Source organism: Erinaceus europaeus, chromosome 1 (genome assembly GCF_950295315.1).
Source record: "Erinaceus europaeus chromosome 1, mEriEur2.1, whole genome shotgun sequence".
NCBI lineage: Eukaryota > Metazoa > Chordata > Mammalia > Eulipotyphla > Erinaceidae > Erinaceus > Erinaceus europaeus.
The window spans coordinates 176,247,428-176,319,516 of NC_080162.1; the positions used below are offsets into that span (position 1 = coordinate 176,247,428).

The 72,089-nt window shown below is 35.8% G+C and overlaps 1 pseudogene; it reads right to left on the reverse strand.

Moving 5' to 3' along the window:
• Window positions 1-2,817: 2,817 nt before the first annotated feature.
• Window positions 2,818-23,118, reverse strand: LOC107522981 (small ribosomal subunit protein uS14-like; annotated as a pseudogene).
• Between the last annotated feature and the right edge of the window lie 48,971 nt (window positions 23,119-72,089).

A 72,089-nucleotide genomic window follows, 5' to 3' on the forward strand; every position in this document is an offset into this window, starting at 1 on the left:
AGAACCACAAGACCCTAGAGCTTTACAACAATAATCATTTACTTATAACTCACTAATTTTGTGGCAACATCCAGCTGTTATGGCCTATGGTTGGTTAATCTCAGCTGGATTTGTTTATGTGTCTGCAGTCAAATGTATTTGAGGAGTACTTCAGATTTCATCTGGCTTTTTTCACTTACCAAAGTAACTGACTGGTCTAGGATATCTCTGTTTGGACAAGTCTGTGCAGCTCAGCATTGTATTTTGTGTTTTAATTTTCATTGTGCTATCACAAATTTCTGTGCAATGCAAATCAAGGGGTAACAGTAAATACACTAGCAACTTAGTAACAGACCTAGGTATACTGATAATTCTAAATGAACTTAGAGTTTCTAGCACAGGGGAATGACTCTGACCCTTAACTATGTTATATATATAGTAATATATAAAGTAATTATAGTAATTAATAAATATTTATTTCTGCATCATAAGTATGTCTTTGAAAAAAAAAAGAAAATATGTATTTTCCCCTTAAAAAAATTGTTTCCCCAGCCCACATGTAAAACCTCCTTGTTTTGTTGGCAGTATTTTCTTCTTCTTTCATTTAGGCTGTTTTAGTTTGAGAATTTCGTTTTTGGTATCAATAATTTTCTTTGTAAATTGACCCTTTAATATCAATGGTATGTACTGCCCTTTATTGCACACATTCTATTCAGTTTACAACTATCATTGGTTTAACTAAATAGTTGGTAAGAAAGAACTAGAGCAAAAACATAAGAATTATGAAGAAAGGATGCTGTAAATAAGAGAACATGTAGGGCTGGGAAACAGCATAATTATTATGTAAAAAGGACTTTCTTGTCTGAGGTTCTGAGGTCCCACATTCAATCTCCAGAACGACTATAAGCCAGAATTGAGCAGTGCTCTGCTTTTTCTTCCATCTCTCTCTCTCTCTCTCTCTTTCTTTCTCTTTCTCCTTTATCTTTCTCTATCCTCCTAATTAACATACATCAAATTAAAAAACATTAAATAATAAAAATGTATAATAATAGAGCTTAAAAATTCAGTGTTACAGTTCTTTTCTAGAAGACACAAGTAAATTGTAGCTGGATCTTTTTTAATTTTTTTTTATTTAAGAAAGGAGACATTAACAAAAATCATAGAATGGGGGGGTACTGTTGGTATGCTTCTAAATTTTGCTTATAAGACCTTCTATTTTGATCATCACATTAGGTTCACTTGTATTACTTACTTTGTGATCTATTTACATAATCACTGTTTTACCTGGGTCCCACCCTGCCTGAAGGGTATTTGTTTAATCCCCACTGGTTAGATGGAAGCTTTCTATGTTCTGTTTGCACTTTTTTTGCTCCGCCCCCTCTTCTAGTCATTTCCTTTCCCTTGCCACTTCCGGTGAAGAGATGCATAAAAGATGCATAAAAGGCATATCTGATTATTAAAGAGATACTGCTTCCCAGCTCAGCCATGAGTCTCTGGTCATCTCTCTACTGCCAGTGAAGCTAGCCCAGCCCAGCAGGGTACAACTCCACACAATTCCCGCCACCCAATATCCATATCCTATCCCCTCTCCAATAGCTTTCCCATTCTCTATCCCTATGGGAGTATGGACCCAGGGTCCTTGTGGGTTGCAGAAGGTGGGAGGTCTGGCTTCTGTAATTGCTTCCCCGCTGAATATGGGCTTTGACTGCTCAGTCCATACTCCCAGTCTGCCTCTCTCTTTCCCTAGTAGGGTGAGTCTCTGGGGAAGCAGAGCTCCAAGATACATTGGTGGGGTCTTCAGTCCAGGGAAGCCTGGCTGGCATCCTGATGGCATCTGGAACCTGGTGGCTGAAAAGAGTTAACATACAAAGCCAAACAAATTGTTGAAGAATCATGGACCCAAAGGTTGGAATAGTGGACCTGAATTGTTGGGGGGTACTCACTGCAAACTCTACTGCTTTCAGGTATATATTTGCCCTAGTTTATGGATACATGTGAACATATGCTCTATCTCCTGGAACCTGGTCTATATCTAGGTTTTGGGACTTTGTTAGGAAGTGAACCACCTGGGATGGAATTAAAGAATACTATGAAAGGAAAGGTCTCACTTGTGTGATGAAGCTGAAGGGTTGTCGTTCCACACCTGAAGTCTCTGGACACAGTCTGAAGTGAAGCATGCTGGGGTGGCATGGGTTGCGTTAATTAGGCTGCAATCAGTGGATGCAATATTATTTGATAAGAATTGGGAGAAGCATACAGGAAAGTGGGCCCTACCCTAGGGTTCCAGAACTGGGGGAAGTTTAGACTCTATAGTGGAAATGTGAGGTTCCTGCTGTCTTAGGGTTCAAGAAGACAATGGATAGTTACTGTTATCATCACATTATTTGGTAATTTGGTTAGCTTTGAAAAGTCCCTTTGTTAGACATACAACAAAGGGGGTGGGGTGGGGTGGGGGTGGATGGAATGGGACATACAACAAAAGGGGTGGGTGTGGGTGTTTGGGATGGGACACAATCTTTTGGTGATGATGGGAACGGAGTTTATGTACACACCTATTAAACTGTAGTCGTATAAATCACTAATTAATATGTAGTTGGATCTTACTGTGATTCACACCTGAAATTGAACACAGCTGCATGTATGCACAAATAAACTCCACAGTAACTTTCAGGACTGTTTGGCAATACAACCATTCTCTGAAGATCAAAGACACATTAAGATAAATATCTGATTTGAATTTTAAAGTACAATCTTCAAATTCTTTTAACTTTCATTTCTAATATTAAAATTATAAGGAAGAAAAGATCAGCTAAGTTTAAAATAAAGTCAAATAAAGAGTTATCTTAAAATGACATTTTTATGAGTATAGTCATCTTTGATAACTTCAAATGAAGAATCATCCCCCATTTGATGGTTCTAAGACCAAGATAGTATAAAAACATAATCTTAAAATGACATTTTTACAATCAAAGCAATCAGTAAAAATGTCAGGTGAACAACTCAATGAACTAAATGTTTCTAAGGATATAAAAATGGGTTAAAATGTACAGTGGAACATTTCATTGATGTTTGATGTTCTTTGTTTTATGACCTATTGATCATATAAATGTAGTGCTTCGTATGCTATGTTTAATCCTGTTATTTGCCTCATCTATAGAAATTACTGCTAAGTAAATTTTTTTTGATCTGACTAACATGAAAATGGTAGATGATAATCTGACCATCTAAATACCAAAATTCAAAGGCAGTTTTAAAAGTCATCACTATAAAACAAAATAAAATTTAAAAAATTAGGAAATAAGGTATAGATATAATAAAATACATAAGTGTATTTTATAATGTATATGTTATTACATAGATAAGAATAAAGAGTCAGACAGATACAATGTTTTTTAGTGATAGAGAAAATGAGAGACAGACAGAGGCTTCAGTACCAATGCTGCTTTCAATGCTGTGGTTACCAAACCAGATCCTGAGTTATACATATAGTAAATTTAGCAGCACACTATTCAAGTGAACTGTTTCACCAATCTGATATATTTTTAATTGAAAATTAATTTTAAAGATTTCTAGTATAGCAAAAATTAAATGAACACTTTCATTTTTAAATGTTAGAGTTGGGTGTGAACATGCAAATGGAATAAACTTCCTGGATGTTTGATAATATCTCAAACTTTTTTTTCCTTTAAAAGTACAATAGTAAAACTTTTGACATTCATGGAAATTATTATATATGTAAATTTCATTGTAAGTGCTTGTGTTATGTGTACATAACAGTTACTGTACATAAAAGATGTCCTGTAAGATCAATACACTAAAGAAAATACTTTTCATCTATATTTAAATATCCACTTGTACAGTTTCACAGGAATTAATTTTTAGTCTTCTATTTATAAAAATAATAGTTGATTTATATCTGTGACCTTGAGAGAAATACTGTATTTTCTAATGAGGAGAATGGAGATGCTGAACTCTGGTGGTAAAAATGGTGTGTAATTATACCCCTGTTATCTCACAATTTTGTAGATCAATATTAGATCATTAATATTTTTAATTCAAAAATACAAATAAATAACTTTGACCACATTCATTAATGATTGGTTTACATACACACTCATATGCACATATAGATTTGGTTTTTTATTCATCACCAAATCTTCTAGCATGTTTAACCCCCACTACCTGGCAGATTGTTTTATTAGTTATTTTTGAAGAAAAGTGTGAGGGAAAGAAAAAGGAAAGAGAGAAAGGAGAAAATAGATGGGGATGAAAGACACTGCATCACTGCCTTACCAGCCATGGGGTTTCCAACTTTCATAATTCCCTGCCTAGTGGCTTTTCTGAGTTGGACAAAGATTATATGGAGATAATAAATACAAGAAAACAGAAAGTAGGTTTAGCCTGATTTATTGCAAATGAACTACAAAGGATTACTACAAAGCAAATATGGAAGAAAGATCAATGCTTTGATATGTAAAGGAGATGAGGTGTCAAGGGTAATGAGAAATTTAACACAGAGGAATATTTAAGGAATATGTCAGAATTTTGCCTATGTCATCTTGAATTATATATGAGACAAATCATAATTTTCAATACCATATGAAATGTGTCATGACTATTATTCTGCCCACCTTCATAGCAGACTAGCCAGTCTTTGATACCACATTATTACTGGGTCACAGTACATGTACAAGGAACCCACAATTCTGGACAGCCATTTTTTTTTTGATAGGACAGAGAAATTGAGCAAGGAGGAGAGACAGACAATTGCAGATCTGTTTCATAGCTCATGAAGCTTCCCCCTGTTGAAGAAGTTTACTGATTCCCAGACTTCATGATACTTGTTATGGGAAATCCCACTGATTGTTAGCTTTGCATCTATGTTTGCAAAGTATGTCATTTGTCTGCCAGGTACATTATTTTTAATAATATGCCATGAGTCCTGTATTTAGGCTCTGTCCTGTCATCACAAAATCCTGCCCTAAGATGAAGTCTGGATAACTCAGAGATTCTGTCCATTGGCAATACAGAATCTTGTACTGACATATGCAGTCACTCATAATTCTGATGTCTGGCTGTGGCCCTAAGGGTCTAGAGATTGTGCATGAGATAACTAGAATAAATCCAATGTCTGACAGCATCAAAAGAATGTACCTGATATAACATGTGGATGACAGTTTTAAGCACCCTTAGCCTGATTTTTTTTCTCACTCAAATGTATTTTGGGGGCTGGTTGGTAGTGCGGCAGGTTAAGCACATGTGGTGCTCAGCTCATGGACTTGCATAAGGATCCTGGTTCAAGCCCCAGGCTCCCCACCTGCAAGGGGTTGCTTCACAAGTGGAAAAGCAAGTCTACAGGTGTTTAACTTTCTCTTCCCCTCCTCTCTTTGTCCTATACAACAACAGCAACAACAACAATGGAAACAACAACAACAACAAGAGCAACAAAAATGGGAAAAGTGGACTCCAGGGGCAGTGGATTATTAGTGCAAGCACCAAGCCCTAGCAATAACCCTGGTAGCAAAAAAGAAAAAAAAAGAAATGTATTCTGATCTTTTTCTACATGATATATAACCATTTGTTATTCGTACCATAATAAATACTCTTGGAAGCTTGGGATGAAGGGGAACACACTTGACACTGCCCTAGCTAGGGATGTCATATGTATGTGTTCCCACCTGACCTCTTCTTATCAACTGTATGGTGCTGGTTGTGGTTACTTTTTTACTCTTTCTCCACCTTGGGATGTGTCTAATCTCAAGGCCCTGACAACTGACTAAGGTTCTCCAACTTGCATTTTAACCATACTTCTTACAGGTGAGGATTGAGGGCTTGAACCCAGGTCCTTGGGCATGGCAATGCATGCACTTAACTAGATTCACCACTGTCCTGCCCCACTTAGCCAATCTTAAAGAACACTGCTTGATCTTTTCCACATGCTGACATACGTCTAAATATATACCCTTTATCACATGTATTCTCTCTTAGACTTATTTCATTATCCTTCTCTGGTATGGTAGGCTAACTACCTATTTTTAAGTTCTGACTGCCTATCAAGGAGAACATCTAAGACATTAACTATTATATTTTTAATTTCTAGACCCTTGTGAAAAATATATATACTTTATGAAAATGATAAGAAAATTATTTTACTTAAATTATATAGATGAGTAAACTAAGGGGAAGAAATAAATTCTTCCACACAGAGATAAACATTGAGCTTCAAAACAAGGACTCAGTCATAGATATGAACTACTTACAAAGTCCTACCCATGAAAATTAAATTTCAGGTGAGATAATAAGTTATTACTACCACTCCTTGGTTCTCACTAATTTTATATATCCCCAAGGTCAACTCAGAAGAAAACTATCATATTTTTATGGGTGTAAATAACTGATGAAAAGTTCTGTCATGGCCATAGCTTAAGTGTTAAGAGTCAAGATCAAATTTTTCAAAAAGGATGAGTCAAAGTCATCATATCCACTGTAGAACTTTTACAGAAAATTATATCAGATCACTATAACCTGCATATAGCATGATGTTAGAGAGTGGGCCCACTATCCGGGAAGTCCAGGCCATTGTGTCCATGAGAATCTGAGTGGGTAGACCCCTGCCCCCCCTGGGTGAAGAAAATGGCAGGTCCCCTGGAGCTCTGGAATTTATAAAGGTTGGACCTCTGTGCATGGGCACTTTCTACACATGCCACTTCCCCCTTTTTAAACACAAGCCATGAATTACTGTGTATGTCTAACTAATGTAATATATATATATCTATCAATATATATATATATATATATATATATATATATATATATATGAATCCTGAGTCAAGTATTTATTACTAACGTCACTTAGTGAAAGAACTTCTAGATTCAACAAATAAAATTGCTTTCAAAACTAAATCAGTAATTAGTTTCCCAAATAATTGTGGATTGAAGAAATTTGGGCAAATAAGATTAAAAACACTTTGTTTTTCTGTCTCTAAGATTTTCTGAGAACTGTGGTCCAGGTTTTGGGCTGAGGGGAGCATAGAACTTTGGTAGTGAATAAGGTATATAAATGTACTCCTGTAATTTTAGATTATGAACCACTGTTAAGGCACTAACAAAAAACATAAATGTATCTATAAAATAAAGCATAGAAATATTTTGTTTGCTAGCCTCCTTTCTCTGCTTATTTATTTATTTATTTATTTATTCCTTCAGAGTCAATGCTGGGATGCATTGGATCGACCTTCCTGTGGTGCATCCGTGAGTACCCATTCATTGGGGAAACTGACGATCCTTCCTAGCCGACTGAATCCACATGGATCCCAGTCACTTTCAAAGCCAGCAACAAGCAGCTCCAGACATCTTTCAAGCTGTTGGTCCTGCACTTAATGTTGAGGGGCTGTCCTTTGCCAAACGTGTTCTTATTGGTCAATTGGCGATACAGCATCAGGCAGACGTCATTTGCCTACAAGAAACACATATAGCAGTCGATGAAGCTGCTCGAGTCACCATCAGTCGATTCGATTTAATATGCTATAATCTCCATCCTAAACACGGCCGAGCCATCTATGCCAAATTGTATCTTGTGGATGTTTGTCTACAGCCTCTTCGACCTTCTACGACTCTATTACTATTGGAACTATTCAGCTCGTCATCGTATATAAGCCTCCCAGTGCCTCATGGGATAATGAGGTTCTGCCTAGCCCGAATCACCCAGCCATTTACGTTGGAGACTTTAATAGTCATCACCAAGACTGGGGATATTCCTCCACTCGAGCTGATGGCTCTATCTTAGCTGACTGGGCTTCAGCGAATGACCTCTCCCTATTATACGATCCCAAACAGCCAGGCTCTTTTCACAGTGCTAGATGGAATAAAGATTCATCACCCGACCTGTGCTGGATTAGCACAGTCAACGGCCAAGCCTTTCCCGCTACGAGACAAGTTCTCAAGGTCTTCCCGCACAGTCATCACCGCCCAGCTATCATCCACATTGGTCTCCAGCTCCCACTGATTCTGTGCTCGGAGAAACTAAGATGGAACTTTCGGAAAGCAAACTGGTGTCTGTTTAGTGATCTTACCAACAAATCTATTCCTGCAATTCCAATTAACTCTATCCCCTCTGAAGATTCCTTCAGGCGCTTCCGCCAAGCCATCTTCAAAGCAGCTTCCCAAGCTATTCCTCGTGGGAGACGTGCTAACTATACGCCTTGTCTTGATGCTGAATGTGAGCAACTACTAAAGCAGTATGATGAGTCGGGCGACCCAGATGTGGCCGACCATCTCATTGCCTCCCTGGATGCAGCACGCCAAGCCCGCTGGCAACAACTCACGGAAAGTCTGAACTTCACCCACTCAAGTAGGAAGGCCTGGAAGCTTCTTCATAGTCTGGGTGCCGGTAGCCAACCCTCTCCCGTCTCCCATCCTCCCGTATCTCCAAACTCAGTGGCCAGTCACCTAACTCAAGTTGGACGCGTTAAGATCGACCCAGTCTGGAAAAGAGAAATTTCCCATGAGTGGTCATCCCACTTCCGTTTATCTTGTCCATCTCCAAAACTCTCTCCCTTTACACTGTCTGAACTGGAAGACGCTTTGAAGAGGGTTAAACTGGAAGGGCTGATGGCTATGATAACATCACCCCAGAACTCATTCTTAACTTGGGCCCCACGGGGCAAAGAAGTGGCTCACTACATTCCTGTCCCACATCTTGGAATCCGAATCTATGCCCAAAATTCGGTGTCGTGCGAAGGTAATAGCAGTTTTGAAACCAAAGAAAGACCCAACACTGGCCACCAGCTATAGACCAATTTCTCTCCTCTCCGTGTGTTACAAACTCCTTGAGAGGCTGCTTCTGTCACAAATTTCTCCTCTTACAGAGAAATTCCTATCACCCGCCCAAGCTGGTTTCCGCCCAGGAAGATCTACCTGCAAACAAGTCCTGGCCCTCTCAACTTACATTGAAAATGGATTCCAGAAGAATTTAAAGATTGGTGCTGTCTTTGTTGATCTCACAGCAGCCTATGACACGGTCTGGCATCGTGGTCTCCTAGTCAAGATCTCAAGATGCCTGCCTCCATGGGTGGCCAACACTATATCGTTTCTTCTCCAAAACAGAAGATTCCGGGTGCATCTGGGTGACAAGTCTAGCAGATGGAGACTTGTCTCAAGTGGCCTCCCCCAGGGCTCTGTTCTGGCTCCTATGCTATTTAATATTTACATCAATGACCTTCCAGAAACTTCTTCAAGGAAGTTCATCTACGCCGATGACATCTGCTGTGCAACTCAGGCATCCAAGTTTGACACCCTTGAGGAAACATTCAAGAAAGACATGTCTCTGATAAAAATGGCTACTAATCCCTAGCACTGCAAAAATGGTGTCATCTGTTTTCCATCTACACCATGCCTTGGCCTCGCGTGAGCTTAATGTGCAGCTTGATGATACGAGAATCCAGCATGAAGCCCAGCCAGTCTATCTTGGTGTTACTCTCGATCGCACTCTGTCATTTCACGAACATCTCATAAAAACTGTAGCAAAGGTGGGCGCGAGGAATAACATCATTGCAAGACTGGCCAGCTCCTCATGGGGCGCGAGCGCTTCCACACTAGGATGATCATCATCTCTGGCATTATGCTATTCCACTGCAGAATACTGTGCCCCAGTATGGTTCCGTAGCCCCCATGTCCACTTGGTTGATTCCAAATTATATTCCTCCATGAGCATAATTTCTGGAACCATCCATTCCACCCCGGTTCCATGGCTGCCAGTTCTTAGCAACATCGCCCCCGCTAAATATTTGTTGGGATGGGCCATCATCTAAGTTCATTTCCCATGTCTACGCTTGACCGGACCTGCCAATATACACGGATATCTTCGCCCACCCTGTCCAACGCTTGACGTCTCGTCATCCAATCTGGTCCCCTACACCTACACTGAACTTCTCTGTTCCAGACTCTTGGAAACAGAGTTGGCAGTCAGCTGAGGTAAAGAACAAACACCTCATCACACAGACCCCTGCTAGCGTCAACCAGGCTTTGACCTAGCACATTATGATTGGGCCCTCCTCAATCGCTATCGAACAGGCCATGGCTGGTGCGCCTCTATGTTCCATCGCTGGGGAGCCAGAGACGACCTGAACTGTCCCTGCTACTACAGACAGACTATGACCCACATAGTCAACGACTGCCACCTCTCCAGATTCAAAGGAGGTCTCGAAACTTTACATCAGGCTCAACCTGACGCTGTTGACTGGCTACAGAAGAAGGGCAAACGCTAGAAGAAGAAGAAGAAGTACCTTCACAATGATGCCACCTTTCCTGGTGGCCAATTGTGAAGCTTCTCACTTGAAGGTGAAGACCAGGGACTTATATCACAAGCCCAGCAGCTGCATAAAGGAAACGAATATTTTTAAATTTTTACTCATAACCCATAAAGCACTTTAAATATAGGGAGTCCGGTGGTAGTACAGTGGTTAAGCACAGGTGGCGCAAAACACAAGGACCGGCGTAAGGATCCCTGTTCAAGCCCCCGGCTCCCCACCCGCAGGGGAGTTGCTTCACAGGTGGTAGAGCAGGTCTGCAGGTGTCTATCTTTCTCTCCCCCTCTCTATCTCCCCCTCCTCTCTCCATTTCTCTCTGTCCTATCCAACAACAAAGATGATAACAACAACAATAATAAATACAACAATAAAACAAGGGCAACAAAAAGGGAAAATGAATAAATAAATATATAAAACACTTTTAATATAACTACTTACATCTCAAAGTCACATAAGTAATAAAATCTCAATAATTTGGGTGACATATTCAGCTAATGGTCATTTTCTATTACAGCTGTTTTACTTAGCTGTGGAGGATTTTTACATAATGTTAAAAATTTTAAGTCATATGCTTTTCCTTATTCATGCTATTTATTTATTTTGTTAAAGGTAATGCTGCTTTATAAGACTTAAGGGTATAATTTCATGTCTCCCCAAAATATGTGTTAACATCCTGATCTCTTTGCTTTGCCACTCTCCCTCCACTGAAGTTTATTTTGCCCCTATCTATATTCCAACCCCCCTTTTAGCACCTCAGACCTGTAGGTACAGACTAAGGGTTTAGTTATATTTCATTCTATCTTTTCCCATTGCATTTCTTAAATCCCATATATAAGTAAGATTATTGGCTAGTCATATTTCTCTTTCTGACTTATTCAATATAGCACACTTACCTCCAGTTCTAGCCATATTATAAAAAAGGAGATTTCATCTTTTCTTATAACTGGACAGTATTCCATTGTGTGTATATATGTCATAACTTGACTACTTGGATACTTGGATTGCTTCCATATCTTCTCTAATGCATATAGTGCACACACATACACACACACACACACACACACACACACACACACACACACACAATCTTCAAAAAGTATTTTTGTGTCCTACAAATAGAGAATTGTTGGATCATAAAATAGGTCCATTTCTAATACTTGGAGAACTCTCAGTACTGTTTACCACAGAAGTTAGACCAATTTATACTCTCAATAGTGTAAAGGGAAAAACTGAAACAATGGGAACATCAGAAAAACTGTAAGTAATAAATACCACAGTTAATGCAAATGAAGTGGTGTTAGCACATAACATAGATTATATTCTAAAACCAAAAATTGATTCTGAGGACATTCAAAATGCTATAAGCTACTGTACCCTGGACTCCCATCTCTCCATGGAAAGAAACAGGCTGAGAGTATACATCAGCAAGCCAATGTCCATGTCCAGTGGAGAAGCAATTATAGAATCCAGACCTTTGACCTTCTGCACCTCATAATGATCCTTGGTTCATGCTTCCAGAGGGCTAAAGAACAGGCAAGCTTTCAAGGGAGGAGAAGGGATATGGAACTTTGGTGGTAGAAATTGTGTGGAATTGTACCCATTTTATCTTATGGTCTTGTCAATATCTTTTATGTTATAAATAAATTTAAAAAAATATTATCCTCTAGATTGACCTATTTCCCAAATGAAAGCCTATTCATGTTACTTGAATAAATACTGAATGAATGGCCATGGATATTTTCATACAGAAATGCAAAAGATTATTAGAGATATTGTGCAAAATATATGTCAATAAATTAGATAGCCTAAATAAGATGCACAGCATTCTAGAGAAGAAAAGCATAGATACTAGTTCAAGAGCAAATAGAGTCAAAAGATAAAATGTAGGTAAAATATTTTTCTTGGATGATATAAACCATTATTTCTTCTATGGAATATTAAAAGAAAAGATACTTATACTAAATGAAGTAATCAGTATATGAACAATGAAAGTAAGTGTCCCGACAGCAGGTGGGAACGGGGGCTCAAACCCTGGTCCTTGAGCTTGTTAATATGTGTGCTTAACTGGGCGTGTCACCATGCAGCCCCCAACTCTTAGATTTTTCTTTCTTTCTTTCTTTCTTTCTTTCTTTCTTTCTTTCTTTCTTTCTTTCTTTCTTTCTTCTTTCTTTCTTTCTTTCTTTCTTAAAACTATACTGAGGTCTTAAATAACTTAAGAGGGATTCTTTGCATTATTTTTTCTGAAATTGTGTGAAACTGGTATGATTTGTAGAATTCATCAATGTCATGATCTGACTCAAAAGATATTTTGTGGGAATTTATTTTCCTGTAAATTTAAGTTCTTTAATAGTCACAAAGCTATTTGACTAGTTTGAGGCCCCACTTCCACCTGCTGTTGGGACACTTCACAAACAGTGAAGCACATCTGTAGATGTCTATCTTTCCTCTCTGCCACCCATCCTCCTCTTTCAATTTTTCTCTGTCACATCTAAAAAAAATAAGAAAAGAAGAGAAAAGAAAAGAAGAGAAAAGAAAAGAAAAAAAAAACAGGAAAAAAGGCTGCTGGGAGCAGTGGATTCTTAGTGTTGACACTGAGCCCTGGCAATAACCCTGATGGTAGTAAAACAAAAACAAGGAAAAGAAGAAAATATAAAACAACAAGGAAATCACACAGCAATATGTTTCATTAAAATAAAGCTTCTAACAGAATTTACTAATAAAATCCAGAAATATAGAAAAACTACTGTTTTTACTTTATAATCTTTTACTTATATATCATATCATATTATAACCAGCTAGAACTAGTGGCTAAGTAGGTAACTGAGAAAATCAAGTGCACTATTTGTATGTGTCAGGTTTTACCCTGGCACTACATTTTAGGGAAAAATAATCTTGTCTCTGTCACTCGTTAAATAAATATTTTTAAAAAGAATTTATGACAGAAAATGCAAGATTTGTTTAAGATTCAAACATCAACAAATGTAGCATATCATGTTATAATGTGATGTCTAAATATGTGCAAAAAATGTTTTCCAACATTTTTTATGCAAAAAATGTAATCCAACATTCACCCATAATAAATAATACATCTTGGTTGCGTACTCTCAAACTAGTTTTGGATACCCATGAACACCTACAGTTAACATTAAATTTATATATCTATATATTTATTTATTCCCTTTTGTTGCCCTTTTTTATTGTTGTTGTAATCATTATTGTTGTTATTGATGTCGTCATTGTCAGATAGGACAGAGAGAAATGGAGAGAGGAGGGGAAGACAGAGAGGGGGCAAGAAAGACAGACACCGGCAGATCTGCTTCACCGCCTGTGAAGCGAGTCCCCTGCAGTTGGGGAGCAGGGGCTCGAACCGGTATCCTTCCTGGTCCTTGTGCTTGGCGCCACATGCGCTTAACCCACTGTGGTACTGCTCGACTCCCCAAATTAAAAAATTTTAATGGACACATCTGTGGGATGAAAGGCCCATGGTAGGCTGGTCCACACTGGCACAAAGCCTGGATGATACCCTTTGCTTCCGGATATAGCCTTGGCTCAAGACCTGTGATTTGCTGGCTCAAAGCCTATGTTACACACTTGGTACTTTCTGCATTCAATACCTTTTGTGACTAGAACATATGATGCAATTCTGACATTTCAATTACCATGTTAACAACTTGTCTGACTACTGCGCATGTCTAAACTGACTATCAGCCAACATGGTTGCAGGCTCTGCTCGAAAACAATAAGGCACACTTGCACGTGCTTGCTCTGCAAATGTCATCTCTGTGTGCTTTCTTCCAGCTAGGGATTCACCACCCTGAACCTCTTTAGCCAGCAAAGGCCTGCACTTGACAACATCGTACATAAAAAAATAGATAGATAGATGATAGATAGATAGATAGATGATAGATAGATAGATAGATAGATAGATAGATAGATAGATAGATGATAGATATGTACTTAGGTAGATAGAAAATACTATGTTAAAAAATGCTCATGGGGCCATACGGTGGCTCACCTGGTTGAGCACATATGTTAAAATGCACAAAGATATAGCTTAGAGCCCCTGGTCCCCACCTTCAGGGGAAAAGCTTCAAAAGTGGTGATGCAGAGCTGCAGGTCTCTCTGTCTCTCTCCCTCTCTATCTCCCCCGATTTCTCGATTTCTGGATGTCTCAATCCAACAAATAAAGATAATTTATATATATATTTTTAAATACTCAACATCAATAGTCAATGAAGAAGTGAAAATTTAAGGCCTTAACAAAATACTACACATTAGAATGACTAATAGTTAAAAAGCAAAAGCTGAAAAGTCACTGGTGAATCTTTGATGCAGGAGGTGAATCTTTGATTTACCACCGGGAGGACTATAAAACAATACTACCACTTTGAAGTAAGATTTTCCAGCTTACAAAACAATTTTTATATTCAATCATCTTCATATTAATACCCAAGAAATTAGGTGACAATAAAGCCTTGTAAATGAATGTTTACAGCAGCTCTATTTGTAATGAGAAAAAGTTGGAAATAACAAAAATTGTAGAAACAGACAATAAAGAGATAATGTAGAACAAAACAGCTGCTTCTATTACTAAAATGTTAATAAGTAATAAAAGGAATAAACCACTAATATAAACAGAATATATTAATCTCTTAAATGTATGTTGTGTAATAAAAAATGTCAGCACACACATCTTAGCATCCTTAAAATTAACTGTATTGTGAAAAAAAAATAAAGTAATTGACAGTGTCAGAAAGAAGAACAGCAATTGTCTAGAAGTTGTTTAGAACATTTGGAGAAGAGCAAGAGGGAAGAGATTATATCAGATATGTGGAAATTGTGGGAGTGTGGGGTATGTCTTCTTAATTGTGATGCTTACCAAAAAAAAATGTACACTTCATATATGTGCCTAGCAACTAGACCTCAAAAGAAAACTACAATAATATATGATCTAGACACATTATTTATTTTCATGGCAATTACATTAAATTTTGAATAGGCCAAAATCAACTAAATGTAATAAGATCATGAAAGGTTTCTCCTGAGAAATTATATCATTGAGAGATTAGATGTCTAGGAGAAAGTTCTGTGAAAGAGATAATTACCTAAGTATAGATCAAAAGTTTGAAAGTATTGAATTTTGATATTTTCACAAAGAAAGTTATGTGCTCATGGTAACTACCTTAATACATATCCTATACTTATAAAAGTGAATAAGGTGTACGATACATACATACTTCCTACCCATGTAAAGATAATAAAAAGTAAACTACTTAATTTTGAATATCAGACTTTATTCTCAAAATTTTTTAGAACCTACTATTATAATTTGATGATTGTTTGCTGAATTTTACTATTAGCTATCTGTGAGAACTAACAACAAAAAGTGAGTAGATTTCATCTTCCTTAATACACATCTTTGATTCCTTTTCTTCAGACCAGGAGGTGTTGCTTATTCTAAGCAGAGAAGCCAAGCCATTAGAGAGTGACTCCTGGAGGGTGCCACTTCGGAAAAAGAATATCAAAAGCTTCACCCCTCACTGCAATGAAAGTACATTAAACATAAACTCTGACAAGAGTTAAAACAGCGAGATTGCACTTACATTGAATAATCGCTATACAAAAGGCCAGTAATCACTTTGTTCAAAAGAGATAATGCATCATAATATAAGTAGTAGTTTAAGGAATTATCCAGTAGAACAGTTAATCATCACCCTTGGTTCACAGCCTTTTGTTTCTCTCGAATACACATGTCAGACTGTAATTAAATGCACTCACACTGTTCAGGGCAGAGTGAGCATCCTGGGTTGAAATGTTGGAATCAAGCTGAAAAACACAATGCAGACAAGTTTAGGCAGAGCTTTTTGACTATGTCTGCCTGGTATGGGGTCTTGGTTGACAAATTGATTTTATAAGGGTGAAGCCACACTGGAGTAAATTATTTTTTAGAAGAGAATAATTTATGCCTATAGAAAAGCTATACTTTAAAGTTTACAGATTTTTCTAAACATTAACTCTGTTATCCACTAGATATAAAATTTGTTCTAAATTGGAAACATTCAAGTTCCCTGCTTTATTTAAATGGGTTGATGACAATGATCTTAGATATTTAGATAATGTATATGTATTTATGTATCTTTTAAATTTCTAATAATTATCATAAAATAACAAAACTGTGTATAAACTGCATATCATATACTAGAGCTGGTAGGGAAACACTAGTCAAAGACCAACTGTAACATAATGCAATTGACTCTCCACAATTTTGTTACTTTTAGTAGTCACTTAGAAATAACAGATATTAAAAATGAAAATATTTAGCATAGAGTGAAATATTCATATTTGAATGAATTGCCAACATTTATTTATTTCCTTTTATTATTTATTTTTACCATCAAGGTTTTAGTGGGGATCTCTAGAATCATAAGCTTTTCATTCTTTGATGTAAAGACAATTTCACTATTATTTAATTTTATGTGTATTATGATGTGATATTGACAACCATGTCCTTAATTCAAATGCAAGCTTCCCCACTGAACTTTGCACCTATATCTCCAATAATCTGCTACAGCAATGCCTTTCAAACTTTGATGTGTCTAGAAATGACCTGTAGCTTTCTTCTAAAATATGCAAATTCTGACTCAATAGTTATGGGACACAGATTGAAATTCGACAAGTCTAATAATGCCCTGGCAATCCTCATGCTTGTGGATCACCTTTAATTCAAGGTCCTGGTAATACCTACTTAATTTCTTATTAATTATATTTTATTAAAAGGGTAGAAATCTGATGAAACTGCTGTGCCTGAATACTAAATCTGGACTTTATAGTACTGTCAATTTACTTGTTACACTATTCACTTGGTTACAATGCTGAAATGATGGAATCATAACAGATTTCTTTCTACTTCTTACTAGTTATATACAATTTATCAACAAGGTCTCTAATATGACCTCACAAATTACTTGTTTATTGTTTTGTTTTTTTCTCCAGCTTCACTACAATGTCCTAAATTAGTAGCCTTTTAATGTTTGCCTTTTGAAAATGACCTAATTCATCCTTCATCTGCTCTAAATAACTGTCCTATGTGTAAATCTGATCACATAAATCCTGTTTTAAAAACCCATCTATGTCTATAACGTGTTTCTAGTGATATAATTTCACCACTTTACGCCCATTAATGGCTTATATAGTACAGTTGTTGACATGAATACAGTGTCTCATCTCCTTTTTATAAATATCTACAAAACACTCTCACCATCAACTCAACTCCATTTCCACCATCATACTCCGTGACCCAACAACACTGTTTCTGCTACCAACCCGCTTCTTTCTCAGTTTTTGGGTTTTGTGCAATACACTGTATCTAATATGATTTCCTATTACCTTGTATCTGTACTTCAACTGCATTAGACTCATTTAAATTTTGAAATCTTATTTCATTCTTCCAGGTAATTTTAAATTTCATTAATACTAAAAATTAAGCTTATAATGAATCTTCTCCTAATTTATCTTCATAACTTTTGGTCAAAATGTATGCTGCTACTATATCAGAAGGTTCTCTATATGTTTTCCATAGCTATGTATGTTCTTCTGTTTAACTGAGAATATGTTCTTTCAGTTTATTTTGTATTTTTTTCATTGCAATTTAGAACATATGTTTTTTCTTTTTTATTTTTTTATTATCTTTATTTATTAGGTAGAGACAGCCAGAAATTGAGAAGAGGGGGTGGTAGAGAGGGAGAGAGCCTGAGAGACATCTGTAGCCCTGCTTCACCACTTGTGAAGATTTCCCCCAGCAGGTGGAGACCAGGGGCTTGAACCTGGATCCTTGCACACTGTAATATGTGTGCTTAACCAGGTGTACCACCACCCAGCTCCAGAAAATATGGTTTTCCTATCTATATTTAAATTTTTTTATTTTATGCACAAAACATAACTTTGTGTGTTTATTTTTTTTAAGTTTTAAAGATATTGTGTAATCACTTATTCCATAGAAACAGAAACGAAGAGGGAAAGGGAAAGGATGCCAGTGGTGGTGCACCTAGTTGAGAGCACATGTTACAATGCATAGGACCTGGGTTTAAGCCCCCAGACCCTCACCTGCAGGGGGAAAGCTTTGTGAGTGACAAAGTAGAGCTGCAGATGTCTCTCTGTCTCTCTCTCTCTATCTCCCCTTACCATCTCAATTTATGGATGTTTCTATCTAATAAATAAAAATAATAATAATAAACTTTTTAAAAATGAGAAGGAAGGAGGAAATAAAAACAGAAGGAGTGGGGGAGATAGCATAGCTGTTATGCAAAGAGACAAAAGACTGTCATACCTGACACACTGAAGCTCCAGGTTCAATGCTCCACACCACCATAAACCAGAAGTGAGCAGTGTTCTACTAAAAAGAGAAATAGAAGAGAGAGAAAGAGAGAGAGAGAGAGAGAGAGAGAGAGAGAGAGAGAGAGAGAGAGAGAGAGAAACAGAGATGGGGAGGAGTAGCAGGAGGGAAAACGAGAAAGGAAGAGAGAAATAGAGAGAATGACTTACAGAGATTCTTTACCATCCATAAAACTTTTTTCCCTGAGGCTGGGGTCTGGGGCTTGAACCCAGGTCCTTATGCGTGATAAAATATGTGCTCAACCAAGTATGCTCCGGCCCGGCCCTTGCGTATTTATTGTATTTTTTTTAACTTTATTTATTTACTGAATAAAGACAGTCAGAAATTGAGAGGGAAGGGCACGATGGAAAGAGAGAGAGACAGAAGGAATTGACAAGTCTCACCATTTCATGTCCTCCTGCATGTAGGTACTGGAGGCTCCAACCCATGCCATTATGCATTGTAACATGTGCTCTCAAACAGGTATGCCACCACCTGGCCCCCTGTGTCTATTTTATCCAGCAGGTTGGTCAAAATAATTCACTAGCTCTAATCATTGTTCCTTCAGTCTGTAAATAAGATGATTCTCCCCTTAATTTATAGTTTGTTCAGTTTTCTATGAACTATATTGAGTTTTTTCAAATGTTAACGTCTGTTGAGATGTTATGTCCTCTATTCTATATTGATAAATTATCTTTCATTATTGATTTTTCTAATATAAGTGGACTTTTTAATTAGTATGATAATTAGTGGAAACTTAATTTTTTAAATTATTATTTATTTTCCCTTTTGTTGCCCTTGTTTTTTTATTGTTGTAGTTATTATCGTTGTTGATGCCGTTATTGTTGGATAGGACAGAGAGAAATGGAGGAGGGGAAGACAGAGAGGGGGAGAGAAAGAAAGACATCTGTAGACCTGCTCCACAGCCTGTGAAGCCACTCCCCTGCAGGTAGGGAGTCAGAGCTCAAACCAGGATCTTTATGCTAGTCCTGTGCTTGCACCGCATGTGCTTAACCCGCTGTACCACTGCCAGATCACCAAGTGTAAACTTTTTATGTTGTGTTAGATTCTGTTTGTTAGTAATTTTAAAAGAATTCATCTACCTCTATAATCCATTGCTATCAACATATAATGTTTTCTCAGGGTGATACTCTAATAGAAAGAGTTGTGAAGCATTAACTTTTGTGGAGGAGACAGTATTTGTGAATACTGATATTTACTTTTAATGAAATATTTTATAAATTTACAGTAAAGACAACTAGGCTTGGAAATGTCTAGTGTAAAGTTTAAAAAATAACTAATTTGACCACTATGCATCAGGACTACAATGTCCTCTCTTCCATTCCATTCTCCTTCCCCAGAGTCTTTTTCATTGGTACAATACACCCTAGAAAATTAATTTTTTTTCTTTCTGTTCTTGTTACTTATGTTCTACCTACAAGATTCATCTGATGCTTGCCCTTCTCTTTCTGACTTATCTTACTTAACATGATTCTCTCAAAGTCCATTTAAGTTGAGGCTGAGGAAATTACTTCATTACTTTTAACAGTGGGGTAGTATTTATCCCATTGTGTATATACACCATAACTTTCTTAAACCATTTATCTATAGTTGGGTATCTGAATCTTACAAGTTTGAGGTATTACAAACTGTGTTACTATGAATTTAGATATACATAGATCACTTTGGGTAGGTGTTTTTAATTTCTTTGGGCAAATTATCAGTAGAGAAATTGCTAGATATTAGGATAGGTCCATGTTTAGTGTTCTGAGAAATCTCTAGACTTTCCACAAAGGTTGAACCAACTGGCAAGTATACTTTGCAGACACCTTTAATGGAAAGATGAGAAATTATACCTATGTGTGAATAGTTATATGGTAAACTACTAATCTCCAATAAAAATAAAATAAATATCAATATATACTTAGTTATATGAAGAGAAAAAATAAGTAAATAAAACAAATTCAGTTGTTTTTCTTGCTATAGGCCCACTCATAGTTTATACTCTTTATCACAACAGTTTTTATGTTTTGCCTATTTATAAGAACTTGTCCATTTAAGTTTCTAATATATTTGTATTTTTTACTCAGAATATGTCCTTAAGATTCCTTCTCCTACATCTAAGGTTAGTAGAAGTGTCCCAACTTTCCTTTCTACTTTTAGTGATTTGTGTTTCATATTTATTTTTCAACATTTTTATTCATCTCTTTATATTTCAAATGTTGTCTCTGCTGATTTTCGTTAGCAGACTCACACAAGGTTTCAGCTGAACCATTAGGATATCTTTTTGATTTCCTATAACCAGCATCTGAGCTGGAAATGCAGCATCAACTCTCCAGGGTCTCTACTGCTGAGACCCAAACTACCAGCCCATGCTACAATTTTTGAACTTCTAGCCTTCCTAATCACATGACTCAATTTTCTTTAGTACTGTGTTCTTTATTTGGTAATGGATGTGCTCATGGCTCCTACAAATGTCCAGAGTTTAGAGGATAAGAGCTACTTTAAGAAAGTAGAGAGAGTTATAGGGATGCTGCTCAATGTTTTATAATATTCTGGGAAGCTCTTCTCATTCCCCAAAGGAGAACTCTTTGATTTAAATATCAGTATGATGTAGTGCCATTTATTTAATCATGTTTTAGTTTAACTTGCTCATTGTATTGCATCTCCAAACACATTTTTGATGTTAAGGTTCTAAAGTGTCTGACCAATAACGTCTGTATTTTCTATTTTCATATCTAATGTACAGATATTTTTTTTTTCCATTTTGAGTTGATGTTGGTGTATGGCTTTAAGTGATGGCCTAGTTTCATTTCTCTGCAATGACTGTACAGTTTCTCCACCACTTTTTATTGAAAAGGCCTCCTCTTCCTCTTGTATGGTTTTGTTATTTCTGTCATATGTTAGGTGTCTAAATGCGTGGGTTTATTTCTGGACTCTCTGTTGAGGTCCATTAGTCTGAGTGTGCATTTTTGTTCTAGTGTCACACTATTCTCATTTCTATTGCCTTGTAGTTTAAACCATAGCTGGTTAACATGATAATTCCATTCTTCTTCTTCTATCTAAGGGGCACTTTGGGTAGATGTGGCATTTAGTGGCTTTACACAAATCTTTGGACAAGTTGTTCAATTTTCTTGAAAAAAAATACTTTTGGAATTTTAATAGATACCGTACTGAATCTATATATTGCTTTTGGAAATCTGACCATTGATAACATTTAATCTTCCAACCCATGAATGATAGAAGCTCTTTATTTTTTGTCATTTTCTATTTATTTTATGTGTGTCCTACAGCTTTCATTGTAAAGGTCTTTCATCTCTTTTCATAGATTCACTCCAAGGTATTTTCTCTTTTTGTGTTCAGTTAGTACTGGAATTGATTCCTTCAGTGCCTTTTACAATGACTCATAAACACAAAAAAGATAATAATAATAATAGCAATAATGCCAAGATGGAAATGTCTGAATAAAAGCAACAAGTGATACACAAGAATATGTGTTTAAAGGTGCAATATCAGCTAGGTATACTTGGGAACTGATTCAGTAGTCACCTTAAAGTAGACATTATAATTAGAATATAATTATTGATTTATTGTGAGCCTTTACAACCAGTATAAATCAGTGAATTGTTTTTCTTCAAATAATAAAAATGATATTGGTAATTTAGCTGTGTTCTCAGTTGCACTAGAGAACCATTATACTAATTAAGCTAGTTGATCATTTTATAGTTTTCACTAAATACTTTATGAGTCTAATATTTTGTCAATGTTATAGTTATTAATACTAATTGGAAATATTTTTGAAAACTTCTTATGTGCTATATACTAAACAAGTCTTTAGGTAAACAAAAGCAATAGCTAAAGATTATACCTTTCTTCAAAAATAGAGATAATGGAATTGAAAAATAAGAATTACTTGAGAGGCCATATGGTGAAACACTTGGTTAACTGCAATTTTACCAGGTACAAGGACCAGGGTACACCCCCCAGTCCTCACTTGCAGGGGGAAGCTTCATAGATGGTAAAGCAGAGATGTAAGTGCCTCTCTTTCTCTCTGCTTTTATATCCACATTTCTCTCAATTTCTTTCTGTTTCTATGTGAAAAAAAAAAAGAAAGTATTATTAGTAATTTTTTCATGTTAAAATTACTTTAAAAATAAGAAAATAACTTACTTTTCATTCCTAACTTACTATTAGTATTATTATTGTTTAACTGAAGAACTTTTTATTTTATGTACAGAGAATGAATCATTTCTACTGTAAATGTCTTGGAGGGCCAATTCCAGGAAGTACATTCAGTCAAACAATGAATCTAATGTCCTTCCCATACTGGTAGAAACACTGAGAGCACCTATTGAGGCCTTATTTTCAGATTAGACTGTTCAGGTTTGAGCAGACTTGGCAAGAATGTGAACCCTTGGTGAATTTCCTCAGGTAACTTCACTAGAGCTGCGGGTGACCCATTTTTTTTGGTCTAGCTTAACAAGGTGAAAGGAAAGCTTCAGCTTATTATTATATTCATCAAGAATATATAACTGAGATAAAGCTAGATTGTGCAAAAATTCTTTTTAATTGAGTATATTGAGATATTGTGTGGGAAAGTAGGAATACATTTAAAAGGCCATATTTTATATTTACAGTTCTATAATTTCCATGGAAATATAATATCATTTTATCTTAGAAACAAGAATGAATTAAACTTTAACTATCCTTTTGTCTTTTTGCCACATTTTAATATGTGATAATTATGTGTAATGAAAACTAATGTAAATTATGTTAATATTTTGAAAGCCATTTTCTTATCTTGTATTTGATAATTTGGAAGAGTTATCTGTATTAAAGGAACCCTAGATAGTTTGAGAAGTGAATTATTAAAGATCAAACACATATTCTAGGTAAAAATGACTAAATGTACTTTCAATTATAACTACATTAAACAGTATAAGTCAGTGGTAATAATATTTTTGTTTAGATTCTAAAATTATTAGCTGTGAGTTGGGCGGTAGCTCAGCAGGTTAAGTGCATGTGGCGCAAGGTGCAAGGACCGGAGTAAGGATCCTGTTTCAAGCTCCCTGTTCCCCACCTGCATGGGAGTCTCTTCTCAAACTATGAAGCAGGTCTGCAGGTGTCTGTCTTTCTCCTCTCTGTCTTCCCTTTCTCTCTCCATTTCTCTTTGTCCTGTCCAACAACAACAATAATAACTACAACAATAAAAAAACAAGTGCAACAAAAGAGAATAAATAAATAAATATTAGTTATTCGCTGATAATTTTCTCATCTTATAAATAATATAATAATAATTTCTTCCAATTTAAAAGGGCAATTTCCCCTTAGTTTTCAGAAAGACTATAATATGTTACTTAAATGTTTCAGGAAGATATTAGAAACACAGCAGTAGATTTTGCTTATTCTATATTTAAAACACATTATCTTATGTATCATATATTGTTCTGTGATTAAAAGTCATTTTCTGGTAGTCAGGTGGTAGCGCAGCAGGTTAAGTGCACTTGGTGAGAAGCACAAGGACCAGCATAAGAATCTCCGTTAGAGTCCTGGATCCCCACCTGCAGAGGAGTCCCTTCACAGGCGGTGAATCATGTCTGCAGATATCTTTCTCTACCCCTCTCTGTCTTCCCCTCCTGCGTCCATTTTCTTTCTGTCCTGTCTAACAACGACGACATCATCAACAACAATAATAACTACAAAAATAAAAAACAAGGGTAACAAAAGAGAAAATAAATAAACTTTTAAAAAGGTCATTTCCTGTATCACACAGATGTAAAAGCATGGGTTCTATAAGTGACACATATTAGAACTAAGTTATATTCCACTTTAACAACAAAAAATATTTAGAAAAGTAACCATTTAAAATACTTTATTTTGGCAAATATTTGGCTTCTGTTTTATTCATTTTCAATGTATATAATGATGCTAAAATTATCACAAAGAACTTTGCTTGCTTTTCAGTTTTATAGTACTTTATATTTCTGTGATAATCCACAGAATAGTTCTTTACCATTCAGTTATAAAAACAATTGAGGAAGCTATGTATTACCTGCTTGATAATAGTGTATTTGACTTCTGAGAGTTAATAGGAATGAATGTGTGATACTTCATTTTCTTCCAGTTCTTTTCTATAAATTCTGTATATATAACACTTTATTTTTCCCAAACAGGATAAAATGTTTTCCTCAATGTTATTTGATGTTTTTATATAAGTCTAGATTCTATATTTGTTTATAAGTACACAAATGTTTTGCAAACTCTTTCTTCACCGATATTTTGACTATTTGCAAGTGTTTGTCAAGCTACACTATATCTATGGAGATATGTGTGTGTGTATATATATATATATATATATATATATATATATAATAAAATGGGAAATATTCAAGAATAACATAATACATGTTGACAAAAGGAAGAGAGATACTTTCTTATTATGTATAAGGATATTATACTATACATGACAGCCTTTCTGAGAATTTAGTGTTTCTAAAATGTGATGAAAATAAAAAGGAGCATAGACAGCTGTATTAAATCTAAGGTTGAAAGTAATCAGAAAAAAAGGCAGTAAAGGCCATTCAGGTTTATAGTCGTCTTTTTAGTAGCTGCAAACCAGCAATTAATTTGATCTGCAGTCTAAGAAGCATTTTATAATTAATTCCTCAGCATTTACCACATACAAGCCATCACTTTAAAGTGCTATTTCATTAACAAAATTCCATTTTTTTTATAAAGAATAGATATACTGATCTACATTTTTCCATGCTGCCAAGGCAGAATGCACTCGAGGGATATTATCTTATTCAGAAAGAACCTTTCAAGGTTGAATAAAAGAAATGGTGCAGGGTCCCTGGGAGAGGGAAGTGATCATCATTTTCACCTTCAACTCCTCTTTGATGTGCCAGAGTCAATTTTTAATCAGCAGCCATCAGACTGGGCTTCATTTCGCCTTACAAAGTCCTATTACTCTGCCACTTTCTGGAAGGAGGTGATAAGGACAATGCTCTTCTTTTTCTCTTCATAGAGCCCTGCATATGATGAGTCCCTTTGGAGAGACTTGATAAAAAATAAAATAAAATGAAAAAAAAAGTGTGAGTATGTAGGGATAAAGGTCACCTCTCAGAATTAACTCTTCAAGACAACAAAGTTTGATTTTTCCTGTGTTTGTTTTTTAGGAACTCTTATTGTCTTTGGAGGCTCTGATAATAATATGCTTAAGTGAGAGAAAGAAGCTATATAGCTGTACACGAAAGTAATACTTAAGCTTATTAGTACTTTTCAGCTAAACAACATAGTGGTACAATGCTAATGAACAGTTTAAGTGTTAGTGATTAGCAAAAATGTAGATCTGAGACCACTTGTTTGGGCTGTACACCTAAAAAATATCAGTAATCTGTGGTATGCACATAAGTGCCATATGGGTATAGAAAGAATGAATCACTGCTTTACATTCTGCTAAATTGAAAAATGAAATGAAAAAATATGATTTTCTCCCTCTGGAAGTGTTTTTTTATGTTAAATAAACCTAAACTATTTTCTAAACTATGCACTCATGCAGAAAAACTTCCATAATCTCTTAGTATCATTTATTGTAGTTAGCAGTCTTAATTGCCTCACTGAAATGGATCAGAGTTCTGGGAATTACCCAGTAAAATGATGTTACTACACTGCAGCCTTCACATCCTTTGATACAATCTCATTAAAAATATCAGGCCTCTAGGTGAGAGAATACATATGGATAGTAAATGCATGTTAAACAGGCGCACCCAAGCGGATGACCTAGTTATTATAGAACAGAGCAGCAGAAGATGAATTTTAATTTTCAACTAGAGCAATTTCTTTCATGGTTAATGCCATAATTATTAACATATTTTTGGAATGAATCTGCTTTTTAGCCTTGAAAAAGATAATAATATGGAACCAACCAAAATACTGAAATGACATTTTTTGGAATAAAATAAACTCTTATTTTCCAGAAGACCACACAAGTGAAAAAAACACACATAGTTTCATTAAGTATAATTACTGAAAGGAGTTGGGAAAAGATGTGTGCCAAATCCCTTTTTGTGTGTGTGTTCTCAAAAATGTAGCTGGGCTTAAAAAATATAAACCCTAGAGGAAATACACTCATCACCCAGCCAAATAAAGGGTGAGAGAGAGGAGGGGAGAGTCATGCTGAGTCCACCATATGAAATAATTAGATTTTTATAGAATTGGATTTCCTGTTATAAATTGGAAAGTATAGTTCCATAACAGCTAAGTGTGTATAGAACATAAAACCTATCCAATACTATGCTGTCCAATGTGTTGTAATAAGAAGCCATTCTCTCTTTAGTAGAGAATAACCTAGCAGAGAGAAATCATTCTGTTGAAACAAATATTTTTTGTTTGCCTGCTAAGTTCTTAAAAGAAAACTGTTATTGAATGGACAGCAAGTTGTAATTTTAGAAGTACTGAAAACTCAGGAATCTATTTGTCTGCCAGTGATTTGGGATAAAGTAGATTATCTGTGTACTATACGATTCTATAGATATTTTCTTTGCAATGGATTGAAGCATTATTTTTTATTTTATCTTTTCTAAGAACATAAAAATAATGCTAGTTATAGTGTTTGATGCAATATAAAAACATTAGTGAATGTAGTTTTCTAGTCTATCTTTACTTGGTTTTAGTTTATCATATTATGAAATAATATAAATGGGAAAATTGAGTCTATGTGCTTCATTTAATCTTGAAACAGTTGAGTATATAAATCTTTAAGATGTTTTGGTTTGATTAAAAAGCATTATTACAGGTTTAAATTCGTATATGTACATGTATTACATAAATGATAATGGTATTTCAGTTACAAACACATCATACTCAATATCACTTATAATGTCATTTCCAGTGATAACTATATTGATTTGATTTCTGAATGGAAAAAATATTAGGTATAATAATAATTTCTATCCATCTGAGAAATACAAATTTTTATGAAAAATTAAAAAAAACTATTTAACTAGAGGGAAATATTTTTTATTTTTTGCCTGGATGTATTTTCACTTAGCACAAGGGCAATGTCATAGTGAATCAAATTATTTATTAGTGAGAAAGATTCCTTTGCATAGACAGAGAAGTGGCTAGAGAGATAGCTCAACATTGCTTCTATTAATATGTACTTGACCTACATTGGAGCCCCAGGACCATAGGAGAGGTATTATGGCAACAGAGGGACTTCTGTGCTGAGGTGTATATTTCTCCTCCCACTGTCTCTATCCAAATGAAAGAACAGTTGTCCACAGTGATGAAATTGCTTAGTCTTGAGGTCCTAGTTCTGCACATGCACAAATAAGTGGACAGTACTTCAAGTTATTGTCAAAGAAATTGTTCTTTCTGGAAAAATAATCTAAGCCAACTCTTTTTATAGCGATTTTTTAAAAATGTTTTTTTTTTTTTTTGTCACCAGAATTATTTCTGGGGCTCAGTACTTACACAAAGAATCCATTATTCTTGGAAGCTAGTTTTTCCTTTTTTTAAAAAAAAATTTTCCTTTCTTTTATTTTATAGGACAGATAAATTGAAAGGTAGAGAAAAGAGAGAGAGGGAGAGAGAAAAACACCTGCAGCACTGCTTCACTGCTTGAGAAGTTTACTTCCCCTGCAGATGGACTACAGCTATTTTTTAAGGATTTTGAAAATTTTCCTTTCTACAGTTAATAGCCATTAATGATTATTGAGCATAACTTTGTGCCAGTATTTTGATAAATGTTTTACTTGCTTAATCACATTGGGCCTTGCCACAAATTTGGGAGATAGTAGCTATCTCTATAAAATTCTCGGTAAATAAAGCTCAGATATTACAAATGATGTGAAGTATTCTAAGTTTTAACTTTTTAAAAAGTTTTTCCTGGGTAATCTGACACAATATTTACTTGGGTATCTTACCGGTATAGTTTGTATCCTTAGTCATAAAATTAGGATTCAGAATTAAATTTAAAAAGTGAGAAGGAAATAAGAGCGTAGAGAAAGAAAAAGAAATAAGAATACTGAACAGCAATGAGAAAATATTTTGCTTGACATAACGGAGTTTTTTTTTCATTCTTTTTTATTTATTTATTTATTTTTATTTATTTATTTTTATTTAAGAAAGGATAAATTAACAAATTCATAGGGTAGGAGGGGTACAACTCCACACGGTTCCCACCACCCAATCTTCATATCCCATCCCCTCCCCTGAAAGCTTTCCCACTCTCTATCCCTCTGGGAGCATGGACCCAGGGTCGCTGTGGGTTGCAGAAGGTGGAAGGTCTGGCTTCTGGAATTGCTTCCCCACTGAACATGGGCGTTGACTGGTCGGTCCATACTCCCAGTTTGCCTCTCTCTTTCCCTAGCAGGGTGGGTCTCTGGGGAAGCGGAGCTCCAGGACATATTGGTGGGATCTCCAGTCCAAGGAAGCCTGGCCGACATCCTGATGGCATCTATATGACTGAAAAGAGAGTTAACATACAATGCCAAACAAATTGTTGAGCAATCATGGACCCAAAGCTTGGAATAGTGGAGAGGAAGTGTTAGGGGGGTACTCACTTCAAACTCTAGTGTACTTCTGCTTTCAGGTATATATTTTGCAGTAGTTTATGGATACGTGTGAACATATACTCTCTCTCACAGAAACTGGTGTATATCTAGGTTTTGGGGCTTTGTGAGAAAGTGAACAACCTGGGATGGAATTAGAGAATACTATGAAAGGAAAGGTCTCACCTGTGTAATAAAGCTGAAGGGTTGTCATTCCACACGTGAAGTCTCTAGACACAGTCTGAGCTGAAGCATGTTGAGGTGGCAATCGTTGTGTTGATTATGTTGCGATCCGCAGATGCAATATTATTTTATATGGATTGGGAGAGGCATACGGGAAAGTGGGCCCTATCCTAAGGTTCCAGGACTGGGGGAAGTAGAGTCTCTATGGTGGAGATGTGAGGTTCCTGCTGTCTTAGGGTTCAAAAAGCCAATCGATAGTTAATGTTATCATCACATTATTTGGTGATTGGGTTAACTTTGAAAAGTCCTTTTGTTAGGATTTGCTGTACAGTACCCAGTATCTTGTATACATAACGGAGTTTTTAAGGGTTAAAATATAAAAGAATTTGTCTCTGCTTAAATATACAGGCTTCTAACCACACCAATAGAAAGAAAAGTACTTTTTCTTCTCAGTTTTCTTTAAATAATTTTATGTTAAAATATTAACAGTATGCTAAATAATTATATTGAATGTATTTAATTCATCCCTCCTTTATGCACACTTTTACTATGGACTCATTATTAATGTAGTCTTCTTCCTTGTTGATACTAGTTTCATCTCTTGCTATGGCCAATGAGATGTCTGCAACATGAATCACTATACTATCATAACATCTGATAAAAGGACAATGAACTTCAGAATAAAAGCATGTATTTTAATTCAGATTAACTACAACTTTAGTAAAAGCTTTTTAAGTTTTAACTTTAGTCATGGAATTCAAAACTGATAGTGACATATGTATATATATTCATATGCTACAAATTTATATATCACATATATTTCTTTTCACAATTTTCTCTCTACACATTTTAACACATGCAGACTTTTATTCTTTAGTTTAATAAATATGAATAGATGTTAACATTTAATTGATTTATTTAATATTTTATTAAGGAGCTAATGATTGCAGTATAGTTGTTAATATATAAGTAAAATTTCTCATCTCACCATGATAGATTTTTGCAAAACACTTTCATCCCCAGTTTAGGTCCTTTCACATCATCATGCACCAGGGTTTTATTTATTTATTTATTTATTTATTTATTCACTTATAACAGGTGGTGGAAGTAATAAGCTCACAAATCCTTCTTAATTATCACCTTCCAGCAGGACAAATATTTTCCCATTTGATGATAATTTCCACTATATCCTACTTAGTTTGTGGTCCTGTCCTATACACTTACATCTCGGTCTGGGTACAAAAGTGATTTGCATATGCCACCTAAAATTTAAAGCTCTGCTTTCTGTGTGTAATTCTTTTGCTCCAGTGCCATTAATCGATTCCTATTTTTATAGTCTATCTACCATAAGTAATATTCCAGTTCTTGCATAGTACTTTCCTAATTAAAATCAAAGACAGAAATGTGCATACATCATCCACCAACCAAAGTTACATATGACACAACACACACACACACACACACACGTCTTGTTATTTCAAACCATGCTATCTCTTTTCCCTAAGGGTGCATGTTCTGTTGTCAATGCCCAACATTATTTCATTCCAAAAGGTTTTCTTTACAGGTACGACCACCTCTCTCTGTACTGTCAGCATCAATCTATCTATTATCCAAATATCAAATGTAAAGGTTAATATTGTAGTTCCTAGACCATTATTAATAGTAGAGAAAGTTCAAGGTTTATATCTTGCTCATTTAACTATACTAAGTAAATATCCAGGTTTGCAAGTCAAACCTTATCTATACTCAATCAGCTATGCACTCTAGTGAAAAGTCTAGTAATTTCAACTTGGAACTTACAGTGAAATCTTGATAATAATCCATATTCCAACCAGTCAAAAGGAGAAATGACCATAAGAAGACACTTCCACATTGATATTTCTTGACCTGGAATGTGATTTGTTACTAGGGAATTTAAAGACTTGCTATTGTGTTTGTGTAGCTCTTCATTGAGGACAACTCTATTAAATGGAAAAAGAAATATTAATTGCATTGGACAATTAACAAATTCACCTGTAATTCCTATAAATTTTGAGACACTGATGTACACATTTATGCACACTATGTGGTAGATTTATTGTGAGACTAGGCATGATGCATGGAACACACAAACAAAAAAAATCTCTATATATGGCAACTTGTTACAAAAGAATATTCTTGCATAATCTAAAAAACTTGTTTATATGGAAAACTCTCTATCAAACCAAGCCAGAATTGTAAGCTATCTGTATAAAATATTATTGAATGAGTTCTTTTTCCCATTTAGTACTGAATATATCCTGCCGCTCTGTCTGACTATTTAGTTCTTTTGAAAAAGCAGCAGTTTAATGACCCCATCCAAAAATAGGCAGACAATAAGAACAGAACATTCACTATAGAAGAGATCCAAAAGGCTAACAAACACATAAAAAATTGCTCCAGGTCGCTGATTGAAATGCAAATCCAGGTCGTTGATGAAATGCAAATAAAGACAACATTGAGATACCAACTCATTGAGATACCAACTCACCCCTGTAAGAATGGCATACATAAAAAAGGACAGTTCACTCCATAATACCCAACCAAAAAAAATGTGTACACCTATGTTCATAGCAGCACAATTCATAATAGCTAAAACCTGGATGCAATCCAGGTACTCAGCAACAGATGAGTGGCTGAGAAAGTTGTGGTATATATACACAATGGAATACTATACAGCTATTAAGAACAATGAACCCACCTTCTCTGACCCATCTTGGATGGAACTAGAAGGAATTATGTTAAGTGAGCTAAGTCAGAAAGATAAAGATAAGTATAGGATGATCTCACTTATAAACAGAAGTTTAGAAAGAATAACAGAAAGAGAAACTCAAAACAGGATTGACTGAATTTGGAGTAGAGCACTAAAGTAAAAACCCTGGGTTGAGGGTGAGGGTGCATGTTCAGCTTCATGGGGTTGGGGGGCGGGTAGAGGGAGGGACAATGGGATGTGACATAGTCTCACAGTCCTTTGCTGGTGGGAATGGTGTTTATATACACTCCTATCAAACTGTAGTCATATAAAATCACTATTTAATCAAAGTGAGAGGGGAAAATTGGTATGTCTCAAACTTTTTAAAGCACAGACTGAGTCTTCTTAATACATAGGCTGAATCTTTGATATGTTGACTGTCTTAAAATCTTAGACCAGGGAGAAGAGAAGCAACTAGTGGCACAGCTATATACCAATAATGTCAAAATACATAAATTATGGTGATGTTGTGTATGATACAGCAAATCCTAACAAAGGGGTATTTCAAAGTTAACCCAATTGCCAAATAATGTGATTATAGCAATAAATATCTATTGCCTTCTTAAACCCTAAGACAGCAGGAACCTCTCACTTCCTCTACAGAACCTATATTTCCCCCAGTCCTGGAACCTCTACCTCTAAGGTGGGGATCACTTTCCAGCATGCTTCTCTCAGTTCATACCAAATGATATTGTTTCTGTCAATCCCAAGCTAATCAATGCAAGGAGTTCCACCTCAGCATGCTTCACTTCAGACTGTGTCCAGAGGCGTCAGGCATGGAATGTCAACCTTTCACTCTCATTACTCGGGTGAGACGTTTCCTCTCATAGGATTCTCTAATTCCATTCCAGGAGGTTCACTTCTTAACAAAGTCCCAAAAACTAGATATAGACCAGGTCCCGTAAGATAGAGCATACGTTCACATGTATCCATTAACTAAGGCAAAATATATACCTGAAAGCAAAAATACACAATAATCTGTAGTGAGTCAGTATAAAATTCATAATGAAATGGTGTCTACTTAGACTTAGATACCCTCCTCACCTACTTCCTATTACAGTTCTCTCACTCACTCCAAAGGTAACCTCATCAAAGCAAGGACTGCAAAAGCTGAATAAGGACAAGAGACCTTTCCCCACTGTTATTGATCATTTCTATCATGAACAACACAATAGACCTCTTTCTTTGCCCCCATAGGATCTTGCTCTCAATTTGGATGAACAATGGTAGAGAATGTTCCATATTCCCAAGAGAGGCTGGACAATATACTCTGCGCTACACCTGAGGAAGATGGGTCCTGATATTGGGGTAGCTTGGAATGTTCCTACTCATGACCACAGTATGTGAGCTGAGATCTACAGGGATGCAGAAGTCACTTAGGCTCTTAAGCTGAATATGGCCTCCAGATCACATCAAATCGATGGGTTTTACAATCAACAATATTTATACACTTTTCCCATATTTGGGAGCTACTCTCTTCCCTGATTCAGCTTTCTGGTCCTTCTACCAGCCATGACAACACCTCCCCAGATAACAATTAGGATCCACCTGCATATTAAATTTCAGGCTCAGGCAAAAGACAAACAAACAAATAAACAAATACTAGTATAGCCACTGGCCCTTTGAAATATAACTAAAAAGAGGGTGGGGGTATAACATAATGGTTATACAAAGAGACTTTCATGCCTGAGGCTCTCAAGTCCCAAGTTCAATCCCCCACACCACCATAAGCTAGAGCTGAGCAGTGCTCTGGTTAAAAAAAAAAAAAAGAAAGAAAGAAATATAACTAAAATATGCCTACAAAAAAAATGACCCCCCCCAAACTCTTCATCTGCACTATTCCAGCCTTTAGGCCCATGAATGGTCAACAATTTGCTTAGCTTTTTATGTTAACTCTCTTTTCAACCACCAGGTTCCAGATGCTAGCATGATTCTGAACAGACTTCCCTGGACAAACAACCCTAACAATGTGTCCTGGAGCTCTGCTTCCCCAGAGCCCTTCCCCAGTAGGGAAAGAGAGAGGCAGGCCAGGAGTATGGATTGACCTGCCAATGCCCATGTTCAGCGGGGAAGCAATTACAGAAGCCAGACCTTCCACCTTCTGCATCCCACAATGACCGTGGGTCCATACTCCCAGAGGGTTAAAGAACAGGAAAGTTTTCAGGGGAGGGAGTGGGATACAGAGTTCTGGTGGTGAGAACTGTGTGAAGTTGTACCCCTCTTAACCTATAGTTTTGTCAATGTTTCCTTTTTATAAATAAAAAAAAACATGTACAGAAGAAGAAGAAAGGAAAAAAAAAAGAAAAAAGCAGCAGTTTATATGGGTTCCACTATGAGTATAGCATTCTTCCTTGATAGATGTTACATATATTATTGATTTCCATGCCAATTTTCTACTTTTACTTTTACCTTCATCACGCTCAATTTACACATGTAAGTAAACAGTGCTTCCAGATTTGTCTTAATTCTCATGGTTTCTCAAGCAAATGCTTTTCATTGTAGTAGCTGTATAGAACTCTATAAAGAATATTATTTAATTTTTTTCACCTTTTTTTTCCCCCCAGAGCACTGCTCAACTCTGGCTTCTGGTGGTGCAGAGGATTGTGTACTGGAACTTGGACCCTTGGGCATGAGTGCCTGTTTGAATAACCATTAGGCTATTTCTCCACCCTATTTAAGAATATTTACATAGTAATTGCTTGTAACTTAGCTTATTCTCTGAAACTGCACTGAGGGGAGTGAAGATTGCTGAATGAAGACAACACCTAGGCTGACTCTCCTCAAGAATTGTCTTCAGATCCTGGCATCTCTGAATGGAAGCCAGGATTTCTACACCAGTAGGAGGAAAACTACAGAGGAGGGGGAAAAGAGAAAGAAAGAAGAAAGAGAAAGAAAAAGAAAGAAAGAAAGAAAGAAAGAAAGAAAGAAAGAAAGAAAGAAAGAAAGAAAGAAAAAAAGAAAGAAGGGAAACTTGGTGGGAAAGTCTAACTCATTTATAAACCTGCACAAGGGTGCCGGAAAAGACAAAGATGAGCTGATGAGCTGAGTAGTGAGTGTCCCACTGCACCTCCAGCCCCATCTGCCAGCCTAGAGTTGGTTTATTTGAGAAATTGGAGCAGTCAGTGAGACAAAGACCCCCTGTGGAGAAATGCCAAATTTCCCAGAGAGTGCACCTGTTGGTGGATCCCAGTGACTTTACTTGATTGGGACTGAACTGCAGATAGCCCCTAGCAACTTTCAAGCTGATTGGTCTACCCACTGAAACAGACAGCCACTCATTCAACTTAGACTTGTCATTTGCCACTGCATCAGAGAGCTGTAGAAATAGTTTCTGTGGAAACTAGGGGAAGCCTCACCAGAGCAGTATGCTCCCCAACTGTGAGCTTATATGTGTTCTGTTAGTTTGTTAATGCCTTCTCTGCCTCTCAGTGTTAGAAAAGTAAAAAACAAATAAGACAGGTGAGGAGTAGACAATTGCCTGTGAGAGGCTATTCTTACAGCCCAGAGTATCTTAGAAATGAGAGCTGCATTGTGGGCTTAAGGGGGTTGCTTTTTATAGGATCTCAATTTTGGGTGTTAAAGTCTATTCCTGAGTCACATAGGGCATTTTGGTTCTTTACAGGTTCTGCAAGAGTTTCTAGGAGGATTAGTTAGTGTCTTTGACCATAACATTGATGTGGGCAGTCTGTTTTGACTCAACAGGTGCACAGACGCAGGCAGCTTACTTGAGCAAAATGAATTCTTTTTTAAAAAAATATTTCCTTTTGTTGTCCTTGTTGTTTTATTGTTGTAGATGTTACTGATGTCGTCGTTGTTGAATAAGACAGAGAGAAAATGGAGAGAGGAGGGGAAGACAGATGGGTAGAGAAAGACAGACACATGCAGATCTGCTTCACCGCTTGTGAAGCGACCCCTCATCCCCCCCGCAGGTGGGGAGCCAGGGACTAGAACAGGGATCCTTAAGCCGGTCCTTGCACTTTGCGCCATGTGCACTTTACCTGGTGCACTAACGCCAGACTCCCCTACAAAATGAATTCTTATTGTTTGATAGATGGCACATCTCCTTCATTCCAGACTCTCATTAAGAGGATAAGAGTGATACATGGTATTAAAGTTGTACATGGCTATTTCCTGTTGAATGGGGCCAATGTGAGTTTTGAGAGTTTGGAAGAGGAGCATAGCCTTGATCTTGTCACTGGAGTAGGCTTGAGAGATAATGATTCTGCAATTGGTCAAGAATTTTTTAATAAGAGAGATGGAACATGGGAGAAACGAAAAGAAATAAATTAGCCTGATCCCTACTTATGAGGTGAAGCTTCACAGGTATTATGGAATTTTGCTACAGGAGTCTCTCCCTCGCTTTCAATATTTCTCACCCTCCATCAAAAAAAAAAAAAAAACAGCCAGTAGGAACAGTGCAGTTATATACCAACCCCAGTGGTTACTCTGTTAGCAATATATATATATACATATATATATTAATTTGGAGTTATTAATTTGAAAATATTACTCTTAGTGTAAAATAGTCAAAATACACTCATTTTTGATATTACTATAGGTTTTCAATTTTCACTTTTCATGCATATGCTATGAGATTCATTATTCAAATATTGATTTTGTAAATCAATAGTACCTCATAATATAATTTTTTTGTCTTTTCATTCATTTTGTTTCTTTTTTTTTGGTACATAGTTTTTGCTACAGAATTGAGAATATGGACAATATTTCACTCTAAACTTCCCAGGACTGTCTGTAATCATTGGAATATCATAATTTCTCTCTCTTTCTTTTTGATAGTCATTAGTTCAATTAAGCCATCTTAAAAACTTAAATTTGTGAAAAAATAGAAATATATAGATAATATGGAATAATTTCATTGGTGGGCTGGTTGTAAGAGAGGGTCATTACCAAATTCACTATTTTTGAAGTGTATAAGTAAACCCTAAACTCAGGATAAAAAAAGAGAGTGTGATAAACAAAGAGCAATTTTGCCTGGAAAAATCATGCAAAATTTTCAAACATTATGTAAACTATGAAAGGTAGACAGATTACCTATAGCTTTTAAATATCAACTGACACTATAAGATGCAAGATGTATAAGAAATAGCCAATTTTAATCAGTAGAAAGTAATCTAGCAATCTGCTAAAGTGATAAGCAGAAAAAGAAAATGTTACAATACTCTATAGTCAAACTCAATAAAACCATTAAGTGCAGTGCCATGACTCATAGCTTGGGAATGCATATATCCTGGCATTGCCTTTTTGTAATGTAAAATGTAGCCTTCCTTTCCTCTTGCAAAAATTAACTAAATATAAATGCATATTTTCATCTCACCTAAAGTAAGTGCCACAACCTCCTCAAGGTAGATGCAATAATGTGATTGAGGTTTGCTATATAACTAGATAACGGTAGAAAGACTGAAAACACCCTACCTCCTGTCATTGATTCCCACCCTTTAGCATATTCTGTAAGGTTAAGTGTAGTGTAGTGTAGTGTAGTGTGTGTGTGTGTGTGTGTGTGTGTGTGTGTGTGTGTGTAGCAGAAATAAACATTAATGTCAGCAAACTTAATTTCAAGAGCACATATACATACACATAGTATTCCCTATGTGTTTTTGGTTTTTATAATCACTCGATGAATTCTTTTTTTAAAAGGTTCTAATAACAATCAGATATCTTTGAAATGGGCATATGCAAAGCCAAATTAAAATTTAAACTATCTGTTTCTTTAAGAGGGAGATTAATGAGTTATAGCACAGTTGTTTACATGTGAATACAATCTCTCATCTCTTTACAATAGGTATCACTCAGCTCCCAACTTAAGTCCTTTACTACCATCATGCACTAGAACCCCCAGAAACAACTCCTGACAAAGTAATCAGTTGTCTCCTAAAGACAACTGTGTGAAACAAGACATTAAAAGCAAAACAAGTGCATCAACAAAAGACAAAATAATCTTGATATCATCTTGTATCAGGCTGTACAATTTGGTGTAGCATAGATCAGATATTTTATAACACATTTATTTTTGATATTAAAAAAAGAGATGAAAAATTCTACCCATGTGTAAACCACAAACTACTCCAAGAAAATAAAAAATAATTAATTAATTGAAAAGTAGGTACTTTTTGTTAACTGCTACATCACTTCAGAAAGCATTTATTGGTGCCGTGAACAAAACCTGACGCTGTTGACTGGCTACAGAAGAAGGGCAAACGCTAGAAGAAGAAGAAGTTAAAAAAAAAATCTTAATACAAACATCTTTTCAATGCATAAAAAAGGTGTAATACTTCTCATTGAAAAGGATTTAAAAAGCTAAGTTAGTTAAGAATGCTTTGATTCCAACATACCATTCTAATTCACTCATATAAATAACATAAGATGGAAGTTTTGTACAATGTTAAAAAGCACGCAAATTTGGATTTTTTCTATTAATATGGAAATTTTTCATATATGTAACTTGCCTACTTTTCAATATAAATGACCTGTTCTGCATGCATTGCCAACATAAAAGACTGCTGAGTCCTTTTTGCTTCTAAGGACATAGAATATTTGACTGTGGGTGACTGCTAATTTCTCCGAGCCTCCTTTTGCCCTCAAGCTATAAAAGCATACAGATCTTCAAGCATTACTGAAAAAAAAATTAGACATAAACATGAAAAGAACAAAAAACAAAGTTATCATTCTTAGGATAATTAAAACAAAACAGTTGGAAAGCACTCCTGCTATTAAAGAAAAAAAAGTGCATAATGGTGGCCTAACCATTTTCTGTTCAAAACAGACTATCACACACACCCAAAATGTGTTATAAAGCACAGATGTTCCCTTAGATTAGGAAAATAAAGTTTGCTTTTAGCATATATAAGCATACCATATGGAATTCATTTTTGTCACTTCGATGCTTCTAAAAAATATTTCTTTTAACAAATACTTTGGAAGTTTCATATGGAGATGTAAAAATTTCTAATGTATGTTTTTATTCCTCAGTATTAAAGACTTCTAGGCAATAATCTAGGAACTTAATACTGAATGTCCGGCATCTTTAGAAACTGAAACAATGTAAAGTATAAAATTCCCCCCATTTTTTGTAGTTATAAGAATTTTTGCCATTTTTTCATGTAAAACCTCAGATACATATGCATAAGCTCTCACATTTTAGTTGATCCATTCTTTTGCTTGACTGTTTCTCAGCTATTGCCATAAAATTGAGATCTCTTCCCCAAGAATGCTAATAGTTTACTATATATTAGTCTTCTCACCTATTTCATAGGATTTTTTTAATTTTGAAATTTAAGTAGTTGTTTTTTTCTGAAAGTACGTTTGAAATATATATATATATATATATATATATATATATATACTCAAAATGAATTTGCAGTAGAAAACCTGGCATATATCATTTGCTTTTCCTTTTTTAAAATTTTTGTTAATAATTTAGTATTTATTTACAAAATTATAAGACAACAGGGATATAATTCCACACCATTCCCACTACCAGAGTTCTGTATCCCCATTCCCTCCAATGGAAGCTACAGCAGTTCTCCCAAGGCTGCAGATATGGGATGATGATGATGATGATGATGATGATGATGATGATAGTGATAATTTTACCAGAGCTTGTTCAGCTCAGGTTCATGGAGGTATAGGGGGCTGAACCTAGGACTTTAGAACCTCAGGTATGAAAGTCTCACCATTATGCTATCCACCTACACTATTATTTCTATAACTATCTGTTTCTATTTGCACTTTTTTTTTTCCTATGGCAATGCCTTCTCTTCCTTTCTAAGTCACATCTATGTATAGGTCTATTATCACCTCCAACTGTCCTTTTTTCCTCTTCTTTCTCTAGGTTATTATGGAATTGGAATGCAGAGCCATCTGATAATTTCCCCCTATTGTTTCTCCCTCCCCTGTCATTTGGGTATATGGACCAAAATTCTTTTGGGGGCACAGAAGTGGGAGTTCTGGTTTCCGCAATTACTTCTCTGCTGGATTTGGGCATTGGCAGGTTAATCTGTACTCCCAGACTGTTTCTATCTTCCCCAAGTAGGGTAGGGTTCTGGAAAGATGAAGATCAGGGACACATTTGTCAGGTTGTCTGCCCAGGTCAGTATGATGTCATGGTAGCATCTGCAACTTGGTGGCTGAAAGGCAGTAAGATATACAACAGGACAAATTGATTAGTAAACAAAAACCAACAGGCGGGAACAGAGCAAATGAAAATAAGGTTTTTAGGGTGGAAACAAGTGAGGAAATTTATTTTAAGTATGTTCCTAGGGGCCGTTTGCAAACTTTAAACTTTTTCAATAAATATTTTATTTTAATGAGAGATACAGAGAGAAAGACACGGAGGGGGGACAGAGCACTACTTAGCTCTAGTTTATGGTGGTGCTGGGACTGAATTTTTTACTTCAGAGCTTCAGGCATAAAAGTGTTTTACATAACCATTATGCTGCCCCTCCCCATCCCTCTAGTTCATGACTTTATGTCTAAGTAGGAGCTGGATTAATCTGTTACTGAATCCATTAAACAAATGAGGGAAATAATCTAATCTTTACATTTTTAAATTGTTGTTTGACTATATGTTGTAGAACATGAGAAGATTAGCTAGAAAACCAATTGCAATAAATTATTCTATAGAAAACAGTGACTTAATGAATATGGGATGATCTCACTGATAGACAGAAGTTGAAAAACAAGATCTGAAAGGAAAAAGTCTCTGGAGTCGGGGAGGAGTGAGGGTTCAGTTCCTGGGACATGATGGCAGAGAAAGACCAAGTGGGGTGGTATTGTGGAAATGGTGTGCAAGTACAAACTACTGTATTTTACTGTTAACTGTAAACCATTAATCCCCCAATAAAGAAATTTAAGAAAAGAAAATGATGACTTAAGTTAATATGAAGTTAGGTGAAGATAAATAGGTTTACAACAACTTTTAAGAAAGAATTATTGAATTTTGTGGTGTGAATATGGAAAAAGTAGGGGGAAAGATAAATTTTTTGCAACATTCTATAAGAGTAATTTCAGATAAAAGTGAAATCAGAAGTTCTATTTTGTTTTCATTAGATATCTCACTTAGATCTCTGTTAGGGATCACAAGAGAATGTCAGTCTCATAATGCATTATATCACACATGGATTCTAGAGATATGTTAGAACTAAAAGACAAGACATATCACAGGTATATAAATAATTATTTTGTGAAACTATTTCATGGTTAGCACTAATGCTTAATCATAAAATCACTATACAGAGAGTGCCTGTAGGCTGGAAGATTCTTCCTTCCTTTCTTTCTCTCTCTCTCTCTTTCTCTCTTTTGATAAAATAGAGAGAAATTGATAGAGGAGGGGTTAAGAAAGATAGACACCTACAGACCTGCTTCACCACTTGCTAAGTAACTCTTCTGCAGATGAGGAGCCAGGGGCTTGAACTGGGATCCTTGAGCAGGTCCTTGCATTTCATACTGTGTGCATTTAACCCAGTGCGCCATCGAATGGCCCTCTTTTTCATTTTTTTTTTTTGGCTGGTAGATTCTTCTTCTGTTTCCTCTTTAAACTTGCCAATTTTGTAGCTCACTGAAATTAGTTTTTTTTTTAGTTTTAATAATTAGAATTAAATAAATTTATTGACAAATATAAAGATGCACATGTTATCACTTTAAATAAATGATCTCTTAGCCAAACTACAATATAATACATACTACATCATCAAACATTCTCTAAGGGCCTTTACTCATTCTAACACTTAAAAGCCCCACCCTAGGTCATGGGCCTCTATTAAACTACTTAAGGTTACAAATGTGAGCTGATAAATAGTAAGCCTCTTCATTTAACATTATTTGGCCTTGATATACATTAAAATTTAAAAAGCCATTCTCTTCAGAACGTGTGTGTGTGTGTGTGTGTGTGTGTGTGTACATGTTGTCTTCATTTTCCTAAATAAAGTTGGTGATGTTTGATCATGGATTCCCCAATCTTTATGGAAACCTGCCATGGAAAAGCAGACAATATAAAAGTTTTACTAGGAAGGCAGCTATGCTCTCCACTATACCACCAACGATAACTAAAATATGCCTACTAGCTATCTACAAAATGGAGGACCCCCCAATGCTTCACCTGCACTATTCCAGCCTTTAGGTCCATAATTGTTCAACAGTTTGTTTGGCTTTGTATATTAACTCTCTTTTCAGCCACCGGGTTCCAGATGCTAACAGGATGTGACCAGGCTTACCTGGACAGACAACCCCACCAATGTGCCTTGGAGCTCCGCTTCTCCAAGGCCTTTCTCCACTAGGGGAAGAGAGAGGCAGACTGGGAGTATGGATTGACCTGCCAATGCCCATGTTCAGCGGGGAAGTAGGTACAGAAGCCAGACCTTCCACCTTCTGCATCCCACAATGATCTTGGGTCCATACTCCCAGAGGGTTAAAGAATAGGAAAGCTATCAGGGGAGGGGATGGGATACGGAGGTCTGGTGTTGGGAATTGTGTGAATTTGTACCCCTCTTATCCTATGGTTTTGTCAATGTTTCCTTTTTATAAATAAAAAGTTTAATAAAGGGCAACAAAAGGGAATAAATAAATAAATATTAAATTTTTTTTTAAAAAGTTTTACTTGGGGAAGTTGGGGACTAGCTCAGTGGGTTAAGCCAGTTGGCAGAACATACAAGGACTAGCGGAAGGACTGGTGGAAAGGATCCAGGTTCCAGCCCCCGGTTTCAGCAACCCCCACCCCCGGCTCCCCACCTGCAGGGGAATTGCTTTACAAGCGGTGAACAGGTCTGCAGGTGTCTTTCTCTCCCCCTCTCTTGTCTTCCCCTCCTCTCTCCATTTCTCTCTATCCTATCCAAAAGCGACATTAATAACTACAACAATAAAACAAGGGCAACAAAAGGGAATAAATAAATAAACAATAAATAAAAAGAGAAAAGTCATATTAAATAAAAAAAGTTTTACTTGGGTCTCATTCTTCTGAAATAATTATTTTATCTTTCTAACTCATTATCTTAGTATACTTCATATTCACAACATGTTGACTGTTTTCTTATTTGTCTCATTAATCTGAAGCTTATATATATTTTTCTCTTTAGATAAAGATAAGCAAGTGGAGAGCGAAAAAGATCATAAGACTAAAGCTTCCTTTGGTACAGAGTGGGCTAAACTATACCACTACTTGGGTAGTTCACTACCCAAGTGAATTATTTTGCCAGCCCTTATCTATTACATATTAAGTAAATATAATGCAGCCCTTGAAAATTAACTATTAAGGTAACAAGACAAGGAGTGGCAATGTTGAAGTATTAAGTTGAGGAATAGTGATATTTAAATAAGCTGTTAAGAAAAACTTCAATGTAGAGATAATATATAAGTTAAAAAAATAAAATAAATGAAGAAATGAACTGTGTACACATCTCAGTGTTAGCTATTTCAGGGCCAGGGGACAGGAAGTAAATCCAAATATCCTGAAGTTATCTTTAACACTTTTCCTCAACAGAGTAGCAGGGCATGAGACTGACTAGAGAAAGAAAGTAAAAATGGAAACAGTGTAACTGATTGGACAGATAATAAGCCTTGTCTGCCTTGTGAGGATATGAATCATAGTAGGGTTTTGATGCAAAAAGTGACACATTTTCCAATTTTTTACATGATTTTTTTCCTGATGATTAGGAATAAGGCTTGATAAACCTAGAATTAGAAAGGATAGTAAGAAGGCAGTTACAAAAAGATAAGCAAGATATGGTGATGGTAGTAGCTATGAAATTAGTTTGCTGTGAAGATTTTATTGTCTAGGTAAACCTCTGATGATGTTTATTGATAAATTAGAAAAATGGAGAGAATGATCCTTCACATTTGTGCTGGAACATATGGAAGAATGGTATTGTTTATCTCAGATAAAAAAATAAAAAAAAGTAAGATGCTAAAAAAAGTGACTGATCCTGGATTCCCACATAAACATGATGGGCTTAGACCTCTAACAGATCCCTATATCCACTGTCTCTGGTTATCTCCATCAGGAACAGCATAGTAGACCCGCTTGTGGGCCTCTAAAGAACCTTGATCTTAATGTGGTTTAACAGTGGTAGGGACTGCATCTTTCTCCAAAGGGAGGTTGGGTCAACATACTCTGCTACTCAAGGAAGATAGGTCCTGCAGTGAATACAGTTTGAAATGTCCCTAGCTATGAACACAGAATGCAAGCTCATACCTGAAGGGGCGCAGAGGTTACACAGGCTCCTGTGCTGAATATGGGCCCCAGATCAAGTCAATAGGGTTTATAGTTAACAATATTTATATACTTTTGCCATATTTGGAAGCTACTCTCTTCCCTGATCCAGCTTTGTAGTCTTATTTCCAACTCTGACACCATCTCCCAAGACAATACCTTTTAGCCCAGCTGCATGTTAGCTGTCTGGCTTGGGCAATAATTAGTGAAGTTTGGGGCCCTTAGAATATACCTAAAATAGAACTACTAGCTTTTTCTAATATGGAACCCCCCAAATCTCACCTGCTATAGTTTTACCTTTAGGTTCCTGATTATTAGACAATCCGTTCTGCTTTATATCTTAATGGTTTTTAGTCACCAAGATACAGATGCTACCATGATGCCAACTTGACTTCCCTGGACAAAGGACCTCACCAGTGTACCCTAGAACCCCACCTCCCCAGATCCCTGCCCCACTAGAGGAAAAGATAGAAAAAAGTTGGGAGTGTGGATCAACCTGCCAATGCCAATGTCCAACAAAGAAGTAATTATAGAAGCCAGACCTTCCCCTTTCTGCACCCCATAATAATCCTGGATCCATACTCCCAGAGGGATAAAGAATAGGAATTTTCAAGAGCGAGGATAGGATACATAACTCTGGTAGTGGGAATTGTGTGGAATGTACCCTTATTAACCTGCGGTCTTGCTGATCATTACTAAATCAATAAAAAAAAAAGTGGTTGGGTGCTGGGTGGTGGTGCATCTAACTGAGCACACACATGCACAAGGACCTGGGTTAAAGTCCCAGTCCCCACATACAGGGAGGAGGCTTCTCAAGTAGTGCAACATAGTTGTTGCCTCTCTCTCTCTCTCTCTTTCTCTCTCCTTTCCTTCTCAAATTCTCTTTGTCCTATTAAATAAGTAAATAAATAAGTATTTAAAAGTGGTTATGAAGGATACTCAGAGTTTGGTTTTGAGCAGTTCAGACTGAAGCGTTTACTAAGTTGTCAATTCCGAAAATCTGGGAAGCAAAGGAGATTTGGGGAAGAATAAAATATGAGAATCCTGTGCCTAAATTAAGGACTATAAACAGAAATGCAAAGGGAACATGTGGTGTTGTGCCACGTAGAACACAAACATAACTATGCACAAGGACCAGGATTCAAAACTTCCAATTTCCATGGTTTCCACCTGCAGGGGAGAGAGGTGATGGTGGTGCTGCAGGTAGAGGTTATAGACGAGGTGCTGGTAATGCTGAAGGTAGAGGTTATGGAAGAGGTGATGGTGGCCTTGAAGGTAAAGGTTATGGAAGAGGTGATGGTGGTGCTGAAGGTAGAGGTTATGGAAGAGGTGATGGTGGCCTGAAGGTAGAGGCTATGGAAGAGGTGATGGTGGTGCTGAAGGTAGAGGTTATGGAACAGGTGATGGTGGTGCTGAAGCTAGAGGTTATGGAAGAGGTGACGGTGGTGCTGAATGTAGAGGTTATGGAAGAGGTGATGGTGGTGCTGAAGGTAGAGGTTATGGAAGAGGTGATGGTGGCCTGTAGGGCTGTAAGTCTCTCTCACTCTCTCTTGCTCTCTCCCTCTTTATTTTCCTATCTACTTCTTTCTGTGTCTATAAAAAAAGAAGGGGAGAAAACTTCAATGGGAGGGGGTCAAGCAATCATGCAGACACTGAGTCTCAGAATTAAGCATTGAGGAAGAAAATAAATTTTAAAAAAGCTTATATAGTTGAAGAAATAATGTTTGAAGTGTATGGGATAGATGTAAATATTGTTGCTTATATCACAAATAAAGACATACAATCTCACTGAAGTTGTTGCTGGCATTTATAATTTCCTATGTTACAGATATTTGAAATAATAACCCTGAGCAAAACAAAGAGTCCAGTCAGGTTTGAAGTTTTGGAATATAAATGCATTGACATTATATGTCAAATATAAGCTTACTTCTTTAAATTTTTGAATAGGCATGTTTTTTTATGATGCTTCAGGGCCACATTTGCAATTTTCATATCTTTCCACACACTGTGAGTCTATCCCACATGCAGAGCTTCCACTGCTTTTAAAGAAAAACATTTTACATGGAAGCAACAGAACCAGGTTAAGAACTAAACCCAAAGAAAATGCAGATACTGCAAATATATTGGGGAAGGTGATGAACTATACTTTCAGTGAATGTTTGCAAGTGGATAGAAAGCCCATTCTGGAAATGGACCTTTTTATAAAGAAGTTAAAATTATTATTGCAAACTTTACAAAATGTATTAACCTTTACAACAAACCAGTGCACCTGTGCCATTTTGATATAAAGCAAAAGCAGAATTATACTCAGTCCTCACATGTTGAAATATACTAAGATTTGGGGATGTTAAAATTTTTATAAAAATCATTTTTCATCTTTCTGGCAGATGCACAAGATGGCATATGAAAATATCCTGATAGTAAATTCTTTTTAGTTAAAAGATTTTGACTCATCAGTCTGGGGCAGGTTATTCAAGCTGTACGAACTTAATTATTTTGTTATTTCCAAATGAAATGATTAAATGAAAGATAATGGAAACAGAATGACAGCTAGTAAGTGAAAGGTAATGACGAATAAAGATAAATTATAAAATATTGAAACATATACATTATAAAGATTGATATGTGAAAACATAGATTTTTTGATTAATATGAAAAATAAAATATAGTTGTTTTTCACTTCTTTACTGATGCTAAAAACTTTTTGTTTTATAGGCAAACTAAAAATTGGAAAGAACTAACTGGATTTCTATACTTGCTATCATTAGACTCATAGAAATCTACATCACAATGTTAAGAAGATCTCATAAAAGAAATAATCATTTTAATTCTACTGCCCATTGTACAGTTTGCTCTACACATTTAAACTGCAGACTCTAGTTAGTTCATATAGAAGGCATGTGTACCTAGAGGGGCAAGACATTAAAATACAGCTAATTTTCTTGTACCTATTGATGAATTGGCTCTGATTTTAAAAATATATGTATTTTCTCCTAAAATATTACCCGACCTATTCGCTCCTTCAGTACCCCCTACCCCCATCCCTTACCTTGCTATTGACTTGACTGCTAAGGTAATTTAAAAAAAATTAAACCATAGTACCATGGCTCCAAACCAAAAATATATTGCTGTGCATTCAATTGCAATATTCCTCCTGAGGCCAAAACATTATTTTCACAAAGGATAATGCTATGCAAAGTAACGGGAAACATACTGTGAATAATGTCTTACATATGAAACACTTGGTGCTGTTACCAAAACATTGGTTTTGTGTATGCAAATCTAAATAGCCATAAAGAAAGGACAAAATAATAGTTTGTGGATATATTAAGTATATTTCAATGTGAACACTTTATCAAGTGCTAGAGTTAGTTTTCCTTAAGAAAAAAAAAAGTAAGCTATACTTTCAGGGACATTAAAAAAAACCATAGATCATAATTTCTACCAGAACCAAAAATATGTGAGATTACCATCAATATGCATAATTTCTGATGTTCACTATTAAGTGGCATAATGCCATTTGTCTGAAAGTTAAACAAGATTATAATATGTAATGAAAACACAGGGGAAATATTCCACACAAATGTGGGCAAATGGCTTTACTACCTGTCTGTACATAACTCACTCATATTTAGGAATTTCATCAATATTCATTCAGTATATATATATATATGTATATATATATATATATATATATATACATATATATATACACACACACAGTAAGAATGACTAACTTCCAAATTTTATAGACCTTACAATTAAACCTTTCATAATTTGATTTAGCTTCTCACTTCTTATTCTGTATATGTTAGGGTGGAAGGAAAGGAGACAGAGACAGAAAGGCCAACAAAAAGCTCTACTTTGTCATTTCAGCTTTTTAAGCAATTTATATACTTGTTGATAAGAGAGAGGCAGGGGGAAAGAGTGAGAATAAAGGTGAGACACTATCAAAGTCACTCTGGCATATGCAGCCTCACGGATGGAACCTGGGATCTTTAGTATGCAAGTGCTGTGCTGTATCACTAAGTATTCAGTAATCTCTTTAGCCTAGTTTCTTTCCTTTCCTTTCTTTTCCTTTTCTCTTTTATCTTTTCTTGTCTTTTCTTTCCTTTCTTTCTTTTTCCTTTCTTTCTCTCATTCTTTCTGTTTTTATTTCCCCCTTTGCTTGGGGTTGTCCATGGTGCTTATATGCCATGATGGGTAGTCTATGCAGTACCTCATGGATTCATTCTACTATTGAATAGCTTACTAATATCCTGTAACTTATCATTTAAAACTTTATGGCATTTTGTGGATTTATTGTCCCTTTGATTAATAAAAAGTAAAGAATTATATAGTATTATCTTTCGAGTTTATACCTATTAGTAATAATCTAAATTATATTAAGTAAAAAAATGTCAAAATGTATAGAATGAACAATTAATTAGAAAACATAGGTGAAAGAGTAGTGCTTGGAAGTCATTCAAACTCAAGCCTGTTTATCAATGGCTAGAGCAAAGGACTTGCATTGTGGTACCTTGTGTTTCCTGCCTGTATTTTTGATTCCTGACACTGCTTATGGCTAAGTGGAGCTCTGATTCTTGCTCTCTCACACTCTTTCATGAAATAAATAAATGGCTTAGAAATATAAATCCATTCTAATATTTTTATTAAATAATACATTTTCAGAGTATTTGTATCTATACCTTATCATCATAATACTAAATTAAATTAAGAATATAGTAAGTAAAAGACATTCTTCCTGACACCTTGATCAATACATCTCCATGAAAATCTAGATTGCATTTAAAATTACTGGTCATCTTGTACTATCTTAAAGCAATATCCCTCTTCAAAGAGAGTTAGATCCTGCCCCAGATCCTAGGTTTGAAGTCATAATTTCTTCTACATACTCTCAGACCTGCTCTCTGAGGGACTTTATTTTCCTGCATTTGCATGCTATACAATTTACAGTGCTGTCTATAATCCCTTTCCAGAAAAATAACAATTCCTTGAAGAACTCACTGTTAATTTGACTAGCAGAAAGTCAAAGCTAGAACTCTTTAAAGCACTGGACCCATAGAAGCTGATTTGTTTAATTATAGTAACAACTTAAAACACAAAATGTGTACTGAGTCTGTAAAACAGCAAAATGTTCAAAGTAGATGAAAGAAGGTAAGTTCCAAGACTGAAAAATTAACTGGTGTTGTAAGACTTCTGAAGTGGTAGCATGTAGTGTGAGAGTCACCTTTAGTATTATAACTTTCATGTGAAAGACTCTAATAGATAAAGGATATGATTTACAGGAACAGATGTACAATGTAAATAGAGATATGGAAATTCATAAAAAATAAAAGTATAAAAAAGTCATTCTAGAAATAACAATTGTGGGGGTCAGGTGATGATGCATTCACCCGGCTGAGTACACATATTACAATGCAAAATAATCTGTGTTAGAGCCCCTGGTCCTCACTTGTAGCAGGAAAGCTTTGCAAGGGGTGAAACAGTGCTACAGGTGTCTCTCTATTTCTCTTCCCTTATATTTCCCCCTTCCCTCTCAATTTCTGACTGTCTCTATCCAATAAATAAATAAAGATAATAATAAAAAACTTTTTAAAAAAAGACAATAATTGTTTTAACAATAGTGAAAAATACCCTTGAGGGGTGTATTTGTAGATGGGACATAACTGAGGATAGATTTTTTTTTTTGAGGATAGAATCTTACATGTAAAGAACGCATCAATAGAAAACTTGAAAACTGAAAAGTAAAAGTAAAGAAAACAGAGACAACATAAAATGAAAGAGCAAAATACCCTAAAAAAATTGGGTAATAGCAATATGTAAAACCATTTGTGAAAGAAATACCATTACAAAAGGAAATTTTTCAGAAGAAAAAAAAAGATTTAAACAGAAGATTCACTTGAAACAATAATGCAGGAAAAATTTCCACAAATTAATGTCAGTCATTCAATAACGTACTTGGGAATGGGAAATTCAAAGAACAAATAAAATATCTGTAAACAAACAAACAAGAAATCCAATCGCTAATATATAAGTTGAATCAGTCATTAAACATATTCCAAAATAATAGTCCATATGATTTTACAAATGAAATCTATAAGATGATACCAATATACCAAAAATTGTCCTATAAGTCATTATTTGCACCAATAGTGATTTAAAATATACAACATTCAGGAGACAATAAACTATATAAAACCGTATAATTGATCTTATCATTATTTTTGAAGTTTAAATAAATCATCACTAGATACAAGGGGGAAAAATATCTCTTTCTTTTCCCTGAGGTGGAAGAGGATGATTCCAGCTGGGCTAACTTAATATTCCCCTTCCTCTATGTTAATTGTTCTCTGGTAATATCTCAGTAGTTCTAGATCCGGCTAGATCATTTCCTCTAAAGGCAGGTCTATTGAAAAGAATGGGCTTATGCTCTGCTACATTTCAAAATTATTCTTTCCCTCTTTCAGCAGAAGCACTGTATTAACTCCTCTCAATATTTACTGTGGGAACCGGAAAAATCTCTGGAGGTAAATCACCCAATCTCATAGGGGTCAGCTGAAAATGCTTCTCCCAGAACCTCCAGCAATTTGCTAATTGAAGTTCAAGATTCCTTATCTGGGCATTGGTTTCCATGGTAGTTTCTGTTCATAGTCACTTTTCTGATAAAAGGTGATTTTCTTTTTCTCAGCTATGGGCAGGCATGTTTCCTGGGTGTGTTTTCCCTTTTTTATGAATCCAGGAAAAGCTACTGATTTTTCAGTCTGTTTAGTTTTTAAAAGTTTTTGATGGGACTGGTGTGCATTATACTCAATGAGATACATTCAAAAGAGAGGGACAAATACTAGATGATCTCACTTTTATGTGGAATGTTAAAAACAAGGACACACACACACACACAAGAAAACACAGTGAGAAACGTGGATTGGGTGGGGTCACTGCACCAACTTTAGAAAGGAGAATTGGAAAAGGGTGCAGAGGGTGATGGGGTCTTGAGGGATGATGATGGAAATAGTCCCAGGTTGAGGGTCAGAGTATTTTGCAGACACCTATCACAGGAAGATGAAAAGCTGTAACCATATATCAACAATGTGTAAACATGTGTACTATATACATTTAGCCAACCCCTCCAATGATAAGGAAAAATAACAAATGTTTAAATAAATAAATTCATCCACTCTCAAAAAATAAAACACAAAAGTTTGGGATGAATTCTGATATTCAAGCTCTTATGTGTGGAGCCATAAAAATTATTGGAAAATTTATATGCAATGGAAAATTTTGGAGAGAGAAGATATTTACTTTTATTTTATACTCTATATTATCTCACCTACTATAGTAAGGGATGTGTCTCAGTGGGTAGAATGCCAGACTTGCATTCATGGGGTCCTGAGTTGATTCTCAGCCTCACATATGCCAGAGTGATTCTCTAGTTCTCTTCCCATTCTTTCTTTTTGATAAGTAAATGCATGATTTTAAAAATCATCATACTTTTCTTTGCAGAGTATATAGTTGGCAACAAAGAAAAGAGCCTGGAAGACAAGCAAAAAGACTACTAACTCACTAAATTTGAGTTAAGGCAACATGGACAAGAATAGATCTATAGAGATGGTAAGAACTGATGACATTTTAGATCCACTTTGAAAGTGGAGTTGAGAGGAACTGTAGATGAGATCACATGCAACAATAAAAATAAAACAATGGCAAAAATCTGAGGTTCTAACTGAGTTTTGCAACATGGAGGTCATTTTGGCATCAATGACAAGAGATTTTAGTGATAGAAAGGAGACTGGGAAGTAAAAACAAAAAAAGAATAATAAATAAATAAACATTTCAGTTAAGATGATATGCTAATCCATGTCAAACTGAAAATGAGAGTCAATTGCTATTTATTTTCTTCCACACTTGTTCTTTATATATTGTAATGCAAACATTGTGATTGTCTTAGGAATAATTCACTACTCACCTTTATGTTGAACTTTAGACAATCATGGGCACATTGGTTATATACAAATAATGAGTTCAATAAATTATATATATTGTATTTTATTTATAAGTTATTCCATTTTCTCTGTTCTTGTCTCTTAGCATCTGTTTTTCTCACTACCTTTTTAAAATTTTATTCAACTTCCTCTCTCCCTTCTATAGTTCTAGAATGAATAGATTTGTTAAGGCTAGTTGTATTTGTACTATTTCATTTTTATTATTTTTAAATCACTTTATTTTTAATACATATTTATTTATTTATTATTGGGTAGAGACAGAAATTGAGAAAGGGAAATAAAAAGGGAGAGAGACAGAGAGACACCTACAGCACTGCTTCACCACTTGTGAGAATTTCCCCTTTAGGTGGGGACCAGAGACTTAAACCTGGGTCCTTGCACACTATAATGTTAACCAGGTGTGCCACTGCCAAATCCCTATCTACACTATGTTATGATGTTTCATAACAATAATGATACCCTCTTCTTCAATTCATTTTTTTCTCTTCATTTTGAATATTAGTAATTTGTGTTTTATATTTACCGTTTTGGTCAACCTGACCAAAAAAAAAGTCATCGAGTTAATTTATCTCTAACCTGTTTTTGTTGTTTTTCCTATTATTTGCCCATTTTGATCTTCATTGATTTTGACTTCTGTCATTATTTTCTTCTACTTACTTTGATCTTTTATTTTCTGTGTTTTCATTTTCTTAAGGTAGAACTTGAGGCTTAGAATTTAGAAATATTCATCTTTTCCATTGCATATGTACTCATTTAATTGCATGTATTTCTATCTAAGAATTGTTATTGCTAAATTATGCAGATTTCAATGTTAAGGTCAGAAGACAAGATAATAATAAGATTCACTATTTCACAGTTATATAGACTAGAAGTCCAAAATCAAAATGTCAGGACCATACTCTATCCAAACACTTTATTGAATTATCCCTTTCATGTACTAATTTGTCTCAAAAGTATACTTAATCATAACTCTTCTGGGAATAATTGGATTTATGTGAATCTTTTTTATTGCATCTTTCTTCCATCCTTTATATAAGGCATATGACAATGTCTTTAGCATGTAATCAAAAGTGTGTAGTGGTTTTCATAATTCCTCTGTTCATTGCATAAGAGAGCAATGATAGTTGTCTACTCTATTTTGTGTACATAAGTGAAATTGAATATGTCAAACAAGCTCACTTTAGAAAACATCTGTGATGTAAGATTGTTGGAGAACTTTACAGTTCCACTATTGATGTATTGCGAAGAGACAAAATTTCAACAGAAAACATTTATGACTACAGTTGATCTCAGGATCCTTTTGCGAACTTCTATAAAATGTTTTCCTATTCTCCTTTTTTCAATACCTCGTATTTTCCACCTGTGAAACTCTTTTAAACCAAAGAGTCTGCCTGGACTTGATTTGAGTCCTTCCAACTTTTTTCTCTATCTTTATATGTTGGAGAATGGGCCCACTGTCCCAGAAAGTCCAGGCCATTATTTCCATGAGATCTGAGAGGGTTGACCCCCAACTTTCCCTTCAGGTCAAGAGAAAGGCCAGTTCCCCATGTCTCTGGAATTTATGACAGATGGACCCTGGGACATGGGTGCCTTTCTACACATGCTACCTCCCCCCTTTCCTTCTTTAACTAAAAGCCATAGATTACTGTGTCAACTGTAAAACCCCAGCAAACATTGCTCAGTTTTTCCTCTCTCCTGCTACTCTAAAGTGCCTGCATTTACCTCTGAAAAAATGTACATTGTAAAGCTTATGATCAAACAATATTTTGGTAAAAATGGAACTGTGCATTGTCTTGCTCTGTGTTTGTCTTAATGGATACCCCAAACCTTCCCCCCAAGTTATGGCCTATATCTACCTGCTTTTTCTTTCAATAAACAAATTGTTCTCTGAGGCTTTTCCCAGAGCTGACTGTCCTGTCTCTCTGTGCACTTTGCCCTCAGCACGCTGAGCTACCCCAGGAACCTCAGGGGCCTCTTTTGACCTCCGTCTCCCAACTGCCAGGCAGATGGGCAGACCCAGAGTGAGCGTGCATTTGTGAATAATAACTAAAAACTAGCCCCACATTCTCTAGGTGACAAATCTGTGTATCAGGGTCAGTAATAGATAGTTGGACTCTCCTACTACATTTCTTGTGACAAGAAGCTTGCTCTGTGCCTGGTACACATTACTGTCTGAGAGCCTCCTTTTCTAGTTATTTTAATAGAAAAATGATTCCAACCATTCAGAGATGCTTTTGGATTTGTCTTTTTTTTTTTTTTCCAGAGAACCAATTTTCTCTGGCTTATAATGGTGCAGAGGATTTAACTTGGGAGTTGAAACCTCAGGTATGAATATCTTTTCACATAATAATTATGCTGTCTTCCCATCCACTCTAGATTTGAATGAAACTCAAAGTTTTAGGCATGGTCAATGGCACAATCTAAGCAATCATATACCATAGATATTTGTATTATGTTTCCATTACCTAACAAATTGGGGGACTACTCTCCAGAAAATAGCTATTTTAATGTAAATTAAAAGTGAAGAGAATTACAGAGATAAGTAAAGAATCATGACAACAAGCTTCTCTGTATCTTAGAGAAATGCATAATAATTAGAAAGAACAAAATCAGACTCTGATTTTTTGCAGTAGTTAATATCTAATGACCATATACTAGATCCCAAATGTCTATAATGTATCACTTAATCATCTCAATAACTCTTAATAGATGATAAAGTAGAGGTTCCAAGGATTGAAGTATCACGCCAAAATAAAATGTAGGAAGCAGAAACATACTAGGAGTCAGGTATCTGAGATCTACGCAGCTACTTTTTATGCAATATCTAAACAGCCATTGGATCAAAGCTGTGATGTTACCTTAGGAGATGTAGGGTTTACCAAAGTGGGCAGAGATTTGTCTAAAGGTAAATTTTGTTTCCTGGATAATTTAAGTCAAGGACATTATGGAGTAAAATTTCAAATGATATAACATATTAAGAACAAAGACAGAACAGTGACAATTTGTAGCAGCAGCAAAGCCTATCAGAAAAACTAATCACTTTTTCTCTCCAAATATTTTCAAAGCACTTTTTTAGGCATGTCAATTCAAATGGAACAATTAATGTAAGAGCTTCAACATTAGATACAACATGATGGTGAGATTAATCTTCAGCATTTAATGAAATACCATCTTCTCTTTTAACCAAAAGTCTGACAGCCTGGTGACAGTAACAATCTGTTCCACAGACCATTTAATTAAGAACTAACATTAGAGAAACCTATTTTGGTCACCAAATAAAAAGATTTTTGTTTAAATTAAGATGTTTACATGGCAGGTTCTTGAGGTCAAATATAACTCTTGCCATTCCTGAAAGTAATCTTTAGTCATTTTGAAGTTGTGCTATGATTAATTTACCAATGAGTTCTCATTTAAAATTATGTGACTATTTTGTTTTAATTTTAAACATTGCTTCATTTTAACCTATTTAAAATGTTTGTCTTTACCAAAAAAAGAGATTTTTACAATATATACACAAATGCTATCAATATGTCATACCTAGTATTTATATTTATATTATTGTTTGTCATATTTTCTAGAAAAAATAGAGTAGTTAGATATTATGACTTTTTAATAAAGATACTAGACATAAAATGTTTTGTATGAATAGGAGGAAGATGTGACTAGAGAGGAAGATAATACAAGGGAGTGATAATTTGTTTGGGATTGTATTTCTTTTCTTTGGACTCCGTAAGAGATCTTTGACCTACACATTCTGAAGCAATACAAGTTTCCATTCACATTTGATGTAATTATGTCTGGTTATTTACTCTTAAACTGTAGCTTTTGAAAACATTTGAGAAAAATTAGAGCCATGTATACCTACTTTAATGTCACTCAGTTAGAAATTGAAAAGGGGAAAAAAGAAGTATATTCAATATGTGTGATATTTACATTATAGTTAAATTGTGTTAAAGCTATCTGAAAATGAAATTCAATATAATTACCTTTTATTACCCATGAATCATATCTTATCGACACAGATCACTAGTTCTGTGTTGATAATATTTTCATGCTAATACTTTTTAAATATATTGGTCTGTACTCATGTTGTTATAAAGGAGCAAAAGAAAGAAACAAAGTCAAACAAAAACAAATCAAGAGACCTTAATGAAGAATTGAGATTTCCAGAAAAGAAATGAGTTTAGGAATGCAATGTAGGTAAGGAGGTCTAATGGAATATAGGAGAGGGAGGTGCCATGGACAGTATAGCAACATACAGAAGAATATACCTAAAAAACAATAATCAGATACCACTTCAGTCCTGTGAGAATGTCATACATCAGAAAAGATAGCAGCAACAAATGCTGGAGAGGTTGCAGGGACAAAAGAACCCTCTTCCACTGCTGGTAGGAATGGAAATTAGTTCAATCCCTGTGGAGAGCAGTCTGGAGAACTCTCTAAAGGGTAGAAGTGGACCTACCCTATGATCCTGCAATTCCTCTCCTGGAATATATCCTACAGATCCAAACATACTCATAAAAAAGATTTGTGTATACCTATGTTTATGGCAGAACAATTAAACAAGTTAATTATCTTTACTTATTTATTGGGTAGAAACAGCCAGAAATTGAGAGGCAAGCGGGAGACAGAGAGACACCGGCAGCCCTGCTTCACTTCTTGTGAAGCTTTCCCCCTGCAGGTGGGGACTGGGACCTTGAACCTGGGACCTCTGTACCACATATGCTCAACCAGGTGCACTGCCACCCAGCCCCAAGCATCACAACTTGTAATAGACAAAACCTGGAAGCAACCCATATGCCCAACAACAGATGAGTAGCTGAGTAAGTTGTGATCTCTATACACAATGGAATATTCTTCAGCTGTTAAAAATCGTGAATTCAAGTTCTTCACCTCATCTTGGATGGAACTTGAGGAATCATGTTAAGTGAGGTAAGTCAGAAGGAGAAGAATGACTATAAGATGATCTCACTCATAGACAGAAGTTGAAAAATGAGAACAGAATGGAAAACACAAAGCATATCTTAGATTAGAGTTCGTGCATTGCACCAAAGTAAAATAATCTGAAGTAGGGGAAGAGAGATCCAGTCCTAGAACATGATGGCAGAGGAGGACCTAGTGGGGATTGAATTATTATGTGTAAAACTGAGAAATGTTATGCATGTACAAGCTATTGTATTTTTCTGTGGATCGTAAACCATTAATTCCCCATAAATAAATTGAAAAAAAAGATTATACCTAGAATGAGTACATTAGATACACCTAGAATTACTATAGTCTATACACATATACATCTATACACCTAGCACAAGTATAGGCTTGTAAACCAATACTATATAAACTTAAAAAATCTATAATCATTATTTCATTTTGACCCTCACTTCTAGTGATAAAAGTATAAAGATGAATATACTAAAAATCTAGGAATGCAAGTAATGATTCTCATAAAGTTACAGGACTAAGGTAAAAATTTCTCAAGTTTTGCATATGCACCATGCCAGGTAGATATTTAGAAGCCATTCTTTTTTTTTAAATTAATTTTTTATTTAAGAAAGGATAAATTAACAAAACCATAGGGTAGGAGGGGTACAACTGCATGCAATTCCCACCACCCAATCTCCATATCCCATCCTCTCCCCTGATAGCTTTCCCATTCTCTATCCCTCTGGGAGCATGGACCCAGGGTTGTGGGTTGCAGAAGGTGGAACATCTGGCTTCTGTAATTGCTTCCCCGCTGAACATGGACGTTGACTGGTCGGTCCATACTCGCAGTCTGCCTCTCTCTTTCCCTAGTAGGGTGTGTCTCTGGGGAAGCAGAGATCCAGGGCACATTGGTGGGGTCTTCAGTCCAGGAAAGCCTGGCCGGCATCCTGAAGGCATCTGGAACCTGGTGGCTGAAAAGAGAGTTAACATACAAAGCCAAACAAATTGTTGAGCAATCATGGACCCAAAGGTTGGAATAGTGGAGAGGAAGTGTTAGGGGGTATTCACTGTTTTATCTGTTTGTTTGTTTATTAAGACTCATTCTTAGAAAAAAAATCCTAGAACAATCAAAACTATAGATCATTTTTAACTAAATTGCTGATTCAACCTTTTTCTTCCTAACTCAAAAAAAATCATAGTTAAGTTATTTAGATTCATTAACTCTGTTGAAACATCACATTTTTCATTATTTAATTTGATAATTAAATGAACACTCAAACTTATATGATGACTGCTACCATTTATAAGAAAGGCGATTAAAAGAAACAAAACATAATTCTGAAACAATGCCAGAGATTGAACACAGGATCTTACATTTCAGAGTCCAGCAATCTATCCACATTACCACCTCACATTCTGCACGTAGCAACTTATATTATTTATTAAAAACATCTGCTATTGTGTCTAAATATTTGAAGCTATGTTGTTATATCATACTCACTTAAAATACTTTCAATGAAAATAATTTCTAATGTGTTTTCCTCATACACTCCTTTAACTATCTTATTTTTAACAATTAAAAAAAATGTACATTCTGCTAGATGGTATTTTTTTTACTGATTTACTTGAAAACAACTTTTTTCCCTAGTAATAACCAACCCAATAACAGAAGTCTGGTTTAGCATGATTAAAATAATACCTAATCCATATTCAGTATGTAAATGGTGAATTCAATGATTACTATTTTCTCATTAAGAATATGTTCAATTATGCCACAGATAGAACACTATTTCATTTAATGAGAAATTAAAATGAATGGAATTAGATTTAGACTAGAATCTCATGAGTACCAATAGAGTGATTAAAGTGGGTATGGATTTTTTTTTTTATTTCTAATTCCAATTAAGACTCATTCTTAGAAAAAAAAACTAGCTAAATCAAAACTACAGATTATTTTAACTAAATTGTTGATTCAATTTTTTTCTTCCTAATGCAAAATAATCATAAAGTATTTAGACTAATTAACTCTTTTGAAACATCAAATTGTTCATTATTTAATTTGATAATTAAATGAACACTCAAACTTATATGATGACTGCTACCATTGATTTGATGCTTATTATTTTCCAGACAATTTTAAATAATTTTATATAGGCCATCCCTTGAAGTAGGCATTTCTGTTATATTTAGAGAGAAATTAAATTTGAAATCTCAAATGATATTCAGCTGATATGAGGGCAAACAGTGACAATATAAATAGGGCTTTTATGACGACTTGGAAACAAAGTAAAATAGTGACAGTGCTCTGGAGACCAGACTTCTGGAGGCATTTCACATCTTTGTAGTGACTACAAAGTTGCAAAGTATACATAGCAATTGCAAGAATACTTATTATTATTATTTTTTAAATTCCATTGAGGGGCTAATGGTTCACAGTACATTCTTTTAACACATAAGCATAACCTCTCATCTTCTGCTAGATTGGTGTCTAGGAGACACAATGGGATCCTCATGTCTCTTCATCTTGTCTTTTACTCTTCTTCCTTGAAGCACTTTGCAGTATGTACATTATGCCCCTCCCAGCCTAAGTTTCATTTTATGTTTTCTTTTCCCTTATTGTTTTTGTTCTTAAGTTTTACCTGTGAGATCGGTACAGGTCTTTATCTGGTTTGTCTCACCCAACATGATGCCTTGATGCCTTTGAGTTCTGAGCACCATATTGCAAATGAGATGACCTCATCATTTTACAACTAGTGCAGATCTGGGGAGGATTAGGTAGGAGTAGGTCAAAACTCTGATGTCCTCATAGAGGTGAAGTTGTTTCCTTAACAGGTACTCTTGGAATTATATGTCTCTTGTTGATTTCAAAAGTATTTATTGCTTCCAGGTTTATCACTGGAGCTTGATGCCTACACTACAAATCCACTGCTTCTGTGACTATTTTTTGGATAGGATAGAGGGTAATTGAGAGGGGGAGAGGAAGACAGGAAGAGAGAAAGACACCTGTAGACCTGCTTCACCTCTTGTGAAACCCCTGCTACAGGTGGAAAACCTGGGGTGGATGGGGTGGGGGCTCGAATTGCATCCCTGCCAGAGCCTTTGTGTGTGTTCTTAATCCAGTGTGCCACTGTGTGGTTCCCTAAAATATATTTTAATAGTCTCAGTCAGTTATGGAGTAGTTTGTGTGCAGTGTTCTACATTTATGAAACAACATGAAAGTCTTCCTCTATATTTTACTAAAGTAACATGATTTACAATTATTCCTGATGTTCAACTTAATTTTTTAAACAAATTTTTAGATTTATTTATTCCCTTTTGTTGCCCTTGTTGTTTTATTGTTGTAGTTATTGATATCGTCGCTGTTGAATAGGACAGAGAGAAATGGAGAGAGGAGGGGAAGACAGAGAGGGGGAGAGAAAGACAGACACCTGCAGACCTGCTTCACCGCCTGTGAAGCGACTCCCCTGAAGGTGGGGAGTCCGGGCTGCCAGTCCTTGCACTTTGCACCACATGCCCTTAACCCGCTGTGCTACCACCTGACTCCCTCGACTTATTTTTTTTTATGCTAAACTTTCTCTAGGTTAAAAAATAAAATGTTCAGGGGCCAGGTGGTGGCATATCCAGTTAACTGCACATAGGATATGTGTATGGACATGGATAAGAGGCCCCACTCTCCACCTTCAGGAGGAGCACTTCACAAATAATGAAGAGGGTCTGCAGGTATCTTTCTTTCCCTCTCTCTGTCTCTCTCATTTTCTCTTTGTACTATCCAATTAAAACAAAAAAAAGGGGAAAATTGGCCGACAGAAGTGGTGGATTAGTAGTGCCAGCACCAAGCCCCAGAGATTGGAGGCAAAATTAATTAATTAATTAATCATTAAAAGTGTTCAGGCCATGTCTTGAGGAATAATACAAAATAATTTACTCGTATGAACACAAGGGCACATAAAACTTTCAGTAGAAGCACTATGACATAAAGAGCTATATTTTACAACAATTATTTTTAAAAGGGTATTTGTAGGCATTTGTAGCAGAATACATTTAAAAAGTCTGGCTAAGACAGAGTTTGAGTCACTTTGTGGTTTAACCACAACCATTCATTTCCCAGCTGTTTTGCTCACTATCTTCAGAACAATGCTAATTCTTTCAGATTCTCCAGGTTCTATGGATATCTCTTTTTGGTTAAAAAGAAATCTGAAAATGGAAGTATTTGATATAACCCCTTAGACTTTGAGTTTCAGTGCATGAAACTCATGAAAGTACAACACATCACACAACACAGCACATTTAAGGCAGTTTCTCCAAACTGACATAACTTGCAAAACATACCAAAGGGAGTTAACACAAAATTTTTCACTCTCCACCTCATGTACAAAAACTTTTAAAACAATGCTTGATAATGAACATAACACCATACACACATATATTTAAATACCTACTTATAAAAGTTAAACTACATGGAGATGGTAGTTTTTCTTCTTAAAGATATCCACATTGAGTAATTTCAGCGAAATATTTATACACAAAGTTTCAGATAAATAAATGTATGTCTCATACAAAATACCTACATAAATCCAGATAACCTATTTGACTATTTTTATCCTGAAAATTCATATGAACAGCAGGCAGACAAGTTAATCTTAGTTTGTATAATCTTAGTTTATTTTTTTTACTTTTTCTATTTAATTTTTTATTTATAAAAAGGAAACATTGACTAAACCATATAAGAGGGGTAGAACTCCACACAATTCCCACCACCAGAACTCTATATCCCCCCCCCCCCAATAGCTTTCCTGTTCTTTAACCCTCTGGGAGTATGGACCCAAGGGCATTGTGTCTGGCTTCTGTAATTGCTTCCCCGTTGAACATGGGTGTTGACAGGTTGATCCATACTCCAGCCTGTCTTTCTCTTCTCTAGTGGGTGAGGGCACTGGGGAATTAGAGCTCCAGGACACATTGGTGGGGTTATCTGTCCAGGGAAGTCTGGTAGGCATCCTGCTAGCATCTGGAACCTGGTGGTTGAAAATAGAGTTAATATGTCACCCTGAGCTTCACTGACAGGAGACAGATGACCAGGGACTCATGGCTGGGTTGTACGCAGTATCTCTTTATTCCTGCAGAATGCAGCACAATCTAAGCCGACCTAAACTAAACTAAAAACTAAACTAAAACAAACAATGCTGTCCTTATATATACTTTCCAAGTAGGGTGTGAACAGGATGTGATGTAGAGAGGGTGGAGAGAAAAGTGACTGGTGAAAATCAGGGTGTGACAAGGAGAGGGGGCGGAACAAAAAGACATCATGAACCAGTGGGGATTAAACCAATGCCATGCAGTGGTTATGTAAATAGAATACAGTGGTTATGTAAGTAGAATGCAGTGTTAAGCAGGGGGATTAAACCAAATGAAACAGAAGGGGTTTTATAAGCAGAATTAGAAACATACCAACATTAATATACAAAGCCAAACAAACTGTTGGAAAATTATAGACCAAAAGGCTGGAATAGTGCAAGTGAAGCCTTGGGGGGGTCCTCCATTTTGTAGATAGCTAGTAGGCATATTTTAGTTATATTCCAAAGGGCTTGTGGCTATACTGGTGCTTTTTTTTTTTTTTTGCCTGAGACTGAAAACTGATATGCAGGTGGATCCTAATTATTGTCTGGGGAGGTGATGTCATGGCTGGCAGAAGGAACAGAAAGCGGAATCAATGAAGAGAATAGCTCCCAAATATTGGAAAGGTGTATAAATATTGTTGAATGTAAACACTATCAATTTGATGTGATCTGGGGCCCATATTCAGCTTCAGAGCTTATGTGACCTCTGCATCCCTACAGCTCTGAGCTCATATTCTGTGGTCATAAGTAGCAACACTCCAAGCTGCCCATCTTCCTCAGGTGTAGCAAAGAGTATATTGTCCAGCCTCCCTTCTGAGAATGGAACATTCTCTACCATTGTTGATCCATGGGCAAGGTTCTATGGGGACCCCAAAGGGGTCTATTGTGTTGTTCCTGATAGGAATGACCGGTAACAATAGAGTGAGGGATTATTTGAGGTCTAGGTTCATCATGTCTGTTTGGGACGCTCAGGACTCCCTGAATAGGGCCCCAGATGATGGGGTGGCCTGATAATGACTAAAGAGTCATCATTAAAGTATGTTAGTCTCCTGCCCTTATTTAGATTTTTGCAGTCCTTGCTTTGATGAGGTTAGCTTTGGAGTGCATGAGAGAACTGTAATAGGAAGAAGTTGAGGAAGGTATCAAAGTCTAAGTAGACACTATTTTATTATGAACTTTATAATGACTCACTACAGAGTATTGTGTACTTTTGCTTTCAGGTATATGTTTTGCCCTAATTTATGAATACATGTGAGCATATGCTCTATCTAGGTTTTGGGGTTTTGTTAGGCAGTGAACCTCCTGGAATGGAATTTGAGAATACTATGAAAGGAAAGGTCTAACATGAGTAATGAGGGTGAAGGGTTGATCAATTCCATTTCTGACGTTTCTGGATGCAGTCTGAAGTGAAGCATGCTGACGTGGTACTCCTTGCACTGAATAGGTTGGGATTGGCAGATGCAATATCATTTGGTATGAACTGAGAGAAGCATGCAGGAAAGTGAGCCCTACCCTAGATGTTCCAGTACTATGGGAAATATAGGCTCTAAAAAGAAAGTGGGAGGTTCCTGCTGTCTTAGGGTTTAAGAATACAATAGATAGTTATTGCTATAATCACATTATTTGGCAATTGGGTTAGCTTTGAAAACTCCCTTTGTTAGGATTTGCTGTATCATACACACCGTTATTTATGTTATTTTACATTATTTGTAAATAGCTGTGCCACCAGTTGCTTCTATTCTCCCTGGTCTAAGCTTTGGGAGACTCAGCCTATGTGTTAAAAAGATTCAGTCTGTTATATAAAAAGTTTGAGACATTCAATCATTTTTCCCCTCTCATATTAATTAAACAGTGATTTATATGACTACAAATTGATAGAAGTGTACATAAACACCATTCCCACCACCAAAAGACTGTGTCCCATCCCCCCCTCCCCCCACAGGTTTCGTGAAGCTTAACATCCACCCTCACCCTCAACCCAGGGTTTTTACATTGGTGCCCTACTCCAAATTCAGTCAAATCATGTGGTAACAGTTTTATTTGCTCTTGATTTAACCATTTTATTTTTATTGATGTGTTTTTTTATTTTTCTGTCCTGTTGCTCTTCAATTGTTGTATTTTGAGTACAATATTTTAGTATGATATTAAATACTTTTATGACAAATGTAGTCACCCAACCTCAGAAATTACAACAATAGTAACTTAAGCAAGGATTTATGCAGTTCAACCAATACTAGTCAGCCAAACAACACCTCCAGTCCAAGAAGAAATAGCAACCAAATCCAAAGGCAAAAGAAAGAGAAAGGGAAAAAAAGGGAAAGCAAGAATAGACAATTATGCAAATCTACTGTCCACTGTAAACTGTAGGGATAGCAGGAGGAGAAAGGGAACTAGAGAAGAGAGACAGAGAGAGAGAGAGAGCCCGCTGAGTCAGATTTCTTCCCAAAAATAATTCACAAACACGTATCAGTGAATTTAGAAATCAAAAGAAGGTGGAAAGAAGAAAAGAAGACAAGAACAAGAAAAAAGAAAAAAAAAGAGCAGTGAAAGGAAAAAAATTTTTTTGAATTAGCTAGGAGGAGGGATAAAGTGGAGTGGAAGGAAGAGGTAGAGAGAAACAAGTTCTTCTCATACTAGATAGGACACCCAGTCACCTAGCAATGGAGAGAACAACAACAGTTAATTTTGGTCAGCCTAAAGGAAGAGGGGGCAAAAGGGACACAGGTATATAATAATAGTAATAATAAAATAGGATAGAGTAAAAAACCCTAACAGTCAATCTGCAGCTTGGACCACTCTAGATCATGCAGCCTGAGCAAAGACAGCCAATTGTAAGAAGTATCCATGAAAAATAAAAACCTCCAAGTAATCTTTCCCAGGCAGGGGTGAGGCTCTAATTGGTTAGGTCACTCAAACAGATCTCCAGTCACTTAAAAAAGATAGAAGGATATGGATTGGGAGAGGCATGCGGGAAAGTGGGCCCTATCCTAAGGTTCCAGGACTGGGAGAAATATTAGCCAATCACAACCTAATCAATGCAACGATTGCCGCCTCAACATGCTTTAGCTCAGATTGTGTCCAGAGACTTCAGGTGTGGAATGACAATCCTTCAGCTTCATTACTCGGGTGAGACCTTTCCTTTCATAGCATTCTCTAATTCCATCCCAGGTGGATCACTTTCTAACAAAGTCCCCAAACCTAGATATACACCAGGTTCTGTGAGAGAGAGCATTTGTTCACACATATCTATAAACAAGTGCAAAATATATACCTGAAAGCAGAAGTACACTAGAGTTTGCAGTGAGTATGCTCCCAGAGGGATAGAGAATGGGAAAGCTATCACGGAAGGGGGTGGGATATGGAGATTGGGTGGTGGGAATTGTGTGGAGTTGTACCCCTTCTACCCTATGGTTTTGTTAATTTAATCCTTTCTTAAATATAAAATAAATTAAAAAAATAAAATAAAAAAATGAAAGTCCCTATCTGTAATCTTGCAGTTGATTATGTAATAAATGAAAGACCTTTTATTCAATCAAAAAAAAAAAAAAAAAAGAAGGAAACAGGAAAAGGTTTGGAATGACACACCTGGTGAGCCAGGACTCTTGGTAAAGAAAATAGCTCAATGGGGAGCCTGCTAGGAGCTGCTCTCCAGCCCCTGGGGGCTGATTCTGGTGTGGGGCGGGGAGGGGTGAGCTTCAGAAATAATCAAAAGATTTCCTTTCTTTTACTCCCTGGCCTCCATTTTCTAATCCAAAAGTTAGTAACCCTTAGGACCCCTTATTCACCCTCCTGCTGATGGCCCAATATCCTACCCCATCCAGAGAATCTCTGGTCACAAGCTTCTGCTTGTTGGAACTCAACCCAGTGGCTGCTTGCAAGTAGCCTTCTCGGCTCTGTCCCCCCACAATCTCAGTTTTCTAAAAGATGCTTGCAACATTTAGAAAACATCATGTAATAAACAGTTAAGAAGTCTTTGATTTCTTAAAATTTCTTAAAGTTAGAATTAAGTTTTCATGTAAATAACTGATGCATTTAAAAATGCATTTAAACAATTAGTCATTATTCAAAAACAAAGAAAATACCTTGAGTAACATGGCTGGTACAAAACTAATAGGAATTTCCTTAAAGTACATACAAATATAGTATATATATTTTATTAATGGGAATAATGATTTATTGTATTCATTGAAACATGCATACAATTTCATTATGTACCTAGCCTCCAAATTTTTCTCCTTCTTCTCCTTCCCTCTCCCTTCCCAGAGTCCTTTGCTTTGCTGCAATGCACCATGTTCAGTCCATGACTAACTTCTGTTCTCCCTCCATATACCTATCTGTTAAGCCCCATTATTAAGTGAGATAATTTGATATCCATCCTTCTCATTTTGGGTTATCCCATTCAATATAATATCCTTAAGTTTTATCCAAGATGATGCAAAGGAAATAACTTAAGTTTTAACAGTTGAATAGAATTCCAGTGAGTACATATACCACAGTTTTTAGCCACTCATCTGATATTGAATATAGGAGTTGCTTCCAGGTTCTGGAAATTACACATTGTCATACTATGAGCATAGGTATACAGATTGGAAGAGGAAAAATTAAACTGGAATAGCTTTTTTCATGATTAAATATCAGTGGTTTTCACGGTGAGTAATGTTTATAGAAAATAATGGTACATCAAACTGAAATGTCAATTTGTACATTAGAAATTGTGATCATGCTAGGAACTGTTATTTCTATTAATGTTTAACTTTGTTCATATGTGCTTCTAACTGTGCATTTATTTCTCCATAGAGAGAAAGAAAAAGGGGTCAGAGCACCACTTCTTCAAGTGCAGTGCCAAGAATTGAGCTAAGGACTAAGCTGAGTCATTTCCCTAGCCACATTGGTCAAATTTTGTCTAGCAAGATCATTTTCTATTTAGAGAATCTTTATAATTTTTCTATAATGTCTCTCCTAAAATGTGTATTAATAAATTAATAAATATAACATGTTTTGGGGGCTGGACAGTAGTACACCCAGTTCAGTGTATATATTACCAAGTGCAGAGAGGGACATTTCACAAGTGGTGAATCAGGTCTGCAATTGTCTCTCTCTGTCTCTCTTTCTCTACCCCTCTTCTTTCAATTGTTCTGCCCTATCTAGTAAAAATTAGAAAAAAAAAAGCTAATGACCACCTAGGATTTGATGTTTACATTTATTTGACCAATAAGACCATATTGTTATGCAGAAGACCTATTGATTTTGGGTAATGGAAAATATTCAAGTTTTAATTCTTTTTTAAAAAAATATTTATGTATTCCCTTTTGTTGTTCTTATTGTTTTATTGTTATAGTTATCATTGTTGTTGTTGATGATGTCTTTGTTGTTGGATAGGACAGAGAGAAATGGAGAGAGGAGTGGAAGAAAGAGAGGGGGAGAGAAAGATAGACAACTGCAGACCTGCTTCACTGCTTTTGAAGTGACTCCCCTGCAGGTGGGGAGCCAGAGGCTTGAACTGGGATCCTTATGCTGGTCTTTGCGCTTGGTACCACCTGCGCTTAACCGGCTGCACTATCGCCTGACTCCCTCGAGTTTTAATTCTTACTGAGGTTGATCTTTATAAAGGAGAACATGGTAGAATAGAATCACCTCACCACTCTGCCTAGAAGCACAAACAAACTTAAATCTATGAATCAGAAGTGGTGGACTTTTGGTGGGAAATTCCTTATGTACTTTCTCCTGTGGGTAGACCGTTTCAATGCCTCATCTACTGATTTTATTTTTTTATGATAGAGAGGTCAGAGCACTGTCTAGCTGTGGCATGATGTTGCAGGACCAAGTCTGGGGCCACTGACTTGTGAAACCTCTAGTTCTACTGCTGAGCTATCGCCTTGCTCAGAGTTCTTAATTCACAAGTTAATCTTCACTAAGTTTCCGGCAATTTTACAACTACCTATTGTAATGAAAATTGGAAATGTAAAAACTTACTTGAATTACAAAACAATTGTAAAATTCAATTTAGGATATGGGGCTGACACATAAACACAATAGTAAGCTTTTCGCTGTGTGAAGGTGGTAATGCTAGAAATAAATTCCAGCTATACTATTTGGAAAGCTCTTTAATAATATACTGATCTACTTCTTTTAGAAAAAAATGGGGCCAGGTGGTGGCGCACCTGATTGAGTGCACATTTTACAATGCTCAAGGATCTAGGGTCCAGTCCCCGGTCCCCACCTGCAGGGTAAAGCTTTACAAGTGGTGAAGCAGTGCTGCAGGTGTCTCCCTGTCTCTCTTCTTCTCTATTCCCCCTTCCCTCTTGATTTCTGGCTGACTCTATACAATAAATAAATAAAGATAATAAAAAATTTAAAAGAAAAGAAAATCTTTTTTTAAAAAAATACATATATATGTAAAACAGTTCCATAAATTCTGAGTGGAAATTAAAGATTAGGACAGGGGAGAAGCAAAGTAGTTATGCAAAAGACTTTCTTGTCTGAGGCTCTGAATCTCTAAGTTCAATCCCCAGTGCCCTAAGATAGAGTTGAACAGTGCTCATGTAGAAAAAAAATTAAATAAGTGAAATAAATAAATAAACCAAAAATTATAGATAAAAGCTAAGTTAAAGAACATACTATACTATATATTTCTTGATTAAAGATCCATTTTATTTATTTATTTTGTTTTGTTTTTTTAAATGTGCAATAGGTGGAACTTGTTAGTGCATCTTCACCAGCAGCTGGGGCATCTCCACCCTTGGTGTTTCTGGTGTAAATTACTTGAGCTCTGTGTTTTGACACCAGCTTAATAAGCCCTTTACTGAGGAACTCCTGAAGGGCAGCCCTGGCCAGCAAACCAGGCATCTTCAGTCTCTCAAAGACAACAGCTGGAGTTATGAGTTATAAGAAGTTTCACTTCTTTACAGAGCTTGTCATATGCGGCTTTGTCAAACAAGACCAGGCTATTAAGCTTGTCCCAAACTTTGCCTTTGGGCCACTTCTTTTGGCCTTTCCTCCAGACTTGTTCACTGGATCTTTGTCTTGGCCAACTTTCCAGAATCTTTTTTCTGCTTGTCCATGGTTGGCATCTTGAAGCTTGAAAAGCAGCAAAATCCTCCACTGCTCTGTTAAGATGTCAGACAAAAAGATTCATTTTAATTATCCAACTCCACATAATCTGAGCACAGAGAAGTTCAGAAGTAAAACAATCATACAGAAGTTCAAAAGTAAGTAATTTAAAATAAAATTTTGGCTATTTAAATGTCTGTAACAAGTTAACAGGTACATAATTAATTGAAAGGATAAAAAAATTCTCAGTTATTCATAGTGTTTAACCTTATTTTCTGCTGATTTTGAGGTAAAGTTATTTAATTTAAAAGCCAGAGTCTCTGTTTCAATGTTAAATTCTTACTTCTGATTCTGTGAATATATGTCATTTTAAACCTAGCTAAAAGGTCTTAATTTTTACTGCTTCCTTTCCCTCTTTTTCCTCTCTTCTCGTTTTTCTTTTCTTTTCTTTTCCTACCAGGGGTATTGTCGGGAATGCATACCAGCAGTACAAATCCACCTGGTAACCATCTTTACCTTATTTTTTCCTTTGTATTTTATTTTATAAGACAGAAAGAAATTGAGAAAGGAGAGAGAGATAGTGAGGGAGACACAAAGATAGAGACCCTCAGGCCTGTTTCATTACTCCTGATGTTCCTCCTCCCATTCCTTTGCAAGTAGGGAGCTGGAGCTTGGACCTGCTTTCTTGCACATGGTAATTAATGTGTGTGCTCAACCTTGTGCACCATCACACAGTCTTTCTGCTATCTTGTTTTAGTTTAATAACTAACTATATTTTCCTGATGTGTGTTGCATCTCTATAGTTTTCTTCCTTATCACTAAGAGTACACTACTGATTATTTTCCTAATAACTTGGTGTATTGTAAAGACTCAACTAATATTAATCTGAGTTTAATATAATTTAGATGCAACTGTACATTATTATTATTTTGCCAAACTGGCCACTCACTATCATCAAACCACTTAATTCTGAAACTAGTTTAAAGTGTTAAATCACTCTTCCTTTCATAAATTTTATAGTTTCAACATTACTCTTAGGAAAGAGAACTTCTATCCACTACTTGATAACATTTAATACGTGACAATAATACCATCTATTAGCTCAATTATTTTAGGTCTTATGCAGATTACACAATTGCAATTTTCTTCAGTTATGAGTATGTTGCAATACAATTATCAAAAGGATTACAATAGGGTTCATTATTATTTAACATAAAACATTAGCCAAAAAGTTACTGGAGTTGCCTTTTAAATTTATATTTGAATTTATAGACTCATTATCTCAAACATGTTGGTCAGAATCAATATCAGTAACGCTCCATTCTTTTGATTAAGAAGTGACTCTGTCTGTAGATGTCAGATAATTACCGAGATGACCTCTAATGAGAACATATCACAACTCTGCCTTAAATTTCTTATTCCCTCAACAGCATAATGACTTCCTTCTAGATCTTTTCACAGTGTCTCTATGCTCCTGGGGTTTCTTTTCATGATCAGTCACTATCAAGGATGGCTCCCATCATCTTTTTCTCCTCTTAGAATAAGAAATGTTGCAGATATATACAATAAAAAGTGTGCTTTGTATGGATATCTTGGAATTCTGGCACATTCCTCAATTTTCAATTTTAGACATACTGTTCCCCACATCTGTATATAAATTGCATATAACTGAAATAGTAAAAGATGATACAGGATATTCTTTGTTATACTGTTAAGTGCTCTGAAGGGAATTAAAGTGGTTCCTTTTATATAAAATATTAAGATTAGAAACGTAAGATCTTCTTGTGATCCTTCCCCTTAGGAATAGGGTATTTAAAAGTAAGGAAAGGAAATGATAACATCTTGATGACATTCACAATGAATCTTAAAATTTATAGCAATACCAGTATACAAAGAGCACTTTGAAGGTGAAATTATAACTTAGTTTGCTATCACTTAATCCTTAAACAATTTCTATAGAATTGAATATTGTGCCAACAATGTAATTTTTCTTTAAAATTTTATAGTGCACTTAAAAACTCAGAAACAGTTACTAATATTTAATAGTCCTTACATGTTAGAGACATTGTACTTTTTTCTTTTCCTTATGTGAAAACTGTGAATGTTCTTCAATGACTTTAAACTGATAGGTTTTCCTTAGCTGGCAGCCTTCTCTAGTTAATATCTACTGAGGAAAAAAGGCAAGTCACCTTATCTGAAAAAGCAAATAGATGAAGGACAAGTATGCTTAGTACTTCATCCTTCTTATTTTTTCATCAAATATTTCTTTGAAATTCTATATTGTTGTTATTATTATTTTATTTTTTTTGCCAGAGCATTGTTCAGCTCTGGCTTATGGTAGTGCAGGAGACTGAATCTGAGGCTTGGGAGCCTCAGGCATGATGATCTCTGTGCGTAATCATTATGCTATCTACTCCCACCTAGAATTCTACAAATCTTAAAAATAGATCCTGTGTGAAGAATCAACTCTGTAAAAGTTGAAACCTGAATTGGATCTACTAAATAAGTTAAGAGCAGCCATATTCAAAGAAACTTTATTTTAAAAAAATCTGAACAGAAGGCAGGGAGAATAACATAATGCTTATGTAAAGAGACTCTCATGCTTGAGACTTC